This window comes from Mesoplodon densirostris, chromosome 8 (assembly GCF_025265405.1).
Source record: "Mesoplodon densirostris isolate mMesDen1 chromosome 8, mMesDen1 primary haplotype, whole genome shotgun sequence".
NCBI lineage: Eukaryota > Metazoa > Chordata > Mammalia > Artiodactyla > Ziphiidae > Mesoplodon > Mesoplodon densirostris.
The window spans coordinates 101937746-102009834 of record NC_082668.1 but is presented as its reverse complement, the minus strand read 5'-3'; positions in this window follow the sequence as shown (position 1 = coordinate 102009834).

The window sequence follows — 72089 nt, the reverse complement described above, 5'->3', positions numbered from 1 at the left end:
AAATAGTGCTGCAATGAACATTGCGGTGAGTGTGTCTTTTGGATTTATGCTTTTCTCTGGGTATATGCCCGGAAGTGGGATTGCTGGATCATATGCTAATTCTATTTTGAGTTTTTAAAGGAACCTCCATACTGCTCTCCATAGTGACTGTATCAATTTACATTCCCACCAATGGTGGAAGAGGGTTCCTTTTGTCCACACCCTCCCCAGCATTTGTTGTTTGTAGATTTTCTGATGATGCCCATTCTAACAGGTGACGTGATATCTCACTGTAGTTTTGATTTGCATTTCTCTAATAATTAGTGATGTTGAGCAGCTTTACATGTGCGTCTTGTCCATCTCTGCATCTTCTTTGAAGAAATGTCTATTTAGATCTTCTAGCCATTTTTGTATTGGGTAGAAACAGAAATATAAAATTAAATAGTAATATTTTTTAATATTAAGCTGCATGAGCTGTTTACATATATTGGAGATTAAACCTTTGTCCATTGATTCGCATGCAAATATTTTCTCCCATTCTGAGGGTTGCCTTTTTCCATTCCCGTATTTTAGCAAAAAAAACTAAAGAAAGAAAAAGAAGCAGAACAGAGATGTGTATAAAATATGCCTCTTGAAACAGTCGTTTTGAAATATCGACGTCTTTTAAAATTTTGGGTCGATATAAGAACCCAGGATTTGTTTTGAGGGCAGGTGTCATTTACAGGCCTGCAATTATTTTGAATATCAACTGACCATTAGCGCTGGGTTTACAGCTGCTGTTGTGTGAAACGGCCACAAGGTGGCAGCAGTTCTCCTTTACCAAATCTGGTTACTAGGGCAACAGAGCCTCAGTGGAAGTCGTGTTCTAGGTTGTAATTTAGAATGGAATGTGCCAGAAAAATGCCCCTTATGTTTGTCTCACGGCTTCTTGTTCATTTCTTTAATTTAATTTTTATTTTTTATCACAGCAAGTTTGATTACAATGTTTGGGTTGTTTTAGGTGTGCAAGATGTGGTTCTTTTACACATATACATATGTCTGTTCTTCCTGGGATCCTTTTCCCATGTACGTTATGACAGAATGTTGAGTAGTCTTCTCTTGGTATTCCGTAGGTGTTTGGTGATTCTATATTTCACCTGCATTTGTATATGTCTGTTAACCCCAATATCCTAATGTATCCAATCCTCACACCTTTCCATTGGCGAAACATAAGTTTGTTTAATGAATCTGTGATTTCCCTTCTCTGTGGAAATATCTTCACTGGTATCAAGTTTTAGGTAACACCTATAAGTGATATCATATGATAGGTGTCTTTCTCTTTCTGACATACCACAAGTCACGTGATTACCTCTAGACTCATCTACGGTGCTGCAAATGGCATTGTGTCCTTTTTTTCCTTGGCTAATATTCTGTCTGTACATGTACCAGTTCGTCTTTGTCCACTCATCTGTTGATGGACTTTTTGGTTGCTTCCATGTCATGGCTATTGTAATGCTTCGGCAATGCACATTTGCCTGCCTGTGTCTTTCCAATTCTGTCTTCTTAGGGTATAGACCCAGGAGTGGGCCTGCTGGATTATATGGTAGCAAAATGTTTACCTTGTAGAGGCACCTCCATTCTGTTCTCATTAGTGTCTCTTACCAGGATACGTCCCACTTAAAGTTGAAGTTATGGTCTTCTCCACAACACCTTCAGCGTTTATTGTTTGTAGTATTTTTGCTGATGTTTATTCTGACTAGTGTGAGCTGATACCACTTTGTGGTTGGATTTGCATGCATCTCATAATCTCTTGAAATTGAACCTTCTCGCATGTCCTTTTTTTCTTCAAACTGTGAGTACAGCTTACCTCTTCAAATTGTTTTCTTGAAGTATGTGTGACATTTAGAAATATTTTGGCCATTACCTCCCTCAAGACATTTTGAGGTCAGGTTTCATTGACAGCCCTCCAGTATTGGTGCATATGAAGTGACCCTAAGTACAGGTTTTAAAGCTGCTTTTGCAGGTAACGGCCAGAGGTCGGCAGCATTTCTGCTTTTCCGAATCTGGTAACTAGGGAAACAGACCATCCTGGCAGTGGTGTTCCTCGGTTATATATTAGAGTGGAATGTGCCCCCAAAAGCTGATGTCTCCTTACTTATGTTTGCTTTATGAATTGAATTTATATTTTTCTTATTGGAGTCATATTCCATTGCGAACATGGACTACTTCTTCTTTGTGCATTCCTCTGTTGATGGACATTTTTGTAGCTTCCAAGTATTGGCTATGTTAAATATTGCTGTAGTGCACGATTGCCAGCCTGTGTCTTTTTTTTTGGCTGTACGTGGGCCTCTCGTTGCTGTGGACCCTCCCATTGCAGAGCACAGGCTCCGGACATGCAGGCCCAGCAGCCATAGCTCACGGGACCGGCCGCTCCCACGGCATGTGGGATATTCCGGAACCGGGGTATGAACCCGTGTCCCCTGTATTGGCAGGTTGACTCTGAACCACTGCGCCACCAGTGAAGCCCAGCCTGTGTCTTTTTGATTCTCATCCCCTCAGGCGATAGGCCCAGCAGTGGGTATGCTTGATTGAAAGGTAGCTCAGTATTTACCTTTACAAGGCACCTCATTTTTGTTTTCATTACTGGCTCTTACAATGTCCCACGTTGAACCAAGGGTAGGCATTTCTCCAAAACCCCTTCAGCATTTATTGTTTGCAGAATTTTTGCTGATGGGCATTCTGACTGGTGTGAGCTGATAGGTTTTTGTAATTTGGATTTGCATATCTTTAATTATTCCTAATGTCCAGCCTTTTTCCATGCCTTTTTAAATTTGTTGTACAGAAAAACAGAAAAAAAAACGGAGAGTACAATTAACCTCTTGAAATAGTCTTCTTGGATGGTTGCCCTCTTTTGAATTTTCTGGTCAGTTTTCGACCGCAGGAATGTTTTGGAGGGCAGGTGTAATTCACAGGCCTGCAATGAGTGTGAATATTTAGTGACCATTAGCACTGGGTTTAAAGCTGCTGTTGTGGGAAATGGCCACAAGGTGGCGGTATTTCTCCATTCCCAAATCTGGTTACTAGGGCAGCAGAGCCTTTCTGGGACCAATGGAATACAGAAGAAGGCATCATTGAAGTCTAATACAGAAAACCATGTCCTGGTGGATGGTAGGATGACCAGCAGTGTGTAGGAATTAGGAACTACTGGATGTATATCCTCGGTGATTTGACTGACTGTCCTGACATCCTTTACCAGGTCCCCAGCAGCCCACGGGGCTGACGTGGTCAGGCCACTCCCAGGTTACGGAGCTCACCTGTGCAACTACCCAGCAGCCCATGGGGCTCTCATGATCAGGCCCCTGACAGGATACGTAGCTCCCATGGGCAGGTAGGACAGCAGGGCCGAGAACACAGGAATCGTGTACATAGCCCTCATTTTAGAGCACCCCAGATGGCCTGTCTCAGAGCTGACACACAGCACCTCAGAGCAGGACTTGAACTAACAAACAGCATCTCCGACAGGTCTGTGACCCTGGGCGTCTCTCTGTGCGGCCTCCCTCTGCCTGGTCTTCCAGAGACTTCCACTGCAGACGGGGCACCAGACCTCTGTCTCCACCCATCACCCCTCCTCTCCCTGACTCCTGGGTTCCTCTCATTAAGAGAGTGTCTTCTTGAAGTTGTCTCCCACTCATGGGCCACATAAAATGATTAGAAAACAAGCCGGAGCTGCAGCCCCTTGTCTATCCTGACTCTTAGGAGCCCACAGCTGTTCCTTGGACCTGGCCGGTTCAGCGAGGTCCGTTTTCTGCAATGTGAGCCCCTGAGGTTTGAGGATTGGCTGAGCTGGGCAGCCTGACCCTGCCGGCCAGCCCTGCCCAGGTGTGCCTGTGTTGAGGTCAATATAAACACCACTCCAGGCAGCAAGAGGCACTGCAGGTATGCCTGACGCCACATTCTCTGCCCCGTCAGCAGTCTCGGGGCTGTGCTGGTGGGAGGGTGTGAGGGGCCACGGCTTTGTGGGTGGTCCGGTGTGAGTGGGGCTCTGCTGGAGATTCTGCAGGAGTTGCCAGGCTGCCACCTGCTAAAGAAGAGGATGTGTCACCCATACCTTCCGCTGGAATTTCTCCCCGGGCAGAGGTGAGGAAGGAAAAAAGCAGTGGGGGCCGGGACAGGAGTGGTATCTCAGGCAGGGAAATGGAAAGCTTCCAGAAGAGCGCCCGGGGCCAGGAGCATCCTGGCTGGCCTGCAGGCACCAAGTCGGCCTGCGTGCTGTCGCTGGTGTGGCTCCACGGCCCTTCCTCTAGGCTTTCAAGTCCTTGTACATATTCAGGTGTTTTACCTGGGAAGGGTGGGAACAGTTCAGCAGCAGCTGACCTGGGGCTCCCCTCACGTTTACGCACAGACGCCTCGGCACGGGCCCCCAGGTTTGCAATGAGGACGCTTCTTGTGGGGGGCCTCCTGGCTGCATGGTAGATGATTCCCCACCTCTGACCAACTTCAGAATTGTTTACCACTGGAGCAAGTGCCCTGATAGCGTTTTCCACAGTATAACTGCTGTGTTCTGTGTTTTTTTTTTCTTTTTTGGTTCAAGTTAGATATTATTTCTCTTTTATATATTTATAGATATAAGCATGGAAATAATTCATTCCTATAAATACATCTGTGTGAAGTGAAGAACTTTTTTCTGTTTTATTTTTAAATTTTAGTTTTGGAAATTTTGAAATTTAATTTAATTTATTTTTTTATACAGCAGGTTATTATTAGTTATCTCTTTTATGCATATATATGTATACAGGTCAATCCCAATCTCCCACCTCACCTCACCACCACCACCCCATGGCTTCCCCCACTTGGTGCCCATACGTTTGTTCTCTACCTCTGTGTCTCTGTTTCTGCCCTGCAAACCAGTTCATCTCTAACATTTTTCTAGATTCCACATATATGCATTAATATACAATATTTGTTTTTCTCTTTCTGACTTACTTCACTCGGTATGACAGTCTCTAGATCCATCGACGTCTCTACAAAAGACCCAGTTTCATTCCTTTTTATGGCTGAGTAATATTCCATTTTATATATGTACCACATCTTTATCCATTCGTCTGTCTGTGGGCATTTAGGTTGCTTCCATTACCTGGCTATTGTAAATAGTGCTGCAATGAACATTGTGGTGAATGTGTCTTTGATTTATGGGTTCCTCTGGGTATCTGTCCAGAAGTGGGATTGCTGGATCATATGGTAATTCTATTTTTAGATTTTAAGGAACCTCCATACTGTTCTCCATAGTGACTGTATCAATTTACATTCCCACCAATGGTGGAAGAGGGTTCCTTTTGTCCACACCCTCCCCAGCATTTGTTGTTTGTAGATTTTCTGATGATGCCCATTCTAACAGGTGTGAGGTGATACCTCATTGTAGTTTTGATTTGCATTTCTCTAACAATTAGTGATGTTGAGCAGCTTTTCATGTGCGTCTTGTCCATCTCTGCACCTTCTCTGAAGAAATGTCTATTTAGATCTTCTAGCCATTTTTGTATTGGGTAGAAATAGAAATATAAAATAAAATAGTAATATTTTTTAATATTAAGCTGCATGAGCTGTTTACATATATTGGAGATTAAACCTTTGTCCAATGATTCGTATGCAAATATTTTCTCCCATTCTGAGGGTTGCCTTTTTCCATTCCCGTATTTTAGCAAAAAAAAAATAAAGAAAAAGGGCCTCCCTGGTGGCGCAGTGGTTAAGAGTCCGCCTGCCGATGCAGGGGATACGGGTTCGTGCCCCTGTCTGGGACGATCCCATATGCCGCGGAGCGGCTGGGCCCGTGAGCCATGGCCGCTGGGCCTGCGCATCCGGAGCCTGTGCTCCGCAACGGGAGAGGCCACAACAGTGAGAGGCCCACATACCGCAAAAAGAAAAAAAAATAAAAAAATAAAGAAAAAGAAGCAGAACAGAGATGTGTATAAAATATGCCTCTTGAAACAGTCGTTTTGAAATATCGACGTCTTTTAAAATTTTGGGTCGATATAAGAACTCAGGATTTGTTTTGAGGGCAGGTGTCATTTACAGGCCTGCAATTATTTTGAATATCAACTGACCATTAGCGCTGGGTTTACAGCTGCTGTTGTGTGAAACGGCCACAAGGTGGCAGCAGTTCTCCTTTACCAAATCTGGTTACTAGGGCAACAGAGCCTCAATGGAAGTCGTGTTCTAGGTTGTAATTTCGAATGGAATGTGCCAGGAAAAAGCCCCTTAAGTTTGTCTCACGACTTCTTGTTCGTTTTTTTAATTTAATTTTAATTTTTTATAACAGCAAGTTTGATTACAATGTTTAGCTTGTTGTAGGTGTGCAAGATGTGGTTCTTTTGCACATATACATATGTCTGTTCTTCTGGGACCCTTTTCCCATGTACGTTATGACAGAATGTTGAGTAGTCTTCTCTTGGTATTCCGTAGGTGTTTGGTGATTCTATATTTCACCTGCATTTGTATATGTCTGTTAACCCCAATATCCTAATGTATCCAATCCTCACACCTTTCCATTGGCGAAACATAAGTTTGTTTAATGAATCTGTGATTTCCCTTCTCTGTGGAAATATCTTCACTGGTATCAAGTTTTAGGTAACACCTATAAGTGATATCATATGATAGGTGTCTTTCTCTTTCTGACATACCACAAGTCACGTGATTACCTCTAGACTCATCTACGGTGCTGCAAATGGCATTGTGTCCTTTTTTTCCTTGGCTAATATTCTGTCTGTACATGTACCAGTTCGTCTTTGTCCACTCATCTGTTGATGGACTTTTTGGTTGCTTCCATGTCATGGCTATTGTAATGCTTCGGCAATGCACATTTGCCTGCCTGTGTCTTTCCAATTCTGTCTTCTTAGGGTATAGACCCAGGAGTGGGCCTGCTGGATTATATGGTAGCAAAATGTTTACCTTGTAGAGGCACCTCCATTCTGTTCTCATTAGTGTCTCTTACCAGGATACGTCCCACTTAAAGTTGAAGTTATGGTCTTCTCCACAACACCTTCAGCGTTTATTGTTTGTAGTATTTTTGCTGATGTTTATTCTGACTAGTGTGAGCTGATACCACTTTGTGGTTGGATTTGCATGCATCTCATAATCTCTTGAAATTGAGCCTTCTCGCATGTCCTTTTTTTCTTCAAACTGTGAGTACAGCTTACCTCTTCAAATTGTTTTCTTGAAGTATGTGTGACATTTAGAAATATTTTGGCCATTACCTCCCTCAAGACATTTTGAGGTCAGGTTTCATTGACAGCCCTCCAGTATTGGTGCATATGAAGTGACCCTAAGTACAGGTTTTAAAGCTGCTTTTGCAGGTAACGGCCAGAGGGCGGCAGCATTTCTGCTTTTCCGAATCTGGTAACTAGGGAAACAGACCATCCTGGCAGTGGTGTTCCTCGGTTATATATTAGAGTGGAATGTGCCCCCAAAAGCTGATGTCTCCTTACTTATGTTTGCTTTATGAATTGAATTTATATTTTTCTTATTGGAGTCATATTCCATTGCGAACATGGACTACTTCTTCTTTGTGCATTCCTCTGTTGATGGACATTTTTGTAGCTTCCAAGTATTGGCTATGTTAAATATTGCTGTAGTGCACGATTGCCAGCCTGTGTCTTTTTTTTTTGGCTGTACGTGGACCTCTCGTTGCTGTGGACCCTCCCATTGCAGAGCACAGGCTCCGGACATGCAGGCCCAGCAGCCATAGCTCACGGGACCGGCCGCTCTACGGCATGTGGGATATTCCGGAACCGGGGTATGAACCCGTGTCCCCTGTATTGGCAGGTTGACTCTGAACCACTGCGCCACCAGTGAAGCCCAGCCTGTGTCTTTTTGATTCTCATCCCCTCAGGCGATAGGCCCAGCAGTGGGTATGCTTGATTGAAAGGTAGCTCAGTATTTACCTTTACAAGGCACCTCATTTTTTTTTTTTTTTTTTTTTTTTTTTTTTTTTTTTTTTTTTTTTTGCGGTATGCGGGCCTCTCACTGTTGTGGCCTCCCCCGTTGCGGAGCACAGGCTCCGGACGCGCAGGCTCCGGACGCGCAGGCTCAGCGGCCATGGCTCACGGGCCCAGCCGCTCCGCGGCATATGGGATCCTCCCAGACCGGGGCACGAACCCGTATCCCCTGCATCGGCAGGCGGACTCTCAACCACTTGCGCCACCAGGGAGGCCCTGCACCTCATTTTTGTTTTCATTACTGGCTCTTACAATGTCCCACGTTGAACCAAGGGTAGGCATTTCTCCAAAACCCCTTCAGCATTTATTGTTTGCAGAATTTTTGCTGATGGGCATTCTGACTGGTGTGAGCTGATAGGTTTATGTCATTTGGATTTGCATATCTTTAATTATTCCTAATGTTCAGCCTTTTCCCATGCCTTTTTAAATTTCTTGTACAGAAAAACAGAAAAAACGGAGAGTACAATTAACCTCTTGAAATAGTCTTCTTGGATGGTTGCCCTCTTTTGAATTTTCTGGTCAATTTTCGACCCCAGGATTGTTTTGGAGGGCAGGTGTCATTCACAGGCCTGCAATGAGTGTGAATATTTAGTGACCATTAGCACTGGGTTTAAAGCTGCTGTTGTGGGAAATGGCCACAAGGTGGCGGTATTTCTCCATTCCCAAATCTGGTTACTAGGGCAGCAGAGCCTTTCTGGGACCAATGGAATACAGAAGAAGGCATCATTGAAGTCTAATACAGAAAACCATGTCCTGGTGGATGGTAGGATGACCAGCAGTGTGTAGGAATTAGGAACTACTGGATGTATATCCTCGGTGATTTGACTGACTGTCCTGACATCCTTTACCAGGTCCCCAGCAGCCCACGGGGCTGACGTGGTCAGGGCAATGCCAGTTTATGGAGCTCACCTGTGCAACTACCCAGCAGCCCATGGGGTTCTCGTGGTCAGGCCCCTCCCAGGATATGGGGCTCACCTGGGTAGGTCCCCAGCAGCCCACGGGGATCTCATGGTCAGGCCACTCCCAGGTTACGGAGCTCACCTGTGCAACTACCCAGCAGCCCATGGGGCTCTCGTGATCAGGCCCCTCACAGGATACGTAGCTCCCATGGGCAGGTAGGACAGCAGGGCTGAGAACACAGGAATTGTGTACATAGCCCTCATTTTAGAGCACCCCAGATGGCCTGTCTCAGAGCTGACACACAGCACCTCAGAGCAGGACTTGAACTAACAAACAGCATCTCTGACAGGTCTGTGACCCTGAGCGTCTCTCTGTGCGGCCTCCCTCTGCCTGGTCTTCCAGAGACTTCCACTGCAGATGGGGCACCAGGCCTCTGTCTCCACCCATCACCCCTCCTCTCCCTGACTCCTGGGTTCCTCTCATTAAGAGAGTGTCTTCTTGAAGTTGTCTCCCACTCATGGGCCACATAAAATGATTAGAAAACAAGCCGGAGCTGCAGCCCCTTGTCTATCCTGACTCTTAGGAGCCCACAGCTGTTCCTTGGACCTGGCCGGTTCAGCGAGGTCCATTTTCTGCAATGTGAGCCCCTGAGGTTTGAGGATTGGCTGAGCTGGGCAGCCTGACCCTGCCGGCCAGCCCTGCCCAGGTGTGCCTGTGTTGAGGTCAATATAAACACCACTCCAGGCAGCAAGAGGCACTGCAGGTATGCCTGACGCCACATTCTCTGCCCCGTCAGCAGTCTCGGGGCTGTGCTGGTGGGAGGGTGTGAGGGGCCACGGCTTTGTGGGTGGTCCGGTGTGAGTGGGGCTCTGCTGGAGATTCTGCAGGAGTTTCCAGGCTGCCACCTGCTAAAGAAGAGGATGTGTCACCCATTCCTTCCGTTGGAATTTCTCCCCGGGCAGAGGTGAGGAAGGAAAAAAGCAGTGGGGGCCGGGACAGGAGGGGTATCTCAGGCAGGGAAATGGAAAGCTTCCAGAAGAGCGCCCGGGGTCAGGAGCATCCTGGCTGGCCTGCAGGCACCAAGTCGACCTGCGTGCTGTCGCTGGTGTGGCTCCACGGCCCTTCCTCTAGGCTTTCGAGTCCTTGTATATATTCAGGTGTTTTACCTGGGAAGGGTGGGAAGAGTTCAGCAGCAGCTGATCTGGGGCTCATCTCAGGTTTACTCACAGACCCCTCGGCATGGTCCCCCAGCTTTGCAATGAGGACGTTCCTTGCAGGGGGCCTGCTGGCTGCATGGGAGATGATTCCTCACCTCTGACGAACTTCAGAATTGTTTACCACTGGAGCAAGTGCCCTAAGAGCGTTTTCCTCTGTATAACTGGTGGGTTCTTGTTTCTTTTTTTTCTTTTTTGGTTCAAGGTACACTTCATTTCTCTTTCATGTATTTATAGATATAAGCATGGAAATAATTCATTCATATAAATATATCTGTGTGAAGGGAGGAACTTTTTCTGCTTTATTTTTAAATTTTATTTTTTTTAATCTTGAAATTTAATTTTATTTATTTTTTTATACAGCAGGTTATTATTAGTTATCTATTTTATACATATACATGTATACAGGTCAATCCCAATCTCCCAACTCATCCCACCACCACCACACCGTGGCTTCCCCCCCTTGGTGTCCATACGTTTGTTCTCTACCTCTGTGTCTCTATTTTTGCCCTGCAAACCGGTTCATCTCTACCATTTTTCTAGGTTCCACATATATGCATTAATATACAATATTTGTTTTTCTCTTTCTGACTTACTTCACTCTGTATGACAGTCTCTAGATCCATCGACGTCTCAACAAATGACCCAGTTTCATTCCTTTGTATGGCTGAGTAATATTCCATTTTATACATGTACCACATCTTTATCCATTCGTCTGTCTGTGGGCATTTAGGTTGCTACCATTATGTGGTTATTGTAAATAGTGCTGCAATGAACATTGCGGTGAGTGTGTCTTTTGGATTTATGCTTTTCTCTGGGTATATGCCCGGAAGTGGGATTGCTGGATCATATGCTAATTCTATTTTGAGTTTTTAAAGGAACCTCCATACTGCTCTCCATAGTGACTGTATCAATTTACATTCCCACCAATGGTGGAAGAGGGTTCCTTTTGTCCACACCCTCCCCAGCATTTGTTGTTTGTAGATTTTCTGATGATGCCCATTCTAACAGGTGACGTGATATCTCACTGTAGTTTTGATTTGCATTTCTCTAATAATTAGTGATGTTGAGCAGCTTTACATGTGCGTCTTGTCCATCTCTGCATCTTCTTTGAAGAAATGTCTATTTAGATCTTCTAGCCATTTTTGTATTGGGTAGAAACAGAAATATAAAATTAAATAGTAATATTTTTTAATATTAAGCTGCATGAGCTGTTTACATATATTGGAGATTAAACCTTTGTCCATTGATTCGCATGCAAATATTTTCTCCCATTCTGAGGGTTGCCTTTTTCCATTCCCGTATTTTAGCAAAAAAAACTAAAGAAAGAAAAAGAAGCAGAACAGAGATGTGTATAAAATATGCCTCTTGAAACAGTCGTTTTGAAATATCGACGTCTTTTAAAATTTTGGGTCGATATAAGAACCCAGGATTTGTTTTGAGGGCAGGTGTCATTTACAGGCCTGCAATTATTTTGAATATCAACTGACCATTAGCGCTGGGTTTACAGCTGCTGTTGTGTGAAACGGCCACAAGGTGGCAGCAGTTCTCCTTTACCAAATCTGGTTACTAGGGCAACAGAGCCTCAGTGGAAGTCGTGTTCTAGGTTGTAATTTAGAATGGAATGTGCCAGGAAAATGCCCCTTATGTTTGTCTCACGGCTTCTTGTTCATTTCTTTAATTTAATTTTTATTTTTTATCACAGCAAGTTTGATTACAATGTTTGGGTTGTTTTAGGTGTGCAAGATGTGGTTCTTTTACACATATACATATGTCTGTTCTTCCTGGGATCCTTTTCCCATGTACGTTATGACAGAATGTTGAGTAGTCTTCTCTTGGTATTCCGTAGGTGTTTGGTGATTCTATATTTCACCTGCATTTGTATATGTCTGTTAACCCCAATATCCTAATGTATCCAATCCTCACACCTTTCCATTGGCGAAACATAAGTTTGTTTAATGAATCTGTGATTTCCCTTCTCTGTGGAAATATCTTCACTGGTATCAAGTTTTAGGTAACACCTATAAGTGATATCATATGATAGGTGTCTTTCTCTTTCTGACATACCACAAGTCACGTGATTACCTCTAGACTCATCTACGGTGCTGCAAATGGCATTGTGTCCTTTTTTTCCTTGGCTAATATTCTGTCTGTACATGTACCAGTTCGTCTTTGTCCACTCATCTGTTGATGGACTTTTTGGTTGCTTCCATGTCATGGCTATTGTAATGCTTCGGCAATGCACATTTGCCTGCCTGTGTCTTTCCAATTCTGTCTTCTTAGGGTATAGACCCAGGAGTGGGCCTGCTGGATTATATGGTAGCAAAATGTTTACCTTGTAGAGGCACCTCCATTCTGTTCTCATTAGTGTCTCTTACCAGGATACGTCCCACTTAAAGTTGAAGTTATGGTCTTCTCCACAACACCTTCAGCGTTTATTGTTTGTAGTATTTTTGCTGATGTTTATTCTGACTAGTGTGAGCTGATACCACTTTGTGGTTGGATTTGCATGCATCTCATAATCTCTTGAAATTGAGCCTTCTCGCATGTCCTTTTTTTCTTCAAACTGTGAGTACAGCTTACCTCTTCAAATTGTTTTCTTGAAGTATGTGTGACATTTAGAAATATTTTGGCCATTACCTCCCTCAAGACATTTTGAGGTCAGGTTTCATTGACAGCCCTCCAGTATTGGTGCATATGAAGTGACCCTAAGTACAGGTTTTAAAGCTGCTTTTGCAGGTAACGGCCAGAGGGCGGCAGCATTTCTGCTTTTCCGAATCTGGTAACTAGGGAAACAGACCATCCTGGCAGTGGTGTTCCTCGGTTATATATTAGAGTGGAATGTGCCCCCAAAAGCTGATGTCTCCTTACTTATGTTTGCTTTATGAATTGAATTTATATTTTTCTTATTGGAGTCATATTCCATTGCGAACATGGACTACTTCTTCTTTGTGCATTCCTCTGTTGATGGACATTTTTGTAGCTTCCAAGTATTGGCTATGTTAAATATTGCTGTAGTGCACGATTGCCAGCCTGTGTCTTGTTTTTTTGGCTGTACGTGGACCTCTCGTTGCTGTGGACCCTCCCATTGCAGAGCACAGGCTCCGGACATGCAGGCCCAGCAGCCATAGCTCACGGGACCGGCCGCTCTACGGCATGTGGGATATTCCGGAACCGGGGTATGAACCCGTGTCCCCTGTATTGGCAGGTTGACTCTGAACCACTGCGCCACCAGTGAAGCCCAGCCTGTGTCTTTTTGATTCTCATCCCCTCAGGCGATAGGCCCAGCAGTGGGTATGCTTGATTGAAAGGTAGCTCAGTATTTACCTTTACAAGGCACCTCATTTTTGTTTTCATTACTGGCTCTTACAATGTCCCACGTTGAACCAAGGGTAGGCATTTCTCCAAAACCCCTTCAGCATTTATTGTTTGCAGAATTTTTGCTGATGGGCATTCTGACTGGTGTGAGCTGATAGGTTTATGTCATTTGGATTTGCATATCTTTAATTATTCCTAATGTCCAGCCTTTTTCCATGCCTTTTTAAATTTGTTGTACAGAAAAACTGAAAAAAAAAACGGAGAGTACAATTAACCTCTTGAAATAGTCTTCTTGGATGGTTGCCCTCTTTTGAATTTTCTGGTCAATTTTCGACCCCAGGATTGTTTTGGAGGGCAGGTGTCATTCACAGGCCTGCAATGAGTGTGAATATTTAGTGACCATTAGCACTGGGTTTAAAGCTGCTGTTGTGGGAAATGGCCACAAGGTGGCGGTATTTCTCCATTCCCAAATCTGGTTACTAGGGCAGCAGAGCCTTTCTGGGACCAATGGAATACAGAAGAAGGCATCATTGAAGTCTAATACAGAAAACCATGTCCTGGTGGATGGTAGGATGACCAGCAGTGTGTAGGAATTAGGAACTACTGGATGTATATCCTCGGTGATTTGACTGACTGTCCTGACATCCTTTACCAGGTCCCCAGCAGCCCACGGGGCTGACGTGGTCAGGGCAATGCCAGTTTATGGAGCTCACCTGTGCAACTACCCAGCAGCCCATGGGGTTCTCGTGGTCAGGCCCCTCCCAGGATATGGGGCTCACCTGGGTAGGTCCCCAGCAGCCCACGGGGATCTCATGGTCAGGCCACTCCCAGGTTACGGAGCTCACCTGTGCAACTACCCAGCAGCCCATGGGGCTCTCGTGATCAGGCCCCTCACAGGATACGTAGCTCCCATGGGCAGGTAGGACAGCAGGGCTGAGAACACAGGAATTGTGTACATAGCCCTCATTTTAGAGCACCCCAGATGGCCTGTCTCAGAGCTGACACACAGCACCTCAGAGCAGGACTTGAACTAACAAACAGCATCTCTGACAGGTCTGTGACCCTGAGCGTCTCTCTGTGCGGCCTCCCTCTGCCTGGTCTTCCAGAGACTTCCACTGCAGATGGGGCACCAGGCCTCTGTCTCCACCCATCACCCCTCCTCTCCCTGACTCCTGGGTTCCTCTCATTAAGAGAGTGTCTTCTTGAAGTTGTCTCCCACTCATGGGCCACATAAAATGATTAGAAAACAAGCCGGAGCTGCAGCCCCTTGTCTATCCTGACTCTTAGGAGCCCACAGCTGTTCCTTGGACCTGGCCGGTTCAGCGAGGTCCATTTTCTGCAATGTGAGCCCCTGAGGTTTGAGGATTGGCTGAGCTGGGCAGCCTGACCCTGCCGGCCAGCCCTGCCCAGGTGTGCCTGTGTTGAGGTCAATATAAACACCACTCCAGGCAGCAAGAGGCACTGCAGGTATGCCTGACGCCACATTCTCTGCCCCGTCAGCAGTCTCGGGGCTGTGCTGGTGGGAGGGTGTGAGGGGCCACGGCTTTGTGGGTGGTCCGGTGTGAGTGGGGCTCTGCTGGAGATTCTGCAGGAGTTTCCAGGCTGCCACCTGCTAAAGAAGAGGATGTGTCACCCATTCCTTCCGTTGGAATTTCTCCCCGGGCAGAGGTGAGGAAGGAAAAAAGCAGTGGGGGCCGGGACAGGAGGGGTATCTCAGGCAGGGAAATGGAAAGCTTCCAGAAGAGCGCCCGGGGTCAGGAGCATCCTGGCTGGCCTGCAGGCACCAAGTCGACCTGCGTGCTGTCGCTGGTGTGGCTCCACGGCCCTTCCTCTAGGCTTTCGAGTCCTTGTATATATTCAGGTGTTTTACCTGGGAAGGGTGGGAAGAGTTCAGCAGCAGCTGATCTGGGGCTCATCTCAGGTTTACTCACAGACCCCTCGGCATGGTCCCCCAGCTTTGCAATGAGGACGTTCCTTGCAGGGGGCCTGCTGGCTGCATGGGAGATGATTCCTCACCTCTGACGAACTTCAGAATTGTTTACCACTGGAGCAAGTGCCCTAAGAGCGTTTTCCTCTGTATAACTGGTGGGTTCTTGTTTCTTTTTTTTCTTTTTTGGTTCAAGGTACACTTCATTTCTCTTTCATGTATTTATAGATATAAGCATGGAAATAATTCATTCATATAAATATATCTGTGTGAAGGGAGGAACTTTTTCTGCTTTATTTTTAAATTTTATTTTTTTTAATCTTGAAATTTAATTTTATTTATTTTTTTATACAGCAGGTTATTATTAGTTATCTATTTTATACATATACATGTATACAGGTCAATCCCAATCTCCCAACTCATCCCACCACCACCACACCGTGGCTTCCCCCCCTTGGTGTCCATACGTTTGTTCTCTACCTCTGTGTCTCTATTTTTGCCCTGCAAACCGGTTCATCTCTACCATTTTTCTAGGTTCCACATATATGCATTAATATACAATATTTGTTTTTCTCTTTCTGACTTACTTCACTCTGTATGACAGTCTCTAGATCCATCGACGTCTCAACAAATGACCCAGTTTCATTCCTTTGTATGGCTGAGTAATATTCCATTTTATACATGTACCACATCTTTATCCATTCGTCTGTCTGTGGGCATTTAGGTTGCTACCATTATGTGGTTATTGTAAATAGTGCTGCAATGAACATTGCGGTGAGTGTGTCTTTTGGATTTATGCTTTTCTCTGGGTATATGCCCGGAAGTGGGATTGCTGGATCATATGCTAATTCTATTTTGAGTTTTTAAAGGAACCTCCATACTGCTCTCCATAGTGACTGTATCAATTTACATTCCCACCAATGGTGGAAGAGGGTTCCTTTTGTCCACACCCTCCCCAGCATTTGTTGTTTGTAGATTTTCTGATGATGCCCATTCTAACAGGTGACGTGATATCTCACTGTAGTTTTGATTTGCATTTCTCTAATAATTAGTGATGTTGAGCAGCTTTACATGTGCGTCTTGTCCATCTCTGCATCTTCTTTGAAGAAATGTCTATTTAGATCTTCTAGCCATTTTTGTATTGGGTAGAAACAGAAATATAAAATTAAATAGTAATATTTTTTAATATTAAGCTGCATGAGCTGTTTACATATATTGGAGATTAAACCTTTGTCCATTGATTCGCATGCAAATATTTTCTCCCATTCTGAGGGTTGCCTTTTTCCATTCCCGTATTTTAGCAAAAAAAACTAAAGAAAGAAAAAGAAGCAGAACAGAGATGTGTATAAAATATGCCTCTTGAAACAGTCGTTTTGAAATATCGACGTCTTTTAAAATTTTGGGTCGATATAAGAACCCAGGATTTGTTTTGAGGGCAGGTGTCATTTACAGGCCTGCAATTATTTTGAATATCAACTGACCATTAGCGCTGGGTTTACAGCTGCTGTTGTGTGAAACGGCCACAAGGTGGCAGCAGTTCTCCTTTACCAAATCTGGTTACTAGGGCAACAGAGCCTCAGTGGAAGTCGTGTTCTAGGTTGTAATTTAGAATGGAATGTGCCAGGAAAATGCCCCTTATGTTTGTCTCACGGCTTCTTGTTCATTTCTTTAATTTAATTTTTATTTTTTATCACAGCAAGTTTGATTACAATGTTTGGGTTGTTTTAGGTGTGCAAGATGTGGTTCTTTTACACATATACATATGTCTGTTCTTCCTGGGATCCTTTTCCCATGTACGTTATGACAGAATGTTGAGTAGTCTTCTCTTGGTATTCCGTAGGTGTTTGGTGATTCTATATTTCACCTGCATTTGTATATGTCTGTTAACCCCAATATCCTAATGTATCCAATCCTCACACCTTTCCATTGGCGAAACATAAGTTTGTTTAATGAATCTGTGATTTCCCTTCTCTGTGGAAATATCTTCACTGGTATCAAGTTTTAGGTAACACCTATAAGTGATATCATATGATAGGTGTCTTTCTCTTTCTGACATACCACAAGTCACGTGATTACCTCTAGACTCATCTACGGTGCTGCAAATGGCATTGTGTCCTTTTTTTCCTTGGCTAATATTCTGTCTGTACATGTACCAGTTCGTCTTTGTCCACTCATCTGTTGATGGACTTTTTGGTTGCTTCCATGTCATGGCTATTGTAATGCTTCGGCAATGCACATTTGCCTGCCTGTGTCTTTCCAATTCTGTCTTCTTAGGGTATAGACCCAGGAGTGGGCCTGCTGGATTATATGGTAGCAAAATGTTTACCTTGTAGAGGCACCTCCATTCTGTTCTCATTAGTGTCTCTTACCAGGATACGTCCCACTTAAAGTTGAAGTTATGGTCTTCTCCACAACACCTTCAGCGTTTATTGTTTGTAGTATTTTTGCTGATGTTGATTCTGACTAGTGTGAGCTGATACCACTTTGTTGTTGGATTTGCATGCGTCTCATAATCCCTTGAAATTGAGCCTTCTCGCATGTCCTTTTTTTCTTCAAACTGTGAGTACAGCTTACCTCTTCAAATTGTTTTCGTGAAGTATGTGTGACATTTAGAAATATTTTGGCCATTACCTCCCTCAAGACATTTTGAGGTCAGGTTTCATTGACAGCCCTCCAGTATTGGTGCATATGAAGTGACCCTTAGCACAGGTTTAAAGCTGCTGTTGGAAGTAACGGCCAGAGGGCGGCAGCATTTCTGCTTTTCCGAATCCGGTAACTAGGGAAACAGACCATCCTGGCAGTGGTGTTCCCCGGTTATATATTAGAGTGGAATGTGCCCCCAAAAGCTGATGTCTCCTTACTTATGTTTGCTTTATGAATTGAATTTATATTTTTCTTATTGGAGTCATATTCCATTCTGTACATGGACCACTTCTTCTTTGTGCATTCCTCTGTTGATGGACATTTTCGTAGCTTCCAAGTATTCACTATGTTAACTATTGCTGTAGTGCAGGATTGCCAGCCTGTGTCTTTTTATTTTTTTGGCTGTACGTGGGCCCCTCATTGCCGTGGACCGTCCCATTGCAGAGCACAGGCTCCGGACATGCAGGCCCAGCAGCCATAGCTCACGGGACCGGCCGCTCCCACGGCATGTGGGATCTTCCGGAACCGGGGCATGAACCCGTGTCCCCTGCATTGGCAGGCGGACTCTGAACCACTGCGCCACCAGTGAAGCCCAGCCTGTGTCTTTTTGATTCTCATCCCCTCAGGCGATAGGCCCAGCAGTGGGTATGCTTGATTGAAAGGTAGCTCAGTATTTACCTTTACAAGGCACCTCATTTTTGTTTTCATTACTGGCTCTTACAATGTCCCACGTTGAACCAAGGGTAGGCATTTCTCCAAAACCCCTTCAGCATTTATTGTTTGCAGAATTTTTGCTGATGGGCATTCTGACTGGTGTGAGCTGATAGGTTTTTGTCATTTGGATTTGCATATCTTTAATTATTCCTAACGTTCAGCCTTTTCCCATGCCTTTTTAAATTTCTTGTACAGAAAAACAGAAAAAAAACGGAGAGTACAATTAACCTCTTGAAATAGTCTTCTTGGATGGTTGCCCTCTTTTGAATTTTTTGGTCAATTTTCGGCCCCAGGATTGTTTTGGAGGGCAGGTGTCTTTCACAGGCCTGCAATGAGTGTGAATATTTAGTGGCCATTAGCACTGGGTTTAAAGCTGCTGTTGTGGGAAATGGCCAAAAGGTGGCGGTACTTCTCCATTCCCAAATCTGGTTACTAGGGCAGCAGAGCCTTTCTGGGACCAATGGAATACAGAAGAAGGCATCATTGAAGACTAATACAGAAAACCATGTCGTGGTGGATGGTAGAATGACCAGCAGGGTGTAGGAATTAGGAACTACTGGATGTATATCCTCGGTGACTTCACTGACTGTCCTGACATCCTTTACCAGGTCCCCAGCAGCCCACGGGGCTGACGTGGTCAGGGCAATGCCAGGTTATGGAGCTCACCTGCGCAACTACCCAACAGCCCATGGTGGTCTCGTGGTCAGGCCCCTCCCAGGATATGGGGCTCACCTGGGCAGGTTCCCAGCAGCCCACGGGGCTCTCGTGGTCAGGGCCATCCCAGCTTATGGAGCTCACCTGTGCAACTACTCAGCAGCGTATGGGGCTCTCGTGATCAGGCCCCTCCCAGGATACGTAGCTCCCGTGGGCAGGTAGGACAGCAGGGCTGGGCACACAGAAATCGTGCACATAGCCCTCATTACACAGCACCCCAGATGGCCTGTCTCTCAGAGCTGACACAGAGCACCTCAAAGCAGGATTTGAACTAACAAACAGCATCTCCGACAGGTCTGTGACCCTGGGCGTCACTCTGTGCGGCCTCCCTCTGCCTGGTGTTCCAGACACTTCCACTGCAGACGGGGCACCAGGCCTCTGTCTCCACCCATCACCCCTCCTCTCCCTGACTCCTGGGTTCCTCTCATTAAGAGAGTGTCTTCTTGAAGTTGGCTCCCACTCATGGGCCAGATAAAATGATTAGAAAACAAACCAGAGCTGCAGCCCCTTGTCTATCCTGACTCTTAGGAGCCCACACATGTTCCCCGGACCTGCCCAGTTCAGTGAGGTCCATTTTCTGCAATATGAGCCCCTGAGGTTTGAGGATTGGCTGACCTGGGCAGCCTGACCCTGCCGGGGTTAGGCATGCCTCAAAAAGGCATGGAAAAAGGCTGAACATTAGGAATAATTAAAGATATGCAAATCCAAATGACAAAAACCTATCAGCTCACACCAGTCAGAATGCCCATCAGCAAAAATTCTGCAAACAATAAATGCTGAAGGGGTTTTGGAGAAATGCCTACCCTTGGTTCAACGTGGGACATTGTAAGAGCCAGTAATGAAAACAAAAATGAGGTGCCTTGTAAAGGTAAATACTGAGCTACCTTTCAATCAAGCATACCCACTGCTGGGCCTATCGCCTGAGGGGATGAGAATCAAAAAGACACAGGCTGGGCTTCACTGGTGGCGCAGTGGTTCAGAGTCAACCTGCCAATACAGGGGACACGGGTTCATACCCCGGTTCCGGAAGATCCCACATGCCGTGGGAGCGGCCGGTCCCGTGAGCTATGGCTGCTGGGCCTGCATGTCCGGAGCCTGTGCTCTGCAATGGGAGGGTCCACGGCAACGAGAGGCCCACGTACAGCCAAAAAAAAAGACACAGGCTGGCAATCGTGCACTACAGCAATATTTAACATAGCCAATACTTGGAAGCTACGAAAATGTCCATCAACAGAGGAATGCACAAAGAAGAAGTAGTCCATGTTCGCAATGGAATATGACTCCAATAAGAAAAATATAAATTCAATTCATAAAGCAAACATAAGTAAGGAGACATCAGCTTTTGGGGGCACATTCCACTCTAATATATAACCGAGGAACACCACTGCCAGGATGGTCTGTTTCCCTAGTTACTGGATTCGGAAAAGCAGAAATGCTGCCGCCCTCTGGCCGTTACCTGCAAAAGCAGCTTTAAAACCTGTACTTAGGGTCACTTCATATGCACCAATACTGGAGGGCTGTCAATGAAACCTGACCTCAAAATGTCTTGAGGGAGGTAATGGCCAAAATATTTCTAAATGTCACACATACTTCAAGAAAACAATTTGAAGAGGTAAGCTGTACTCACAGTTTGAAGAAAAAAAGGACATGCGAGAAGGCTCAATTTCAAGAGATTATGAGACGCATGCAAATCCAACCACAAAGTGGTATCAGCTCACACTAGTCAGAATAAACATCAGCAAAAATACTACAAACAATAAACGCTGAAGGTGTTGTGGAGAAGACCATAACTTCAACTTTAAGTGGGACGTATCCTGGTAAGAGACACTAATGAGAACAGAATGGAGGTGCCTCTACAAGGTAAACATTTTGCTACCATATGATCCAGCAGGCCCACTCCTGGGTCTATACCCTAAGAAGACAGAATTGGAAAGACACAGGCAGGCAAATGTGCATTGCCGAAGCATTACAATAGCCATGACATGGAAGCAACCAAAAAGTCCATCAACAGATGAGTGGACAGAGACGAACTGGTACATGTACAGACAGAATATTAGCCAAGGAAAAAAAGGACACAATGCCATTTGCAGCACCGTAGATGAGTCTAGAGGTAATCACGTGACTTGTGGGATGTCAGAAAGAGAAAGACACCTATCATATGATATCACTTATAGGTGTTACCTAAAACTTGATACCAGTGAAGATATTTCCACAGAGAAGGGAAATCACAGATTCATTAAACAAACTTATGTTTCGCCAATGGAAAGGTGTGAGGATTGGATACATTAGGATATTGGGGTTAACAGACATATACAAATGCAGGTGAAATATAGAATCACCAAACACCTACGGAATACCAAGAGAAGACTACTCAACATTCTGTCATAACGTACATGGGTAAAGGATCCCAGGAAGAACAGACATATGTATATGTGTAAAAGAACCACATCTTGCACACCTAAAACAACCCAAACATTGTAATCAAACTTGCTGTGATAAAAAATAAAAATTAAATTAAAGAAATGAACAAGAAGCCGTGAGACAAACATAAGGGGCATTTTCCTGGCACATTCCATTCTAAATTACAACCTAGAACACGACTTCCACTGAGGCTCTGTTGCCCTAGTAACCAGATTTGGTAAAGGAGAACTGCTGCCACCTTGTGGCCGTTTCACACAACAGCAGCTGTAAACCCAGCGCTAATGGTCAGTTGATATTCAAAATAATTGCAGGCCTGTAAATGACACCTGCCCTCAAAACAAATCCTGGGTTCTTATATCGACCCAAAATTTTAAAAGACGTCGATATTTCAAAACGACTGTTTCAAGAGGCATATTTTATACACATCTCTGTTCTGCTTCTTTTTCTTTCTTTAGTTTTTTTTGCTAAAATACGGGAATGGAAAAAGGCAACCCTCAGAATGGGAGAATATATTTGCATGCGAATCAATGGACAAAGGTTTAATCTCCAATATATGTAAACAGCTCATGCAGCTTAATATTAAAAAATATTACTATTTAATTTTATATTTCTGTTTCTACCCAATACAAAAATGGCTAGAAGATCTAAATAGACATTTCTTCAGAGAAGATGCAGAGATGGACAAGACGCACATGAAAAGCTGCTCAACATCACTAATTATTAGAGAAATGCAAATCAAAACTACAGTGAGATATCACGTCACCTGTTAGAATGGGCATCATCAGAAAATCTACAAACAACAAATGCTGGGGAGGGTGTGGACAAAAGGAACCCTCTTCCACCATTGGTGGGAATGTAAATTGATACAGTCACTATGGAGAGCACTATGGCGGTTCCTTTAAAAACTCAAAATAGAATTAGCATATGATCCAGCAATCCCACTTCCGGGCATATACCCAGAGAAAAGCATAAATCCAAAAGACACACTCACCGCAATGTTCATTGCAGCACTATTTACAATAACCACATAATGGTAGCAACCTAAATGCCCACAGACAGACGAATGGATAAAGATGTGGTACATGTATAAAATGGAATATTACTCAGCCATACAAAGGAATGAAACTGGGTCATTTGTTGAGACGTCGATGGATCTAGAGACTGTCATACAGAGTGAAGTAAGTCAGAAAGAGAAAAACAAATATTGTATATTAATGCATATATGTGGAACCTAGAAAAATGGTAGAGATGAACCGGTTTGCAGGGCAAAAATAGAGACACAGAGGTAGAGAACAAACGTATGGACACCAAGGGGGGGAAGCCACGGTGTGGTGGTGGTGGGATGAGTTGGGAGATTGGGATTGACCTGTATACATGTATATGTATAAAATAGATAACTAATAATAACCTGCTGTATAAAAAAATAAATAAAATTAAATTTCAAGATTAAAAAAAATAAAATTTAAAAATAAAGCAGAAAAAGTTCCTCCCTTCACACAGATATATTTATATGAATGAATTATTTCCATGCTTATATCTATAAATACATGAAAGAGAAATGAAGTGTACCTTGAACCAAAAAAGAAAAAAAAGAAACAAGAACCCACCAGTTATACAGAGGAAAACGCTCTTAGGGCACTTGCTCCAGTGGTAAACAATTCTGAAGTTCGTCAGAGGTGAGGAATCATCTCCCATGCAGCCAGCAGGCCCCCTGCAAGGAACGTCCTCATTGCAAAGCTGGGGGACCATGCCGAGGGGTCTGTGAGTAAACCTGAGATGAGCCCCAGATCAGCTGCTGCTGAACTCTTCCCACCCTTCCCAGGTAAAACACCTGAATATGTACAAGGACTCGAAAGCCTAGAGGAAGGGCCGTGGAGCCACACCAGCGACAGCACGCAGGTCGACTTGGTGCCTGCAGGCCAGCCAGGATGCTCCTGACCCCGGGCGCTCTTCTGGAAGCGTTCCATTTCCCTGCCTGAGATACCCGTCCTGTCCCGGCCCCCACTGCTTTTTTCCTTCCTCACCTCTGCCCGGGGAGAAATTCCAACGGAAGGAATGGGTGACACATCCTCTTCTTTAGCAGGTGGCAGCCTGGCAACTCCTGCAGAATCTCCAGCAGAGCCCCACTCACACCGGACCACCCACAAAGCCGTGGCCCCTCACACCCTCCCACCAGCACAGCCCCGAGACTGCTGACGGGGCAGAGAATGTGGCGTCAGGCATACCTGCAGTGCCTCTTGCTGCCTGGAGTGGTGTTTATATTGACCTCAACACAGGCACACCTGGGCAGGGCTGGCCGGCAGGGTCAGGCTGCCCAGCTCAGCCAATCCTCAAACCTCAGGGGCTCACATTGCAGAAAATGGACCTCGCTGAAGCGGCCAGGTCCAAGGAACAGCTGTGGGCTCCTAAGAGTCAGGATAGACAAGGGGCTGCAGCTCCGGCTTGTTTTCTAATCATTTTATGTGGCCCATGAGTGGGAGACAACTTCAAGAAGACACTCTCTTAATGAGAGGAACCCAGGAGTCAGGGAGAGGAGGGGTGATGGGTGGAGACAGAGGCCTGGTGCCCCATCTGCAGTGGAAGTCTCTGGAAGACCAGGCAGAGGGAGGCCGCACAGAGAGACGCTCAGGGTCACAGACCTGTCAGAAATGCTGTTTGTTAGTTCAAGTCCTGCTGTGAGGTGCTATGTGTCAGCTCTGAGAGACAGGCCATCTGGGGTGCTCTAAAATGAGGGCTATGTACACGATTCCTGTGTTCTCAGCCCTGCTGTCCTACCTGCCCATGGGAGCTACGTATCCTGTGAGGGGCCTGATCACGAGAGCCCCATGGGCTGCTGGGTAGTTGCACAGGTGAGCTCCGTAACCTGGGAGTGGCCTGACCATGAGATCCCCGTGGGCTGCTGGGGACCTACCCAGGTGAGCCCCATATCCTGGGAGGGGCCTGACCACGAGAACCCCATGGGCTGCTGGGTAGTTGCACAGGTGAGCTCCATAAACTGGCATTGCCCTGACCACGTCAGCCCCGTGGGCTGCTGGGGACCTGGTAAAGGATGTCAGGACAGTCAGTCAAATCACCGAGGATATACATCCAGTAGTTCCTAATTCCTACACACTGCTGGTCATCCTACCATCCACCAGGACATGGTTTTCTGTATTAGACTTCAATGATGCCTTCTTCTGTATTCCATTGGTCCCAGAAAGGCTCTGCTGCCCTAGTAACCAGATTTGGGAATGGAGAAATACCGCCACCTTGTGGCCATTTCCCACAACAGCAGCTTTAAACCCAGTGCTAATGGTCACTAAATATTCACACTCATTGCAGGCCTGTGAATTACACCTGCCCTCCAAAACATTCCTGCGGTCGAAAACTGACCAGAAAATTCAAAAGAGGGCAACCATCCAAGATGACTATTTCAAGAGGTTAATTGTACTCTCCGTTTTTTTTTTCTGTTTTTCTGTACAACAAATTTAAAAAGGCATGGAAAAAGGCTGGACATTAGGAATAATTAAAGATATGCAAATCCAAATTACAAAAACCTATCAGCTCACACCAGTCAGAATGCCCATCAGCAAAAATTCTGCAAACAATAAATGCTGAAGGGGTTTTGGAGAAATGCCTACCCTTGGTTCAACGTGGGACATTGTAAGAGCCAGTAATGAAAACAAAAATGAGGTGCCTTGTAAAGGTAAATACTGAGCTACCTTTCAATCAAGCATACCCACTGCTGGGCCTATCGCCTGAGGGGATGAGAATCAAAAAGACACAGGCTGGGCTTCACTGGTGGCGCAGTGGTTCAGAGTCAACCTGCCAATACAGGGGACACGGGTTCATACCCCGGTTCCGGAAGATCCCACATGCCGTAGAGCGGCCGGTCCCGTGAGCTATGGCTGCTGGGCCTGCATGTCCGGAGCCTGTGCTCTGCAATGGGAGGGTCCACGGCAACGAGAGGCCCACGTACAGCCAAAAAAACAAGACACAGGCTGGCAATCGTGCACTACAGCAATATTTAACATAGCCAATACTTGGAAGCTACAAAAATGTCCATCAACAGAGGAATGCACAAAGAAGAAGTAGTCCATGTTCGCAATGGAATATGACTCCAATAAGAAAAATATAAATTCAATTCATAAAGCAAACATAAGTAAGGAGACATCAGCTTTTGGGGGCACATTCCACTCTAATATATAACCGAGGAACACCACTGCCAGGATGGTCTGTTTCCCTAGTTACCGGATTCGGAAAAGCAGAAATGCTGCCGCCCTCTGGCCGTTACCTGCAAAAGCAGCTTTAAAACCTGTACTTAGGGTCACTTCATATGCACCAATACTGGAGGGCTGTCAATGAAACCTGACCTCAAAATGTCTTGAGGGAGGTAATGGCCAAAATATTTCTAAATGTCACACATACTTCAAGAAAACAATTTGAAGAGGTAAGCTGTACTCACAGTTTGAAGAAAAAAAGGACATGCGAGAAGGCTCATTTTCAAGAGATTATGAGACGCATGCAAATCCAACCACAAAGTGGTATCAGCTCACACTAGTCAGAATAAACATCAGCAAAAATACTACAAACAATAAACGCTGAAGGTGTTGTGGAGAAGACCATAACTTCAACTTTAAGTGGGACGTATCCTGGTAAGAGACACTAATGAGAACAGAATGGAGGTGCCTCTACAAGGTAAACGTTTTGCTACCATATGATCCAGCAGGCCCACTCCTGGGCCTATACCCTAAGAAGACAGAATTGGAAAGACACAGGCAGGCAAATGTGCATTGCCACAGCATTACACTAACCATGACATGGAAACAACCAAAAACTCCATGAACAGATGAGTGGACAGAGAGGAACTGGTACATGTACAGACACAATATTAGCCGAGGAAGAAAAGGACACAATGCCATTTGCAGCACCGTAGATGAGTCTAGAGGTAATCACGTGACTTGTAGTAAGTCAGAAAGAGAAAGACACATATCGTATGATATCACTTATAGGTGTTACCTAAAACTTGATACCAGTGAAGATATTTCCACAGAGCAGGGCAATCACAGATTCAGTAAACAAACTTATGTTTCACCACTGGAAAGGTGTGAGGATTGGATACATTAGGATATTGGGGTTAACAGACATATGCAAACACAGGTGAAATATAGAATCACCAAACACCTACGGAATACCAAGAGAAGACTACTCAACATTCTGTCATAACGTACATGGGAAAAGGGTCCCAGAAGAACAGACATATGTATATGTGCAAAAGAACCACATCTTGCACACCTACAACAAGCTAAACATTGTAATCAAACTTGCTGTTATAAAAAATTAAAATTAAATTAAAAAAACGAACAAGAAGTCGTGAGACAAACTTAAGGGGCTTTTTCCTGGCACATTCCATTAGAAATTACAACCTAGAACACGACTTCCATTGAGGCTCTGTTGCCCTAGTAACCAGATTTGGTAAAGGAGAACTGCTGCCACCTTGTGGCCGTTTCACACAACAGCAGCTGTAAACCCAGCGCTAATGGTCAGTTGATATTCAAAATAATTGCAGGCCTGTAAATGACACCTGCCCTCAAAACAAATCCTGGGTTCTTATATCGACCCAAAATTTTAAAAGACGTCGATATTTCAAAACGACTGTTTCAAGAGGCATATTTTATACACATCTCTGTTCTGCTTCTTTTTCTTTCTTTATTTTATTTTGCTAAAATACGGGAATGGAAAAAGGCAACCCTCAGAATGGGAGAAAATATTTGCATGCGAATCAATGGACAAAGGTTTAATCTCCAATATATGTAAACAGCTCATGCAGCTTAATATTAAAATATATTACTATTTTATTTTATATTTCTATTTCTACCCAATACAAAAATGGCTAGAAGATCTAAATAGACATTTCTTCAGAGAAGGTGCAGAGATGCACAAGACGCACATGAAAAGCTGCTCAACATCACTAATTATTAGAGAAATGCAAATCAAAACTACAGTGAGATATCACGTCACCTGTTAGAATGGGCATCATCAGAAAATCTACAAACAACAAATGCTGGGGAGGGTGTGGACAAAAGGAACCCTCTTCCACCATTGGTGGGAATGTAAATTGATACAGTCACTATGGAGAGCAGTATGGAGGTTCCTTTAAAAACTCAAAATAGAATTAGCATATGATCCAGCAATCCCACTTCCGGGCATATACCCAGAGAAAACCATAAATCCAAAAGACACACTCACCGCAATGTTCATTGCAGCACTATTTACAATAACCACATAATGGTAGCAACCTAAATGCCCACAGACAGACGAATGGATAAAGATGTGGTACATGTATAAAATGGAATATTACTCAGCCATACAAAGGAATGAAACTGGGTCATTTGTTGAGACGTCGATGGATCTAGAGACTGTCATACAGAGTGAAGTAAGTCAGAAAGAGAAAAACAAATACTGTATATTAATGCTTATATGTGGAACCTAGAAAAATGGTAGAGATGAACCGGTTTGCAGGGCAAAAATAGAGACACAGAGGTAGAGAACAAATGTATGGACACCAAGGGGGGGAAGCCACGGTGTGGTGGTGGTGGGATGAGTTGGGAGATTGGGATTGACCTGTATACATGTATATGTATAAAATAGATAACTAATAATAACCTGCTGTATAAAAAAATAAATAAAATTAAATTTCAAGATTAAAAAAAAATAAAATTTAAAAATAAAGCAGAAAAAGTTCCTCCCTTCACACAGATATATTTATATGAATGAATTATTTCCATGCTTATATCTATAAATACATGAAAGAGAAATGAAGTGTACCTTGAACCAAAAAAGAAAAAAAAAAAAAACAAGAACCCACCAGTTATACAGAGGAAAACGCTCTCAGGGCACTTGCTCCAGTGGTAAACAATTCTGAAGTTCGTCAGAGGTGAGGAATCATCTCCCATGCAGCCAGCAGGCCCCCTGCAAGGAACGTCCTCATTGCAAAGCTGGGGGACCATGCCGAGGGGTCTGTGAGTAAACCTGAGATGAGCCCCAGATCAGCTGCTGCTGAACTCTTCCCACCCTTCCCAGGTAAAACACCTGAATATGTACAAGGACTCGAAAGCCTAGAGGAAGGGCCGTGGAGCCACACCAGCGACAGCACGCAGGCCGACTTGGTGCCTGCAGGCCAGCCAGGATGCTCCTGACCCCGGGCGCTCTTCTGGAAGCTTTCCATTTCCCTGCCTGAGATACCCCTCCTGTCCCGGCCCCCACTGCTTTTTTCCTTCCTCACCTCTGCCCGGGGAGAAATTCCAACGGAAGGAATGGGTGACACATCCTCTTCTTTAGCAGGTGGCAGCCTGGCAACTCCTGCAGAATCTCCAGCAGAGCCCCACTCACACCGGACCACCCACAAAGCCGTGGCCCCTCACACCCTCCCACCAGCACAGCCCCGAGACTGCTGACGGGGCAGAGAATGTGGCGTCAGGCATACCTGCAGTGCCTCTTGCTGCCTGGAGTGGTGTTTATATTGACCTCAACACAGGCACACCTGGGCAGGGCTGGCCGGCAGGGTCAGGCTGCCCAGCTCAGCCAATCCTCAAACCTCAGGGGCTCACATTGCAGAAAATGGACCTTGCTGAACCGGCCAGGTCCAAGGAACAGCTGTGGGCTCCTAAGAGTCAGGATAGACAAGGGGCTGCAGCTCCGGCTTGTTTTCTAATCATTTTATGTGGCCCATGAGTGGGAGACAACTTCAAGAAGACACTCTCTTAATGAAAGGAACCCAGGAGTCAGGGAGAGGAGGGGTGATGGGTGGAGACAGAGGCCTGGTGCCCCATCTGCAGTGGAAGTCTCTGGAAGACCAGGCAGAGGGAGGCCGCACAGAGAGACGCTCAGGGTCACAGACCTGTCAGAGATGCTGTTTGTTAGTTCAAGTCCTGCTCTGAGGTGCTGTGTGTCAGCTCTGAGACAGGCCATCTGGGGTGCTCTAAGATGAGGGCTATGTACACGATTCCTGTGTTCTCAGCCCTGCTGTCCTACCTGCCCATGGGAGCTACGTATCCTGTGAGGGGCCTGATCACGAGAGCCCCATGGGCTGCTGGGTAGTTGCACAGGTGAGCTCCGTAACCTGGGAGTGGCCTGACCATGAGATCCCCATGGGCTGCTGGGGACCTACCCAGGTGAGCCCCATATCCTGGGAGGGGCCTGACCACGAGAACCCCATGGGCTGCTGGGTAGTTGCACAGGTGAGCTCCATAAACTGGCATTGCCCTGACCACGTCAGCCCCGTGGGCTGCTGGGGACCTGGTAAAGGATGTCAGGACAGTCAGTCAAATCACCGAGGATATACATCCAGTAGTTCCTAATTCCTACACACTGCTGGTCATCCTACCATCCACCAGGACATGGTTTTCTGTATTAGACTTCAATGATGCCTTCTTCTGTATTCCATTGGTCCCAGAAAGGCTCTGCTGCCCTAGTAACCAGATTTGGGAATGGAGAAATACCGCCACCTTGTGGCCATTTCCCACAACAGCAGCTTTAAACCCAGTGCTAATGGTCACTAAATATTCACACTCATTGCAGGCCTGTGAATGACACCTGCCCTCCAAAACAATCCTGGGGTCGAAAATTGACCAGAAAATTCAAAAGAGGGCAACCATCCAAGAAGACTATTTCAAGAAGTTAATTGTACTCTCCGTTTATTTTTCAGTTTTTCTGTACAACAAATTTAAAAAGGCATGGAAAAAGGCTGGACATTAGGAATAATTAAAGATATGCAAATCCAAATGACATAAACCTATCAGCTCACACCAGTCAGAATGCCCATCAGCAAAAATTCTGCAAACAATAAATGCTGAAGGGGTTTTGGAGAAATGCCTACCCTTGGTTCAACGTGGGACATTGTAAGAGCCAGTAATGAAAACAAAAATGAGGTGCCTTGTAAAGGTAAATACTGAGCTACCTTTCAATCAAGCATACCCACTGCTGGGCCTATCGCCTGAGGGGATGAGAATCAAAAAGACACAGGCTGGGCTTCACTGGTGGCGCAGTGGTTCAGAGTCAACCTGCCAATACAGGGGACACGGGTTCATACCCCGGTTCCGGAAGATCCCACATGCCGTAGAGCGGCCAGTCCCGTGAGCTATGGCTGCTGGGCCTGCATGTCCGGAGCCTGTGCTCTGCAATGGGAGGGTCCACGGCAACGAGAGGCCCACGTACAGCCAAAAAAAAAAAAGACACAGGCTGGCAATCGTGCACTACAGCAATATTTAACATAGCCAATACTTGGAAGCTACAAAAATGTCCATCAACAGAGGAATGCACAAAGAAGAAGTAGTCCATGTTCGCAATGGAATATGACTCCAATAAGAAAAATATAAATTCAATTCATAAAGCAAACATAAGTAAGGAGACATCAGCTTTTGGGGGCACATTCCACTCTAATATATAACCGAGGAACACCACTGCCAGGATGGTCTGTTTCCCTAGTTACCGGATTCGGAAAAGCAGAAATGCTGCCGCCCTCTGGCCGTTACCTGCAAAAGCAGCTTTAAAACCTGTGCTTAGGGTCACTTCATATGCACCAATACTGGAGGGCTGTCAATGAAACCTGACCTCAAAATGTCTTGAGGGAGGTAATGGCCAAAATATTTCTAAATGTCACACATACTTCAAGAAAACAATTTGAAGAGGTAAGCTGTACTCACAGTTTGAAGAAAAAAAGGACATGCGAGAAGGCTCAATTTCAAGAGATTATGAGACGCATGCAAATCCAACCACAAAGTGGTATCAGCTCACACTAGTCAGAATAAACATCAGCAAAAATACTACAAACAATAAACGCTGAAGGTGTTGTGGAGAAGACCATAACTTCAACTTTTTTTTTTTTTTTTTTTTTTTTTGCTGTACGCGGGCCTCTCACTGCTGTGGCCTCTCCCGTTGCGGAGCATAGGCTCCGGACACACAGGCTCTGCGGCCATGGCCTGCGGGCCCAGCCGCTCCGCGGCATGTGGGATCTTCCGGGATCGGGGCACGAACCCGTGTCCCCTGCATCGGCAGGCGGACTCCCAACCACTGCGCCACCAAGGAAGCCCCATAACTTCAACTTTAAGTGGGACGTATCCTGGTAAGAGACACTAATGAGAACAGAATGGAGGTGCCTCTACAAGGTAAACATTTTGCTACCATATAATCCAGCAGGCCCACTCCTGGGTCTATACCCTAAGAAGACAGAATTGGAAAGACACAGGCAGGCAAATGTGCATTGCCACAGCATTACACTAGCCATGACATGGAAACAACCAAAAACTCCATGAACAGATGAGTGGACAGAGAGGAACTGGTACATGTACAGACACAATATTAGCCGAGGAAGAAAAGGACACAATGCCATTTGCAGCACCGTAGATGAGTCTAGAGGTAATCACGTGACTTGTAGTAAGTCAGAAAGAGAAAGACACATATCGTATGATATCACTTATAGGTGTTACCTAAAACTTGATACCAGTGAAGATATTTCCACAGAGAAGGGCAATCACAGATTCAGTAAACAAACTTATGTTTCACCACTGGAAAGGTGTGAGGATTGGATACATTAGGATATTGGGGTTAACAGACACATACAAACACAGGTGAAATATAGAATCACCAAACACCTACGGAATACCAAGAGAAGACTACTCAACATTCTGTCATAACGTACATGGGAAAAGGGTCCCAGGAAGAACAGACATATGTATATGTGCAAAAGAACCACATCTTGCACACATACAACAAGCTAAACATTGTAATCAAACTTGCTGTTATAAAAAATTAAAATTAAATTAAAAAAACGAACAAGAAGTCGTGAGACAAACTTAAGGGGCTTTTTCCTGGCACATTCCATTCGAAATTACAACCTAGAACACGATTTCCATTGAGGCTCTGTTGCCCTAGTAACCAGATTTGGTAAAGGAGAACTGCTGCCACCTTGTGGCCGTTTCACACAACAGCAGCTGTAAACCCAGCGCTAATGGTCAGTTGATATTCAAAATAATTGCAGGCCTGTAAATGACACCTGCCCTCAAAACAAATCCTGGGTTCTTATATCGACCCAAAATTTTAAAAGACGTCGATATTTCAAAACGACTGTTTCAAGAGGCATATTTTATACACATCTCTGTTCTGCTTCTTTTTCTTTCTTTAGTTTTTTTTGCTAAAATACGGGAATGGAAAAAGGCAACCCTCAGAATGGGAGAAAATATTTGCATGCGAATCAATGGACAAAGGTTTAATCTCCAATATATGTAAACAGCTCATGCAGCTTAATATTAAAAAATATTACTATTTTATTTTATATTTCTATTTCTACCCAATACAAAAATGGCTAGAAGATCTAAATAGACATTTCTTCAGAGAAGGTGCAGAGATGCACAAGACGCACATGAAAAGCTGCTCAACATCACTAATTATTAGAGAAATGCAAATCAAAACTACAGTGAGATATCACGTCACCTGTTAGAATGGGCATCATCAGAAAATCTACAAACAACAAATGCTGGGGAGGGTGTGGACAAAAGGAACCCTCTTCCACCATTGGTGGGAATGTAAATTGATACAGTCACTATGGAGAGCAGTATGGAGGTTCCTTTAAAAACTCAAAATAGAATTAGCATATGATCCAGCAATCCCACTTCCGGGCATATACCCAGAGAAAAGCATAAATCCAAAAGACACACTCACCGCAATGTTCATTGCAGCACTATTTACAATAACCACATAATGGTAGCAACCTAAATGCCCACAGACAGACGAATGGATAAAGATGTGGTACATGTATAAAATGGAATATTACTCAGCCATACAAAGGAATGAAACTGGGTCATTTGTTGAGACGTCGATGGATCTAGAGACTGTCATACAGAGTGAAGTAAGTCAGAAAGAGAAAAACAAATATTGTATATTAATGCATATATGTGGAACCTAGAAAAATGGTAGAGATGAACCGGTTTGCAGGGCAAAAATAGAGACACAGAGGTAGAGAACAAACGTATGGACACCAAGGGGGGGAAGCCACGGTGTGGTGGTGGTGGGATGAGTTGGGAGATTGGGATTGACCTGTATACATGTATATGTATAAAATAGATAACTAATAATAACCTGCTGTATAAAAAAATAAATAAAATTAAATTTCAAGATTAAAAAAAATAAAATTTAAAAATAAAGCAGAAAAAGTTCCTCCCTTCACACAGATATATTTATATGAATGAATTATTTCCATGCTTATATCTATAAATACATGAAAGAGAAATGAAGTGTACCTTGAACCAAAAAAGAAAAAAAAAAAAAACAAGAACCCACCAGTTATACAGAGGAAAACGCTCTCAGGGCACTTGCTCCAGTGGTAAACAATTCTGAAGTTCGTCAGAGGTGAGGAATCATCTCCCATGCAGCCAGCAGGCCCCCTGCAAGGAACGTCCTCATTGCAAAGCTGGGGGACCATGCCGAGGGGTCTGTGAGTAAACCTGAGATGAGCCCCAGATCAGCTGCTGCTGAACTCTTCCCACCCTTCCCAGGTAAAACACCTGAATATGTACAAGGACTCGAAAGCCTAGAGGAAGGGCCGTGGAGCCACACCAGCGACAGCACGCAGGCCGACTTGGTGCCTGCAGGCCAGCCAGGATGCTCCTGACCCCGGGCGCTCTTCTGGAAGCTTTCCATTTCCCTGCCTGAGATACCCATCCTGTCCCGGCCCCCACTGCTTTTTTCCTTCCTCACCTCTGCCCGGGGAGAAATTCCAACGGAAGGAATGGGTGACACATCCTCTTCTTTAGCAGGTGGCAGCCTGGCAACTCCTGCAGAATCTCCAGCAGAGCCCCACTCACACCGGACCACCCACAAAGCCGTGGCCCCTCACACCCTCCCACCAGCACAGCCCCAAGACTGCTGACGGGGCAGAGAATGTGGCGTCAGGCATACCTGCAGTGCCTCTTGCTGCCTGGAGTGGTGTTTATATTGACCTCAACACAGGCACACCTGGGCAGGGCTGGCCGGCAGGGTCAGGCTGCCCAGCTCAGCCAATCCTCAAACCTCAGGGGCTCACATTGCAGAAAATGGACCTCGCTGAACCGGCCAGGTCCAAGGAACAGCTGTGGGCTCCTAAGAGTCAGGATAGACAAGGGGCTGCAGCTCCGGCTTGTTTTCTAATCATTTTATGTGGCCCATGAGTGGGAGACAACTTCAAGAAGACACTCTCTTAATGAAAGGAACCCAGGAGTCAGGGAGAGGAGGGGTGATGGGTGGAGACAGAGGCCTGGTGCCCCATCTGCAGTGGAAGTCTCTGGAAGACTAGGCAGAGGGAGGCCGCACAGAGAGACGCTCAGGGTCACAGACCTGTCAGAGATGCTGTTTGTTAGTTCAAGTCCTGCTCTGAGGTGCTGTGTGTCAGCTCTGAGACAGGCCATCTGGGGTGCTCTAAAATGAGGGCTATGTACACGATTCCTGTGTTCTCAGCCCTGCTGTCCTACCTGCCCATGGGAGCTACGTATCCTGTGAGGGGCCTGATCACGAGAGCCCCATGGGCTGCTGGGTAGTTGCACAGGTGAGCTCCGTAACCTGGGAGTGGCCAGACCATGAGATCCCCCTGGGCTGCTGGGGACCTACCCAGGTGAGCCCCATATCCTGGGAGGGGCCTGACCACGAGAACCCCATGGGCTGCTGGGTAGTTGCACAGGTGAGCTCCATAAACTGGCATTGCCCTGACCACGTCAGCCCCGTGGGCTGCTGGGGACCTGGTAAAGGATGTCAGGACAGTCAGTCAAATCACCGAGGATATACATCCAGTAGTTCCTAATTCCTACACACTGCTGGTCATCCTACCATCCACCAGGACATGGTTTTCTGTATTAGACTTCAATGATGCCTTCTTCTGTATTCCATTGGTCCCAGAAAGGCTCTGCTGCCCTAGTAACCAGATTTGGGAATGGAGAAATACCGCCACCTTGTGGCCATTTCCCACAACAGCAGCTTTAAACCCAGTGCTAATGGTCACTAAATATTCACACTCATTGCAGGCCTGTGAATGACACCTGCCCTCCAAAACAATCCTGGGGTCGAAAATTGACCAGAAAATTCACAAGAGGGCAACCATCCAAGAAGACTATTTCAAGAGGTTAATTGTACTCTCCGTTTATTTTTCAGTTTTTCTGTACAACAAATTTAAAAAGGCATGGAAAAAGGCTGGACATTAGGAATAATTAAAGATATGCAAATCCAAATGACATAAACCTATCAGCTCACACCAGTCAGAATGCCCATCAGCAAAAATTCTGCAAACAATAAATGCTGAAGGGGTTTTGGAGAAATGCCTACCCTTGGTTCAACGTGGGACATTGTAAGAGCCAGTAATGAAAACAAAAATGAGGTGCCTTGTAAAGGTAAATACTGAGCTACCTTTCAATCAAGCATACCCACTGCTGGGCCTATCGCCTGAGGGGATGAGAATCAAAAAGACACAGGCTGGGCTTCACTGGTGGCGCAGTGGTTCAGAGTCAACCTGCCAATACAGGGGACACGGGTTCATACCCCGGTTCCGGAAGATCCCACATGCCGTAGAGCGGCCGGTCCCGTGAGCTATGGCTGCTGGGCCTGAATGTCCGGAGCCTGTGCTCTGCAATGGGAGGGTCCACGGCAACGAGAGGCCCACGTACAGCCAAAAAAAAAAAGACACAGGCTGGCAATCGTGCACTACAGCAATATTTAACATAGCCAATACTTGGAAGCTACAAAAATGTCCATCAACAGAGGAATGCACAAAGAAGAAGTAGTCCATGTTCGCAATGGAATATGACTCCAATAAGAAAAATATAAATTCAATTCATAAAGCAAACATAAGTAAGGAGACATCAGCTTTTGGGGGCACATTCCACTCTAATATATAACCGAGGAACACCACTGCCAGGATGGTCTGTTTCCCTAGTTACCGGATTCGGAAAAGCAGAAATGCTGCCGCCCTCTGGCCGTTACCTGCAAAAGCAGCTTTAAAACCTGTGCTTAGGGTCACTTCATATGCACCAATACTGGAGGGCTGTCAATGAAACCTGACCTCAAAATGTCTTGAGGGAGGTAATGGCCAAAATATTTCTAAATGTCACACATACTTCAAGAAAACAATTTGAAGAGGTAAGCTGTACTCACAGTTTGAAGAAAAAAAGGACATGCGAGAAGGCTCAATTTCAAGAGATTATGAGACGCATGCAAATCCAACCACAAAGTGGTATCAGCTCACACTAGTCAGAATAAACATCAGCAAAAATACTACAAACAATAAACGCTGAAGGTGTTGTGGAGAAGACCATAACTTCAACTTTTTTTTTTTTTTTTTTTTTTTTTTGCTGTACGCGGGCCTCTCACTGCTGTGGCCTCTCCCGTTGCGGAGCATAGGCTCCGGACACACAGGCTCTGCGGCCATGGCCTGCGGGCCCAGCCGCTCCGCGGCATGTGGGATCTTCCGGGATCGGGGCACGAACCCGTGTCCCCTGCATCGGCAGGCGGACTCCCAACCACTGCGCCACCAAGGAAGCCCCATAACTTCAACTTTAAGTGGGACGTATCCTGGTAAGAGACACTAATGAGAACAGAATGGAGGTGCCTCTACAAGGTAAACGTTTTGCTACCATATGATCCAGCAGGCCCACTCCTGGGCCTATACCCTAAGAAGACAGAATTGGAAAGACACAGGCAGGCAAATGTGCATTGCCACAGCATTACACTAGCCATGACATGGAAACAACCAAAAACTCCATGAACAGATGAGTGGACAGAGAGGAACTGGTACATGTACAGACACAATATTAGCCGAGGAAGAAAAGGACACAATGCCATTTGCAGCACCGTAGATGAGTCTAGAGGTAATCACGTGACTTGTAGTAAGTCAGAAAGAGAAAGACACATATCGTATGATATCACTTATAGGTGTTACCTAAAACTTGATACCAGTGAAGATATTTCCACAGAGAAGGGCAATCACAGATTCAGTAAACAAACTTATGTTTCACCACTGGAAAGGTGTGAGGATTGGATACATTAGGATATTGGGGTTAACAGACACATACAAACACAGGTGAAATATAGAATCACCAAACACCTACGGAATACCAAGAGAAGACTACTCAACATTCTGTCATAACGTACATGGGAAAAGGGTCCCAGGAAGAACAGACATATATATATGTGCAAAAGAACCACATCTTGCACACATACAACAAGCTAAACATTGTAATCAAACTTGCTGTTATAAAAAATTAAAATTAAATTAAAAAAACGAACAAGAAGTCGTGAGACAAACTTAAGGGGCTTTTTCCTGGCACATTCCATTCGAAATTACAACCTAGAACACGACTTCCACTGAGGCTCTGTTGCCCTAGTAACCAGATTTGGTAAAGGAGAAATGCTGCCACCTTGTGGCCGTTTCACACAACACCAGCTGTAATCCCAGCGCTAATAGTCAGTAGATATTCAAAGTAATTGGCAGGCCTGTAAATGACACCTGCCCTGAAAACAAATCCTGGGGTCGTATATCGACCAAAAAATTCAAAAGACGTCCATATTTCAAAACGACAGTTTCCAGAGGCATGTTTTACGCACATTTCTGTTCTGCTGCTTTTTCTTTATTTTTTTTTCTAAAATACGGAAATGGAAAAAGGTAAACCTCAGAATGGGAGAAAATATTTGCAAAGGAATCAATGGACAAAGGTTTAATCTTCAATATATATATAAACAGCTCATGCAGCTTAATATGTATAAAACAAACAACCCAATACAAAAATGGCTAGAAAATCTAAATAGACATTTCTTCAAAGAAGATGCAGAGATGGACAAGACGCACATGAAAAGCTGCTCAACATCACTAATTATTAGAGAAATGCAAATCAAAACTACAGTGAGATATCACCTCACCTGTTAGAATGGGGATCATCAGAAAATCTACAAACAACAAATGCTGGGGAGGGTGTGGACAAAAGGAACCCTCTTCCACCATTGGTGGGAATGTAAATTGATACAGTCACTATGGAGAGCAGTATGGAGGTTCCTTTAAAAACTCAAAATAGAATTAGCATATGATCCAGCAATCCCACTTCCGGGCATATACCCAGAGAAAACCATAAATCCAAAAGACACATTCACCGCAATGTTCATTGCAGCACTATTTACAATAACCACATAATGGTAGCAACCTAAATGCCCACAGACAGACGAATGGATAAAGATGTGGTACATGTATAAAATGGAATATTACTCAGCCATACAAAGGAATGAAACTGGGTCATTTGTTGAGACGTCGATGGATATAGAGACTGTCATACAGAGTGAAGTAAGTCAGAAAGAGAAAAACAAATATTGTATATTAATGCATATATGTGGAACCTAGAAAAATGGTAGAGATGAACCGGTTTGCAGGGCAAAAATAGAGACACAGAGGTAGAGAACAAACGTATGGACACCAAGGGGGGGAAGCCACGGTGTGGTGATGGTGGGATGAGTTGGGAGATTGGGATTGACCTGTATACATGTATATGTATAAAATAGATAACTAATAATAACCTGCTGTATAAAAAAATTAATAAAATTAAATTTCAAGATTAAAAAAAATAAAATTTAAAAATAAAGCAGAAAAAGTTCCTCCCTTCACACAGATATATTTATATGAATGAATTATTTCCATGCTTATATCTATAAATACATGAAAGAGAAATGAAGTCTACCATGAACCAAAAAAGAAAAAAAAAAACAAGAACCCACCAGTTATACAGAGGAAAACGCTCTCAGGGCACTTGTTCCAGTGGTAAACAATTCTGAAGTTCGTCAGAGGTGAGGAATCATCTCCCATGCAGCCAGCAGGCCCCCTGCAAGGAACGTCCTCATTGCAAAGCTGGGGGACCATGCCGAGGGGTCTGTGAGTAAACCTGAGATGAGCCCCAGATCAGCTGCTGCTGAACTCTTCCCACCCTTCCCAGGTAAAACACCTGAATATGTACAAGGACTTGAAAGCCTAGAGGAAGGGCCGTGGAGCCACACCAGCGACAGCACGCAGGCCGACTTGGTGCCTGCAGGCCAGCCAGGATGCTCCTGACCCCGGGCGCTCTTCTGGAAGCTTTCCATTTCCCTGCCTGAGATACCCCTCCTGTCCCGGCCCCCACTGCTTTTTTCCTTCCTCACCTCTGCCCGGGGAGAAATTCCAGCGGAAGGTATGGGTGACACATCCTCTTCTTTAGCAGGTGGCAGCCTGGCAACTCCTGCAGAATCTCCAGCAGAGCCCCACTCACACCGGACCACCCACAAAGCCGTGGCCCCTCACACCCTCCCACCAGCACAGCCCCAAGACTGCTGACGGGGCAGAGAATGTGGCGTCAGGCATACCTGCAGTGCCTCTTGCTGCCTGGAGTGGTGTTTATATTGACCTCAACACAGGCACACCTGGGCAGGGCTGGCCGGCAGGGTCAGGCTGCCCAGCTCAGCCAATCCTCAAACCTCAGGGGCTCACATTGCAGAAAATGGACCTCGCTGAACCGGCCAGGTCCAAGGAACAGCTGTGGGCTCCTAAGAGTCAGGATAGACAAGGGGCTGCAGCTCCGGCTTGTTTTCTAATCATTTTATGTGGCCCATGAGTGGGAGACAACTTCAAGAAGACACTCTCTTAATGAAAGGAACCCAGGAGTCAGGGAGAGGAGGGGTGATGGGTGGAGACAGAGGCCTGGTGCCCCGTCTGCAGTGGAAGTCTCTGGAAGACCAGGCAGAGGGAGGCCGCACAGAGTGACGCCCAGGGTCACAGACCTGTCGGAGATGCTGTTTGTTAGTTCAAGTCCTGCTCTTAGGTGCTCTGTGTCAGCTCTGAGAGACAGGCCATCTGGGATGCTGTGAAATGAGGGCTATGTGCACGATTCCTGTGTTCCCAGCCCTGCTGTCCTACCTGCCCACGGGAGCTACGTATCCTGGGAGGGGCCTGATCACGAGAGCCCCGTGCGCTGCTGGCTACTTGCACAGGTGAGCTACATAACCTCGGAGGGGACTGACCATGAGAGCCCCGTGGGCTGCTGGGGACCTGCCCAGGTGAGCCCCATATCCTGGGAGGGGCCTGACCACGAGAGCCCCATGGGCTGCTGGGTAGTTGCACAGGTGAGCTCCATAACCTAGCATTGCCCTGACCACGTCAGCCCCGTGGGCTGCTGGGGACCTGGTAAAGGATGTCAGGACAGTCAGTCAAATCACCGAGGATATACATCCAGTAGTTCCTAATTCCTACACCCTGCTGGTCATTCTACCATCCACCACGACATGGTTTTCTGTATTAGACTTCAATGATGCCTTCTTCTGTATTCCGTTGGTCCCAGAAAGGCTCTGCTGCCCTAGTAACCAGATTTGGGAATGGAGAAATACCGCCACCTTGTGGCCATTTCCCACAACAGCAGCTTTAAACCCAGTGCTAATGGTCACTAAATATTCACACTCATTGCAGGCCTGTGAATGACACCTGCCCTCAAAACAATCCTGGGGTCGAAAATTGACCAAAAAATTCAAAAGAGGGCAACCATCCAGGAAGACTATTTCAAGAGGTTAATTGTACTCTCCGTTTTTTTTCTGTTTTTCTGTACAACAAATTTAAAAAGGCATGGAAAAAGGCTGAACGTTAGGAATAATTAAAGATATGCAAATCCAAATTACAAAAACCTATCAGCTCACACCAGTCAGAATGGCCATCAGCAAAAATCCTGCAAACAATAAATGCTGAAGGGGTTTGGGAGAAATGCCTACCCTGGGTTCAACGTGGGACATTGTAAGAGCCAGTAATGAAAACAAAAATGAGGTGCCTTGTAAAGGTAAATACTGAGCTACCATTCAATCAAGCATACCCACTGCTGGGCCTATCGCCTGAGGGGATGAGAATCAAAAAGACACAGGCTGGGCTTCACTGGTGGCGCAGTGGTTCAGAGTCCGCCTGACAATGCAGGGGACACGGGTTCATGCCCCGGTTCCGGAAGATCCCACATGCCGTGGAGCGGCCGGTCCCGTGAGCTATGGCTGCTGGGCCTGCATGTCCGGAGCCTGTGCTCTGCAATGGGACGGTCCACGGCAACGAGAGGCCCACGTACAGCCAAAAAAAAACAAAGACACAGGCTGGCAATTCTGCACTACAGAACATTTAACATAGCCAATACTTGGAAGCTACGAAAATGTCCATCAACAGAGGAATGCACAAAGAAGAAGTGGTCTATGTACACAATGGAATATGACTCCAATAAGAAAAATATAAATTCAATTCATAAAGCAAACATAAGTAAGGAGACATCAGCTTTTGGGGGCACATTCCACTCTAATATATAACCGAGGAACACCACTGCCAGGATGGTCTGTTTCCCTAGTTACCAGATTCGGAAAAGCAGAAATGCTGCTGCCCTCTGGCCGTTACCTGCAAGAGCAGCTTTAAAACCTGTGCTAAGGATCACTTCATATGCACCAGTACTGAAGGTCTGTAAATGAAACCTGCCCTCAAAATGTCTTGAGGGAGGTAATGGTGAAAATATTTCTAAATGTCACACATACTTCACGAAAACAAGTTGAAGAGGTAAGCTGTCCTCACAGTTTGAAGAAAAAAAGGACGTGCCTGAAAGCTCAACTTCAAAGGATTTTGAGACGCATGCAAATCAAACCACCAAGTGGTATCAGCTCACACTACTCAGAATAAACATCAGCAAAAATACTACAAACAATAAATGCTGAAGTTGTTGTGGAGAATAGCATAACTTCAAACTTTAAGTTGGACGAAACCTGGTAAGAGCCACTAATGAGAACAGAATGCAGGTGCCTCTATAAGGTAAACATTTTGCTCCTATATGATACAGCAGGCCCACTCCTGGGCCTATACCCTAAGAAGACAGAATTGGAACGACACAGGCAGGCAAATGTGCATTGCCACAGCATTACAATATCCAAGACATGGAAGCAACCAAAAAGTCAATCAACAGATGAGTGGACAAAGAAGAACTGGTATATGTAGAGGCAGAATATTAGCCAAGGGAAATAAGGACACAATGCCATTTGCAGCACCGTAGATGAGTCTAGACGTAATCATGTGACTTGTCATAAGTCAGAAAGAGAAAGACACATGTCGTATGATATCACTTATAGGTATTACCTAAAAATTGATACCAGTGAAGATATTTCCACAGAGAAGGGCAATCACAGATTCAGTAAACAAACTTATGGCTCACCACTGGAAAGGTGTGAGGATTGGATACATTAGGATATTGGAGTTAAGAGACATATACAAACACAGGTGAAATATATAATCACCAAACACCTACGGAATACCAAGAGAAGACTACTCAACATTCTGTCATAACGTACATGGGAAAAGGGTCCCAGGAAGAACAGACATATGTATATGTGCAAAAGAACCACATCTTGTACACCTACAAGCCAAACATTGTAATCAAACTGGCTGTGATAAAAAATAAAAATTAAATTAAAAAAACGAACAAGAAGTCGTGAGACAAACTTAAGGGGCTTTTTCCTGGCACATTCCATTCGAAATTACAACCTAGAACACGACTTCCATTGAGGCTCTGTTGCCCTAGTAACCAGATTTGGTAAAGGAGAACTGCTGCCACCTTGTGGCCGTTTCACACAACAGCAGCTGTAAGCCCAGCGCTAATAGTCAGTAGATATTCAAAGTAATTGGCAGGCCTGTAAATGACACCTGCCCTGAAAACAAATCCTGGGGTCGTATATCGACCAAAAATTTTAAAAGACGTCCATATTTCAAAACGACAGTTTCAAGAGGCATATTTTATGTACATTTCTGTTCTGCTACTTTTTATTTCTTTTTTTTTTTTTTTGCTAAAAAACAGGAATGGAAAAAGGCAACCCTCAGAATGGGAGGAAAAATTTGCAAATGAATCAATGGACAAAGTTTTAATCTCCAATATATATAAACAGTTCATGCAGCTTAATGTTAAGGAAACAAACAACCCTATACAAAAATGGGTAGAAGATCTAAATAGACATTTCTTGAAAGAAGACACAGAGGTGGCCAAGACGCACATGAAAAGCTGCTCAACTTCACTAATTATTAGAGAAATGCAAATCAAAACTACAATGAGGTATCACTTCACACCATTCAGAATGGCCATCATCAAAAATCTACAAACAATAAATGCTGGGGAGGGTGTGGAAGAAAGGGAACCCTCTTGCCCTGTTGGTAGGAATGTGAATTGATACAGCCACTATGGAGAACAGTATGGAGGTTCCTTAAAAATCTAAACATAGAACTACAATATGACCCAGGAATCCCACTACTGGGCATACACCCTGAGCAAACCATAATTCAAAAAGAGTCATGTACCACATTGTTCATTGCAGCTCTATTTACAATAGCCAGGACATGGGAGCAACCTAAGTGTCCACTGACAGATGAATGGATAAAGAAGGTGTGGCACATATATACAATGGAATATTACTCAGCCATAGAAATAAATGAAATTGAGTTATTTGTAGTGAAGTGGATGGACCTAGAGTCTGTCATACAGAGTGAAGTCAGAAAGAGAAAAACAAATACCAGATGCTAACACATATATATGGAATCTAAAAAAAGGGTTTTGAAGAACCTAGGGGCAAGACAGGAATTAAGATATAGATGTAGAGAATGGACTTGAGGACACAGGAAGGGGGAAGGGTAAGCTGGGATGAAGTGAGAGAGTAGCACTGACATATATACACGACCAAACGTAAGGTAGATAGCTAGTGGGGAGCAGCCACATAGCACAAGGAGATCATCTCAGTGCTTTGTGACCACCTAGAGGGGTGGTATAAGGAGGGTGGGAGGGAGATGCAAGAGGGAGGTGATATGAAGAAATATGTACATGTATAGCTGATTCACTTTGTTTTAAAGCAGAAACTAACATACCATTGTAAAGCATTTATACTCCAATAAAGATGTTTAAAAAAACAAAAACTTCTCCATGTTTTTATTTTTTATTTTCATTTTATTTATTTGTTTGTTTGTTTGTTTTTGGCCACACTGTGTGGCATGCAGGATCTTAGTTCCCTGACCAGGGATCAAACCCACATGCCTTACAGTGGAAGTGCAGAGTCTTAACCACTGGACCACCAGGGAAGTTCTTGCTTCACTTTGTATAAAAGTTTTAAATGAATATCCTGACTGTCCTGAGATTGCTTTAAAAATCTATTCTTCCCTTACTGTCAACATAGACTCTGAAAGAATGGTTTGTCTACTATGAGTGTTATCAAATCAAAACCTGAAACATTTTAGGTAGACATTATGCCTTGTGAGTAGCAGGTCATCAGCCCTATAAGTTCTGCATTTCTTCTTTTTTCCTATGTTATGTTTGCTATTGTTTATTGGAATGCCTTTTGTTGGTTGAATATAACAATAAAGACTTTGGGCTTATATTTTATATGTATTGTTTCTGTTTTATTTTTCTAGTAACTCACAGTATCAGCCCATAATGTATTGAAAATTAAAATTTTAAAAAAGAAAAACTGGCCCTTCTCCAAACATAATTTGAGAAATACTGATCTAGCCCCAGACTGCTAGAAAACAAGCCAGAGTTATGCAAACATAACTTTCCCAAGGGCTATCTTTTCCAAAATTCAGGATGTGCTGCTTGGTAATAGGCTAGGTATTAAATCACATTGAATCAGGGAGTAAGAACGTGTCTGCAAGCTGACCTATTTGGAAGAGGTCTGGGTCTTTTAATCGGTCAAGGTAGGTACAAGCTATATATCCCACTCCTCACGATCTTGCTGCTGGGGAGTATGTTAAGTCATAGACTAAATTCAGCCAAAGGTACACTTACTGTTAAGCAGGCATCAAACCTGTTTTGTAACTCATGGACGTCACACTTTCTTCCTCTGGTCCTTCCTCTGGCACTTAGACAAAAGACAGTGTGAGAAAAACACCAGGGTGTCTTGATGGCAGGACAAGCCACTGTCCCAGGACCCTGCCCCAGTAGTGACTCCCGGGCTTCCCACAGCTCATTCATACAAATGGCATCCATTTCATGGATGAAAAATTATTCCTAACATCCCTTAAGGTAAGGAAATCCTCTGGTATAGATTTCTATAACAATACTTGAAGTTCTAAATATCCAGCACTGAGGTGTTCACTCCTTATGAGGGTACCTGAAATATTAGCCTCTAAGAAGAAAATTAGGCAGGGATCACGGCATTTATTCTGAGGCACTTTGGACTAAATTGACACACATACAATACAAGGATTTTATTCCAGTAATTCTACTGAAATAAAGTCTCTGTTTGATGATAGGGTGCTGTGAATAAAGCTTCAACACCTGCTAACCTCCCATTTTAACAGAGCAGAAATTTGGCTTACAGCCTCTGGCAAGTATCAGTATCAGACTAAAAGTTAATTACATTGTTTTGTTTTCACTGTAATGACTAGTACAGTTACCTTCTGTTGATCATGTAATAATGATATATGAGCTACCTTTTTTTTAATTTTTTTTTTTTTGGTACGTGGGCCTCTCACTGTTGTGGCCTCTCCCATTGCGGAGCACAGGCTCCGGACGCACAGGCTCAGCGGCCATGGCTCACGGGCCCCGCCACTCCACGGCACGTGGGATCTTCCCAGACCAGGGCACGAACCCGTGTCCCCTGCATCAGCAGACGGACTCTCACCCACTGCGCCACCAGGGAAGCCCTATGAGCTACCTTTTAAAATAAATTTCCTTAAGTTAAAAGTGAGTAAATAGAAAATACCAGGTAATCAATAGTAGAGGCACATAAGGTGAAAATCTGTGAAAACTGTTCCATCCTAAGTTATGGACACACACAAGCACCCCCAATCCCACTTCCCCACACTTTTAGGACACAGCAGCTCGCCACGGACTGGGGAGGGAAACTATTTCTAAAAAGGTCTGGAGCTCATTAATTTCCCATAATTCTACATCAAGCATCACTCAGGCAAATCCCATGGGGTAATCCATCCTTCGTGCAACCCTTTTTCCTTCAACACCCCACCGAGAATGTATGGCTTACAATTCGGCTTCTCTAATGTTTGTGTTAATCCAATTTTAGCAGTATAAAATAGGAAGGGGAGGAAGAGAGTTTTTATACACAACTGGGATAAGATGAAGAAAGACAGAAAGGCACTGCACTAACATAGCTATGGAATTGTGGACTGTTTTTTTGTTTGTTGGTTTGTTTGTTTTCTTCTCCTTCTCCTGTCTTTATTTTTCCAAATTTTCTATAATGTTGTTATAGGTCTCTTATAAACCAAAAATGTGTTAAGAAAAAGTAAAATATAATGAAAAAAATATGCAGAGGCATCTGAGCCTAATGTGATGGGAAATGGGACACAAAACCAAATTTATAAGACCTACATGGTGATAGTTCACTTTACAAAAGGCTTCTGCACATCATCTCAGAGAACTCCCTTAGAAAGTTCCCATTCAGAGGCTCGGTAGGATCCTTAACTCCTCTGTGCCATGCATTCACAGCAATGACACTTACTGTGCATTCCACTGCACATAAAAATGTTTATTAGCAAGCAGGTACAAAAGAATCATACTCTCAATGCCAGTACTCTGGCAGGCCAGTAATGCCAATAATGTCAAACCCAGCCTTAGCTTGGTGCCTGCTGCCTTCTTGACCACCTGGTTGTCCTCTCTGTATCTCTGCCTCTCCCAGGAAGCCCTCTCTGGCTCCTTACCAGTCTTCCCACCATGCCTGTCCCACAGTGTCCCATGGTGTTGGCATATGTCTCCACTACTCCATGCAGCGCCTTGAGAACCAGGACATGTCATTTCTCTGTGTCCCTAGCGCCATGCCCAGATCTTAGACACACAGAGGGAGCCCAACAGATGTCTGCCTTGGTACTGGAACTGATTCAATTTACAACCAAGAAAAAGAAACACAAAACATATTTAATATTAATAATAGCTACCACTTACATAGGTGTTTACATACATCATCTCAGTTAACGTAGCCTTCAGCCCTCTGAGGTACTTATCATTATCCTTGTACTACAGGTGAGGAAACAAGGTGGGGAGAGGCTACGGAGCACATCCCTGTCCAATCTCAAACCCTCAGAAGGTGGTGGAGTCAGGATTGAAACTCCCGCCTCATGTGAAACTGACTTTCCTCTGCCACCCAGTTTCACTTTCACAGGTTCACCAGTACAGCAGAACCACTGTCAACAATCTCTCCTGCAGCAACACATCAGTAACTCAACAACTGTACCCCCCAAAAAGATCAAAATAAACAGAAAATAAACAGAAAAGAGCACCAGCAGCTTGCCTCAGCTGTGACATCCACACCTTTATCAGTATGTGTTCTGAGGAACATTTGCACACTTTCTTATTTCTTGAATACTCATAAGTGTAAAGTCCCATAATAAACTTTGCTTCAACAAAAGTAATAATTTATGCTAAGAAGCATTTTGTCTCATTGCTTCTCAGTTTTTGAGATCAGTCCAGTCCATTCCTGATAGCAAAAGGGCAAAAGCTTCCCTGAAACACTTAGAGAAAGGTGGATGCAGATTCAGACTGCATGTATTTCTGACATTTTCCTTGTTTCTAGGGGTCACAGGGGTAATTAGATTTAAGGGAAAATTTAAAGTTTAAGCCAAGAAAATCAGAATGATGAGAACTATGTGTATTAGGCATATTTACTTTTTTATGCTTATCTATGTTTTCTATATGTCTTACAAGTGAACAAAAGTACTAGTTTTTACAATTAGGGTGGAAAATGTTATAATTTTTAAAAAGAACTAAAGATTTCCTCTCACCAATAATCTATAGCACATATTAACCTAAACTGAACTTGAACATAAGCTAAGTGTTATATTACCTGGAGTTTACCTTAAAATACTATGGCAGAGCAATATGAAATGTATGCATGTATTAGTTTTAATCTCCATCCTAGTTGGGACTGTACACTCCAGAGGCAGTCAACTGACACTGACTCAAAAGAACCACTCTACCTTTCTCTCCAATCAACACTGGTGGTTTTGATCATAGGTCTTGTAGATGTTGGAGACAAGTTTTCACTGGTCAAATTTCAGTGGCGTTGAAGACGTGGGAACTGATCTCTTTCATGAACCTGGTACTAAAATCTAATGATTAAATGCAATGTGGTGTTCTGGATTGGATTTTAGAATTGAAAAAGAATATCAGTGGGGAAAAGTCTGGGGTTTAGTTAACATTAATGTGCCAGTGTTTTTTTCTCAGTTTTGATAGATAGAACATGGTAATGTGGAAGGTTAACAAAAGGGGAAATTGGATAAGAGGAATATGGAAACTCTGTATTATCGCTGCAATTTTCCTGTAAATGTCAAATTATTACCAAAAGATAAAAATCTATAAGCGTGCAGACCATGACAATAGAAACTTAGGTCTGATTCTTCAAAGCCCTCTGGATAGTCTCTGTTCCAATGGATTCTTGTCCACCCAACACTAGGTAGCTAACAAAGTATTCCTGCTATAACATTGTTGAAATTGCCCCAGGAAAACCTATCATGCAATGTACAACTAAAAAGCACCAAAAAGGACACATTGTGGGAATTCATAGAGCTTACAGAACAGGTTGTATGAGTCTTTTGTACCTTCTTGCTAATAAACATTTTTATGTGCAATGACATGAAGTCCGAAACTTGCTTTCATTATTACCCAGTAAGAAAGCTACTCCTAAGTGCTGGAGGTTAGTGATGTTTACCAAAACAAATAAGCCTAATAGTTGTGCATAACCAGAATGGCTTAGATTGGTTTGTAATACAATACTCAAAACAGTTTTTCAACTGTAGCTTTTAATGGTGGATGTGCATGAATGTCCCATGAGTAAGCAAAATAGAGACAAGGAGACAAGGCAGGTCTGAGGGAATCCAATCAGCTCTCACGGGAGGAAAGACATAAGTAATTCACCAGAAATAATGAAAAATTATTTATAAGGTCAGAAAAAAATACACTGTGAACAGCAGAAAGCTAGCTGAAACACAGAACAGTGTGGTTTTAGGATCTACAGAAGCGAGTATGCAAACAAAGCAAGTTTCCCATCCATTCCTTAACATCGCTCGTATCCCTGCCAAAACCCAATGGCTGTGGAGCATATGAACACACCGGAAAGGGTAAGGACAAGGAGGAAAGCATGATTTCATTTCACATTCCCAACAATCTAATGTAAGTAGATACTATCATTCCATTTTACATGTGAAGACTCGACCTCCTCTTGTAGGTAAAGTATTAACTGGACCAAGTCGTGGGCCCAGAGACCCAAGCCTGTCACTTCTAAGCAGTTTATCCAATCCTGCAGTCTCCCTTTTACGTCACCACTACTGTGAAGTGAGCAACAAAAAAGAAAAACCTACCATTAGTGGCCAACTCACAACTGCTTTTATATAGAAAACGTGTAACAGAGATAATTATAAAATATTCTCTTCACAATAATGTTTCAGAAACTTATATATGAATATTAGTAAATCATTTTAACCCAGGCACCATCCACAAGAAGCTGTACCTGCCAAACCTGGAAGCTCACAGTTAGGGTTTCAGGCAATGCTAAAAGCACTGCAAATGCCAGGAAAACCTTCTCAGAGGATCAAAGTTTACCTAATGTGGAATAATTTAAAACAGTATGTTTATGTTAAAACAAGAGATATGTATAAAATAGAATGCTACATCTGCACGAATATTAAAAACAATGCATTTCAGAGAAACTTCAAACTTGCAGCACAACACTTTGAACTGTATGTCAAGCTCCTGGAGGTTTACAGTTCTCCTAGAAGTATTTAAGTGAAAATGTTTAAGAAACATTAAATGATTTTTATGTCCTGGTTAAAATTTCACAAGCACTCATGTAAATTAATGCCTAAAGAAAGCTCATAGACATGAAGACTCTCAGGCTTCCATTTTTTAATATTTCAACATTTAAAATATATAATGATAAAGATTCCTTAAATTTTTCTTTACAGAGATCATAAAGGTTGAGTGAGTTACTTTCCTCAAAGCTTCATTTTCCTCTTCTAGAAAATGAGTCCCACAAGCAAGGACTCAGTAGATGTTGATGATGAAAGTGATGGTGATTGTGTTGATGATGGTATCTTTGATTAATGTTCACCTACATCTCCAGGGGACCATTTAAACCATTACTTGATATGCCAAATTCTTCCCTCAATAAATATGACATAGACTTTTTCTTTTTTTTTTGTGGTACACGGGCCTGTCACTGTTGTGGCCTCTCCCGTTGTGGAGCACAAGCTCCGGACACGCAGGCTGGGTGGCCATGGCTCATGGGCCCAGCCCCTCCACGGCATGTGGGTTCTTCCCATACCTGGGCACAAACCCGTGTCCCCTGCATCGGCAGGCGGACTCTCAACCACTGCGCCACCAGGGAAGCCCTATGACATAGACTTTTAAATAAATATCTTTAAATTATCCAATGCATTACCAAGCAATTAATTAAATATTAAGGTGACATTGGTGCCTACAAGACTGGAAATTGACTAATAAATAGAAAACAAAGTCAAACGTAATTTTTTAAATTACATAAAAGCAACATTACCACCATCCTGTCCTCTATATGGGAGGTAGAACACATTCAGCCTCCCCCATTGAAAAACAATTTGTTGCCTGAAGCAACCAAAAGCTAACAGACTTCCAAAGTCAGTGCTGAGAGTCAGTGGCAGAAGCACCAGGACTAGAACCCTGGTATCCTGGCATTATAATCCCGGGCTCCACCAACCAGAACATGATGCTCCTCAAAAAAGCAAAACAAAACAAAACAAAAAAGAAGTCTCTTCTATTGTGCACATCCAAGGCATTGTCAACACATCACTGCTTCATTGTTCTGCTCATTCTTCATCAGAGCAGTCACAATCATGTGGTCAGGCCTGGTTCTTTTCCTAACTCTAATAAAAGCCAGACGAGAGAGAATTCCACATCCCTACAACTTTTCATTCTCTAGAACTCCAAATTCACTATTGAAATGTTTCATTCAATGACTTGAGTAAAAATGAAAGAGGGCAGTCAAGTATCTGGAAACTCTGTTGTTTTCTCTGATCTGTATTAGTGAAGTGCCCCAAAAACTGTGAAATGAGATTTCACTTATCTGTGCAGGGAGTTATGGTTACCCAGAACTAGAAGACTGGTTTGACTAATGAGAGCAATTCTAGCCAAGACACTAAGGGTTTTCTCAGAAATAGAATTTTTTTAACATCTTTATTGGAGTATAATTGCTTTACAATGGTGTACTAGTTTCTGCTGTATAACGAAGTGAATCAGCTATACATATACATATATCCCCATATCTCTTCCCTCTTGTGTCTCCCTTCCTCCCACCCCTCTAGGTGGACACAAAGCACCGAGCTGATCTCCCTGTGCTATGCAGCTGCTTCCCACTAGCTATCTATTTTACATTTGGTAGTGTGTATATGTCCATGCCACTCTCTCACTTTGCATGACTCTTTTTGAATTATGATTTTCTCAGGGTATATGCCCAGTAGTGGGATTCCTGGGTCGTATGGTAGTACTATTTTTAGTTTTTTAAGGAACCTCCATACTGTCCTCCATAGTGGCTGTATCAATTTACATTCCTACCAATAGTGCAAGAGTGTTCCCTTTTCTCCACACCCTCTCCAGCATTTATTGTTTGTAGATTTTTTAATGACAGCCATCAGAAATAGATATTGAATGAGGGTGAAGACAGACAGAAAGCACACCACAAGGAATCAATGCTCCTGCACGTAATTAAACTCTAACATTTAAGATAAAAGAATTTTCTGATACTGCCAAAGCAAAACCATCCTACTAAGCACTCAAAGGGCTGTTGGCTTTTGTGGATTCCCCTCATCTGATGCCAGGAGTGATCAAGAACGATAATTTTCAAAGGAAAATAGGATAACACATCCAGGAGGAAAAAATACATGTTGCCATCTCTCATCACACTTTGATAAGCGACTGAATTTTGTTTGGTAACAGGAACTCAAATAAGTTGAGTTTTATTTTAAATATTTATTATAAATACATTTAAAGGGGCCTCCCTGGTGGCGCAGTGGTTGAGAGTCCGCCTGCCGATGCAGGGGATACGGGTTCGTGCCCCGGTCTGGGAGGATCCCATGTGCCGCGGAGCGGCTGGGCCCGTGAGCCATGGCCGCTGGGCCTGCGCATCCGGAGCCTGTGCTCCGCAACGGGAGAGGCCACAACAGTGAGAGGCCCACATACCGCAAAAAGAAAAAAAAAATACATTTAAAGGCATTTTATTATTATTAAAACGGAGCCAAGATACACTCTAGTCCTGCCAATAATTCTCTTTATGATATTGGGCAAGTCATACCTACCTGAACCTCATTTTTATATCTGTCAAATAAAAATAATAACCCATCATGCCAGGCTCAAAAGGCTAAAAGGATTAAAAGAATTAATAGGGAAGTATGCTGGGAAAAAACATGTAAATACTAAGAGTTGTTATGATTACATAGCCAGAGCCTTAAGACAATGAGGATGCCTCAGCTATGCTCCCTTTCTCTCTTTATGAGGACTGGAATCCAGATGTGATGACCTAACTTTAACCATGCAGATGGATAACACTACACTTGGGGATGGTGGAACAACAATTTGGGAAGAACCTGAATGACCATGAAAAGCAATGATGTCCGGCCACCTGTCCTTTCACACTGGAACTGTCAAATGAGACACAAACATCTCTGCTCTTTTGGCCACTATACTATTGGATTTCTTTGTTACAGTAGCCTACCCGAACTAATACAGTTATTAAGACCTAAGCACAAAAATGAATCTGTGCAAACCAAATCCCGCTTACAGAGCTGTTCCACTTGGCCCTTACAATGTTCATCTATACAGTACTTTGTTTGTATGTTTGTTTGATTTTTACTTAGATATCAACATTTCAAAATCAGACGATTTCATATAACCATCCAAAAGTCTTTAGAAAAAAGGAAAAAATCACAAGATCTGGCAACAATGAATTTTTATTTACAAATGGCAACACTTGGAACTGAATAGACTTGTCCCCTTCAGAGGGGCATGTGCTATCCAATTCCCCACAGCCTCCCACCATTATAACAGGGCTGCTTCATTTAGTTAGTTTTCCTATTCTGAAGCCCTAATAAATATTTGACATTGCAACCCTTCATTAAATAAACTTGCGGACATTTAAAATTCTTGGGATTCATATAACACTATGAATTTCAGGCCTGGATAGCAACAGATAAAACAGTTAATTTATGCCACACTCTGCTCCATGATGTCCTGCCTATTAACTATATTATGTCTAATAGATATCCATCCCTGCAGAGTCCATATCACCATATCCTTTCTCACTTGGATTAGAGCAACAGCCTACTGGCCTCCCAGCCTTCCATCTTGCCCATGCATTCATTCAGAGCATTAAAACCAGAACCACCTTTTTTTTTTTTTTTTTTTTTTGCTGTACACGGGCCTCTCACTGCTGTGGCCTCTCCCGTTGCGGAGCACAGGCTCTGGACACACAGGCTCCGCGGCCATGGCTCGCGGGCCCAGCCGCTCCGCGGCATGTGGGATCTTCCGGGATCGGGGCACGAACCCGTGTCCCCTGCATCGGCAGGCGAACTCTCCACCACTGCGCCACCAGGGAAGCCCCAACCACCTTTTTAAATTGCAAACTTAATTCCTTTCTTTACAGTGGTTTCACAATTACTATTGGTTAAATCCTAAACTGCTTAACATAGTTTGTGGAGCTGTCCTGTAATTTACTTTAAATTATAGTGAGAGGGCTTCCCTGGTGGTGTAGTGGTTGAGAGTCCGCCTGCTGATGCAGAGGACACAGGTTCGTGCCCTGATCCGGGAAGATCCCACATGCCGCGGAGCGGCTGGGCCTGTGAGCCATGGCCGCTGAGCCTGCGTGTCTGGAGCCTGTGCTCCGCAACGGGAGAGGCCACAACAGTGAGAGGCCCGCGTATCGCAAAACTAAACTAAACTAAACTAAAATATAGTGAGATGGTGAAATATATAGTCAATGGCTCAAGTTCTCTAAATCAAGAATTCACTCCTCTTAGCATTGCCAACACCCTATTCAGGTGTCCACTCTCCTCTGGAAGCTGCTGTACCAAATCCTGATTGTTCTATGGGAGGGATATAAACTTCAACCTTGCTTGAGTTATTATAATTTGTGGCCTCTTTATTGCAGCACCTGAAATTACAATGCTAACACTATAACCAGTGTTTTTCAGTTCCTTAAGTATACCACATTCCCTCTTCCCATGAGTTCTTTCCACATGTTCTTCCCTCTGCCTGGATCTTTCCCAACTCTAACCTTCATCTGGCCAACTTCTACCTCAGTTCTCACTTCCTTTCAGAATATCCCTAACCTTTAGACCAGCTTCCATACCCCTTGACGTGTATTCCAAAAGCAGACTTCTTTCTCACTTTCAGAAACTTTTTGCACAGTGGCTCACTAATTAGTAGAAGGGACACTAGAAACAGTTTTTCATTGATGAAGTGAGTGATCAAGAAAAAAGAACCTGAGTTCCAGAATGACCTTTCAGAGCAGAGCTGCTTATTCACCCTGGCTTGTTGACCAATTCCAGACAATTTCATGGGAGAAATTAAGTTTCTGCCTTGTTTGAGATGCCATAATTCGGGGTGGCTTTGTAACAGCAGCTTAGCTTGTATCTTTAAAATGCACTTACCATATTTAATGTTTTTCAGGTCTATGAAAGGAACATGTTCTCTCTCACTTCTGAGTCTTTACACATGCTACTCCTTATACCTGGAATACTCTACCAACTCCTAATGTTAACCAAGCTAACTATTAGTCTCCAGATAGCAGCTTAAAGATCATCTTTTCTGGAGAAATACTCCCTAACCTATGGGTCCGTTAGATCCAAAAGAAGACCCTACAGCCCTCTTATCATTACTTCTTATATACTGCCCTTCGTTTTGTAATAGTCTCTTTCCTTAGATGCACTATATGCTCCTTGTGGAGGGGCCACTTCTGATGTGTTTACCGCTGCCCTGGCAGCACCTAGTACTGTGTCTGGCACCTAACATCATGATCCAGAGCACATCACTCCATCTTGGCCACAATGCCATCTGGAAAGATCTTGTCAATTATCTTGCTATAATCTAGACCTATCTCTAGATTTTATTTTACTTACAGTAATACTAAAAAAGAGAAGAAAGGGGAGGAGGAAGAAAAAAGGAGGAGAGGGAGGAGGAAGGAGAGAATAGTTTGGCAAATTTGGCATGGCTTTGTGAACCCTCCTGACTAGGCTACTCCCCAAAACAACTTGTTTAAAAAATACATTCAAAATATGTGGAGGTTGAAAAAAGTTAGATAACTTGTATTTTCTTTAGCTATAATTTTTTCAGGCCCATAGCATTTAATTTATCCAGTGTGGAAACCAACTGGGTGCCCTCTTACTATCTTTTTACCTTGGATAGAACCTCAGTTGCATCTTACCCATGTTCGTTTGAAGACTAAGACATGATGCTTTGCTAGTATGTTTTAATTCTTCCTGGAAACCAGGAATCCGGAGGCTTATCAGTCTTTTGGTAAACAAATAACTATAACGTTATGGAAATGTCCAAACTGAGGTCACCTTATCCCACGCAGAGAAACTGAGAAAGATCCCTATTCTGGTTGGGAATTAGCAATCAATGACCTCTATTTACTTCCAAAATGCTATGTTTCTAGCACACTAATGTCTATCATTGACACAGCCCTTCCATAATATGAAGCAGCCTCAATCACCACAGATGAACCTTAGCTTTTAAATTACTTCAAATCACAGCAACCAAGAGACAATATGCCTCTTTTTTTGGCTTACCTTGTATCTCACTTCCCTTTCCACCCTCCTGGCCTCTCCTTCCATGTGCAGGTTATGAGACAGAAAGGCTCCTATTCCCTACTCTCAGCAAAATCATATGTATCCTTGTCCATGGCACCGGAAAAGGAATATACAGATGTAATTCATTCCTGATTTCCCATTAGTGATGTGTTTAATGAGGCACATAGCTCTGTTACTGTCACCTTAAACTAGGCTGCCTTGTTTCTAGCTCAACTTACCTTACTATAAAACAGTATGAGACCAATACTAGATTCCATAATTTAATGAAATGCCTAAGATGAAAGCTTTACAATCTCTTCTATTCTTGTTTTGTGTCAAGAACAAGAAATCAAATTTTGCTTTGAGGCTAAAATATAATACTAGCCTTGTGGAAAATGATTATTGTACATAAGTGACATCCTCATTCCCGTGAACTATCTAACCCAGTGCATCTGTTATTTAGATATTGGTCAGAAGCTATCCGCTGGGCTGGGGATTTCTTTTTTTACTGTTGATTTACTGCTGCACACTATTCCCAGAACTCTGATTTCATTTGTTTTCACTGATAACATGCATCTGCTAAAAAAGTCCCAACTCTGTGTCCTACACAAAATAGGATCAATTGCAAAGTAATATGTATAAATTTTAATATCCAGCTATTTATTGTCCTACTTCCCAGATGTATTTCCAGACCACGGGAAAGGTTCAGTCTGGCTATAAGTGCGTCTTCAGTATGTGTCAGGGCCCCCTGTCCTTGTGCTGTAAGAAATCTTTACTCTGCTTTGTTCTTAAATTATTCAGTTCTTCCCTGCCACACACACTAAACCGCTCATATGTCAGCATTAATAAACAGGACTAAATTATTAGTGGCAACAAGTTCTGAGATCTCAGTTCAGTGAGTGTGAAACATCAAGAGGGAATTTGTTACTTTTCTCCTCTTTAAAGAATACACTCAAGGACCATGGAAGAATCTTTTCAGCCTTAGAAGTAAGAAGCAGTGTTGAAATGATGGCTAAATTCTCTTCTATTCTCTTATTCCTCCACTCCACCTCCCATACGTATCAGAAGAGAGGCTGCATATTCTGGGGAATGTACGCCAGCTGCTGTGACACAGCAGGGAGATTAGGGGCTCAGAGACATAAATTTTTCAAAGAGCTAAAAGTAGCTCCCAAGAGCCTGCTAACACAAACCCCTGCCTCAGCCTCAGACAGCATTTCTATTGTCAGTCTCTACTTTGAAACAAGATGGTGCTCATTTAGCTTCCTCCAGTGGCTCCACCTGGCTGGGTAGGTTTAACTAGGATGAACAGATCACTTCTTGTGCATTTCTTGCCTCAAATCATATTAGGGGAAAACCATCTTGCTACAAACCTGAGATACCAAAATCAAATTCTATTTCAACTGCCACAAACTCCTCACATTTAAACAGGGAAACTTCTGAAATGACAAACCCTGAATTAACAAAGCCGCTAACTCCCCGAGGAATGTAGTCTCCTTCAGTCTGTAGCGACTTGTACAACGAAATGACTAACAGAAAATGAATTGTCAATATAACTAAAAAACACTCTTCTTCAACTGCTAAACGAGGTAGCCTCTTAAAAAGCCACATTTTAGGCTTCATTTTTTGCAGCACTCCCGTAACAGGGAAAATAGACATCCCAGTTTGTGAAAATCAGGGCAGCTTTCAGAATGCTGGTAAGGACGCCAATTGAAGAAACACGAAATCAGGATCAGTACTAAAATAAATGCGGGTTGATCCTTACCACCACTGTGAGAAACAGACTGTTTACCATGCTGGTTTTGTTATTTTCTAAGTGCTGCTTCCAACATAATGCATAGGAAAGGAAGATTTCAAACATATCAATGTTTAGAAATTTTATACTGTTTGACATCAAACTTACCTGCCTCTCAGAGAGGTTAGCGAGTTTGGTGTAATGCCATGTGTGACACGGTGTAATGCCAGATAAAGAGACAGGCTAAAGGCCAATTATAGGGCAATTTCATTAAAGTCTCAAGCACACAGCACTCACAGCTTATATGTGAGAACACTGCACATCCCCTTACCACATACCTTTCTAGGTCTAATGTCTGTGGCAAAGTCAACCCTAAATGTGGCTATTCTTCCCCTCCCCAACCTCACCTATCCTTAATTAGTAGTCACTTTGAAAATGCAGAGATGGCATAAGTTCTAAAGTAGCAGAAGAAAAATTCAAGAAAGCAGAAACAGCTTGGAAGAATAGATATTGAGGACAAACTGCCATCAATTATTTTATGTTGTCATTTCACTTTTGTCCAGAGTGTCTGAAATTGCTCATTTTATTAGGATACACTGCCTCAGATGTCATCAGTGAGAGATTTGAGTTAACAAGCACTGCTTGTTAAAAACAAAAATCCAACTACCTTCAGGGGAATCACTAGACTATGAAGAATTTAATCAGATTGCTTTCCACTCTAACACCTATCAGAGAACAGTTTCAGAGGGGAAAAAATGGATGAATGAGTCTTCATAATTTGGAAGCACTTTAGGACAATCTGGAAAGGTAAAGTGAGCCCTTAGGAATTATATGACATCCTAAAAGCTCAAGCTCTCTTTTTCTAAATGGCCAAGGTTGGATACAGAGGACACATTAAATAAGTCAGTGATTAACAGATCTTGTGGAGGAGTAACCTGATCTGAGACCATTTTGATGCTCCGATAAAATGTATGTGAAGCCTCAGGCTTTGTCCAGTTCTGAACTCATTAGCTTTCTTGGTTCACCCAGCTGCATGGTTTGTCACTCTGAACTGAGACAGCCGTGGCAGCTTTCTCAATAAGGGGCCACTGTTGGGGTCACAGGACCACATGAGAGACCGAGACTAGAAAGATCAGAAACGTCACTGGGCACTTGCTTTCCGGAGAATGTGTCTAAACTCATACATTTTAAAAGCTGCTGTGTGCAGCCTCGCAAAACCCCTACTACCTGTGTATCTATGCCCCGATCGATTTCCAGAGTTCTTCTGTTGATAAGCAAGAAGAGGAGCAATGAGAAAAAATAATTTTTCTTTTTTTTTTTTGCGGTACGCGGGCCTCTCACTGTTGTGGCCTCTCCCGTTGCGGAGAACAGGCTCCGGACGCGCAGGCTCAGCGGCCATGGCTCACGGGCTCAGCCGCTCTGTGGCATGTGGGATCTTCCCAGACCGGGGCATGAACCCACATCCCCTGCACCGGCAGGCGGACTCTCAACCACTGCGCCACCAGGGCAGCCCAGAAAAAATGTCTTGATAACCATTAGAGTTTGCCATTTGATGCATACACTCCCACCCAGGACTCATCTCCAGCTTGAAGGGGAAAAGGAGATTATACACCTTGAAAAGTTAAATGGCAAATGATTTTCAGGAGGCACAAGAGCCAATTTCTGGACTACGAGCTGGGAGCGACAAACCAGTTACCTCCAGTCTGCCGAGTGGCCACTGTGCTACATGAATAAACTGAGGATTGATCCAATCAAGTCAGAAGCCACAGCAACTCACTGGGTCTTTGATGGCTGCATCAGTGGTGGTGTGGGCAGAAGGCAGCAGCAGCTGTAAATGAACAGGCCCAGAGCTCCCCACACATCACCCAGTTCATGCGTGTGGGACGGCCATCACCCACCTCATAGCTCCATCACCCAACTCCAAACACAGAAGCCAAGAAAGGTGGAACTCGTGAAAAGAAAGGAGAGGACAAAAACCAGCTCCTATTTAATTTTGCCTAAAGTCATTCCAATCAAGGAAGATGCAAGAAAACTATTCCTCCCTCAATAGCATAGGCCTCCTGCTCCTAGGAAATGACAATTCAGTTACCATATAACATGAATCCGCTTCAGCGGAACAACCTGAACACCTTACCACTATAATAGAATTTCCAGGAAAATGTGCTCCTAGACATAAACAAAAACAAAAAAACAAAGACGGGTACTGGGAAAAGCTGTTGGGAATGTAAGAATGTGCTGTGTATTTATGGGGACAGGTTTAGAGGTGAGAATATTGAAAGGCTGTGGGTGAAAGGCAATAGACTCAAGAGAAATTCAAACATCCAACCTAGAGACAGCTAGCTCAATCCAAAGATTTAAAATTCGATTGAAGCTGAGATCAGGAGGTGGCAGAATTCTTGGCCCACCAAGCAGACCAGACAAGACACAGATGATTGTAATTATGAAAAAGCTTCTCATAAAACCAGGGACAGCCTGAACCAGGGTGGAGAACCAGGCTGAGATGTGGCTGAACAGCACTCAGTAGAAAGACTGACAGAGATGGTCAAGGGCTCCAGTTTTTCCTCTGCCTGATCAAGATCCTTTTCTGGCATCCTTCCCACCCCCTTCCACAAAGTGACCTGTCTGAGTGCATCTCAACTGCTCATGAGAATGACAAACAAGGGAGATGAGAAAGGAGAGAGTGGCCGTCAAATTTTAGAATATCTATGAATACTGGGGGAGCTTGTTCAAGATTAAGAATCCCAGGCCCCGCCCCCAAGAGATTCTGATACAGGCACTTCTAAGCAGTTCTAGTTACAGGCAATAAAAAAGCAGCACAGCAGCCTCACATTCATTCCGGCAATGTAAAAGGTACCCACACACTCAACAATCCTTGGAAAGATTATGGCAAAGCTCTACAAAACAGCCCACCTTACCTTTAGGGGAGAGCTATGGCTCCAACTTGGATCACTCCTCTATTAGGCAATCACCTCGTAGCTCAGTTAACCACAGAATTAGTCAGTGCCCCTCCACCCTCAACCTTGAGCAATAAAAAAAAAACGTTTCCGAAACCTTTGAGTTTGTTAAACTATACAAAGGTATCATGAGCTAACATGTTCTGACACTTTTGTTTTAACTTGTGTGAGATTTACCCCCAGGTCCCTTCGTTTTTATATGAAGAACAGCCCTGGTAATATGAGAGAGAACAGAGGCCAGCTTGCCAGCCTCTCATCAAAGCTTACCAGAAGGAAAAGCTTAGTAACTTGCCTGGGTACCAGCTGCTGCCTCTATACCAAGTCAGCCCACTGCCATGGCAGTTTCCTTGGAGCTGAAATACTCTTTGAAAGTGAGAAAAATATCTCTGAACAAATAGACCAAGTCCTTCCCGCAGTGAGAAGTAGTAGTCTGAAAAGGAAGACCCTATTCAATTTTATTAGTCCTAAAAGCAAGGAACTATTGCCCAATGACAATGAATGGCATGAATATTGGCAGAAGTCCAAGAAGTCCCCTAGAGTCTCAAGCTGAGACTAAATGGATGGTTGGAGAAACTCTGAACATTCCTAAGTTCTTGTCTGAGGAGCTCAACCACTGTAGGACCTCGGGTGAATCACTTAACCTCTGAGGCTCATTCTACAAACATATAAAGTGAGGGTAACATTCCCTGCCATCCCTCCACATAGGAAGTGGTGTGGCTTGAATGACAGAAAACACGCAAGAACTGTCTGTAAAACGTTAGTCAACAAACAAATATTTTTAACATATTTTTATCACCATGGTTGTTACTCAAGACTTTTAAAAATCTAAAAAGCAACTATTTGCTCTATCCATTAACTATTTGCTCTACTCATTAATCTTTAAGTTACAATGGTAATCTGTAAGCGTCAATGAAATTGCTCAGTACATATTAATCAAGTATAGGAGAGGAGGAATATTTGTGCCTAAGGTACCTAAATCTCAAATACCATCTTCTTTTATCATACATTTTCCTGAAACAAAGAATAAAAATAAATATGAGGAAGTGCAATATTTTTAATCCTTACACTTTCGCCATGGAATGATCACACAAGGAAACAACTAGTCACCCTAGTTACATGACAGATGGTATCAGGAACCAGAAAGAAAAAAGAAAACTTGGAAATTTAGCATTGTAGCAAGAAACTACATAAAATTATCTTCAGCTCATCTGTGCCCTTCCATCCCTCAGTATCTTTATATTAAAAACTCTCTTGGGCTTCCCTGGTGGCGCAGTGGTTGAGAGTCTGCCTGCCGATACAGGGGACACAGGTTCATGCCCCGGTCCAGGAAGATCCCACATGCCGCAGAGCGGCTGAGCCCGTGAGCCATGGCCGCTGAGCCTGCACTTCTGGAGCCTGTGCTCCGCAACGGGAGAGACCACAACAGTGAGAGGCCCACGTACCGCAAAAAAAAAAAAAAAAAAAAAAAAAAAACTCTCTTAGCAGCCTCCTCTAACCCAGCCTTCACTTAATCAAGCACCTCAAACAGCCAATGCTCCTCATTTCCTCCGTAAAACATACTGAGTGATGGATGCCCTTGGACCTCCTGGGGGGCTGCCCTCTGGGGGCCTGTGCACCTCTGTTCTGACCAGCTGAGTTGTGCACCCCCAAAAGCCAAGTGTGTTTGTTCCCTACCCGTTTATGCCAGTTCTACTTGTCATTATAACTATATAATGTAATTAAATATTATGTAAACCACAGAAATTCAAGACCAAAAAGAAAGACTGATTGTATCTATGGAAACCAAGTTAAATGATTTAGGAAGATTTGGTAAAGGCAAGTATACTAAAAATATTTCTGTCAAATTAAGAATGAGCAAAGGATTGGGGGAAGTCTTAAAATTCTACAATTCCTCACTCAGACTGCTTCACAAGAGTCTCTAAGTATTTTCTCCAGTGAAGAAACTGGAACAGGAAAGCATGGAGGAATCGCTGTGGGCACAGCTTATGCACGAAAGCCTGTGAGGAGCTGCAGTAAACTGGAAGGTGGCATCTCAGTGATTTTTATTTTTCCTTTGTACCTTTCCATATTGTCCAAATTCTAGTCATCAAATATTGCTATAGTCAGAAACTATTTTAGACATTAATAGTTAAATACAAATTTACAAGTGAAGAGTGTTACAAATTAAGATGCACATAACTTCCCAGAATTTAAATTTAAGGTACATTTTAATAATCAACCCAAAAAGATAAGTCTAGAAATGTTGTAATACATTTTTAATGTATGTATAAATGTGCATAAAAAGAAGTTATATACCCGACATAAAAGGCTCTACACAAAAGTGAACTCTTTGTATTATTGTTGACAGCACAGGTGATGACAGAAATTGAACGTTCATGTTGCACTCCTCCTCAGTATTTCATTCACCTTTGTGCGCTGCCCTTCATATTCTAAGACACTGTTAGTAATGTTTCTTCAGAAAGACAGGTAGATTGGTAACTAAATATCTGGAAAGCCTTAGGCAGACCTTACCATGGCATTCAACCCATCTACCACTCAGGCAGCCCCGTGCCCCCAGATTTCAGGACTCTGCTAGGCAAAGGAGAGCCAAAGATGAAGGGGGCAAAAACAGCTCTCAAAGCAGGCACCAGAGACACTGCAGCCAGCCTGAAAGGAAAGAGACTGGTTTTCCTCAAAAGAACTGGCACAGCACCATCAAAGCAAGACCAGAAGAACAGCCTTGCTCCTTGTCCAAGCCCTAACAAAGGCGAGGCCTCCAGCCCCATCCCCAGAAGGATGAATTACCCAACTAGAGTTGGCCACCCTCTGGAGCCTCATGGGACCTTGAAAAACCAGATGAAAATGTTTACCATCTGGGGCAGGCAACAGTGGTTAGTGAAGAAGTTCCATTTGTCCCTGAGCTGAGGAACAGGAGTTCTTCACTGTTATAGGGACAGGACGGGGAGAAAGAGGGAGATGCTAGGCCTGAACAGCCACTGCCCCCTTCTCTCCTGGCTTACACACCAACTCCCCCTCAGCCCGCCCCTCCTCTCCCCTCTGACAACTCCACCTAACAAACCCCCAGAAAGTCTCAGCCCACCGCTGCAACATTACCTCATGATTCCACAGGTACCGTTTCTGGAAATGATTTCCGTCCAGAGTCATATTTGCACAGCATGAAGTAGGACCAGGAAAAATAATAGGGCTACTTCTCAAACAGCAAGTCAAAGCAGAGGTCTCTGGAGAGTGTTGATGTTACATACAAAGCTGGCTGGATGACAGGTCAGATCTGGTGTGGCAATTCCAGTCTTCCTGTTGCTGTGCCCTTTTTTAAAATTGGCATGCCACCCACACAGTGTGGTAAATGGTGTGGGAATTCAAGAGAAAAAAGCAAGGGAAAACAGCAAGGGAAAGGAGACCTCCACGGGGTCTCACACTGGTCTCACAGTCTTTGCCCAAGTCCAGACTTTGCCTCTCAGTCTGGAAGCCTTTGGAGCCTGATTTCTTGGTTGCCACATTCAGAGCAGACCCTTCTCTCAGGGGCAAATTCACCTTATTGTAACTCATAAGGCCCACATGTGTGTGTGCGTGGGTGTACGTGTGTAAACACATACCCACAGAGAATGCTAGTGTATTAATTTACAGGGAAAACTCTGCCAAGGTGCCTGGAAACAATTAACATGGAGGCAAATACATTTTCTTCCTTACAGACACATCACATGGAAATCAAATAATAGAACAACAGAGGAAAACTGCCATCTCTGCCTATCCAAATCCATTACTCTTTACTCTGAAAATTTTACTTCTGAGAATGACTCACCCTCCATTACATCTATGGTTTAGATGGTTGGGTGGGCACATGTCCCAGGTCTGGCCAGTCATGGGGCTGAAACTGCCCCAGCAATTATTAGGTTTGCTAAACCATGAGGATATGAGCTAAGAGATGCAGAGAGCCACCCCAAGGAGAGAGGACTGGCTGAAGATGAACCCAACAGGTGAGCCAAATGAAGAGGTGGAAAGAGACATTGCCTGACAATATCGTTAAACATCAGAGTCAACCAGGATCCTCCTTGAACTTTTCATTTATTGGAAACAGTGAATTCCCTCCTTTGCTTGAGCCACTTTGAGGTGGATTTCTATCTCTCACAAACAACAAGAAGTCCTGATTAATACATAAGAGTTTTGACAGAGAAAATGGAATTGGACTAAGAAGAGTTTATAATAGGACTTGAATATTCAATCAGCATTCATTTCAAGTAGTTTAATGCATCTGTGTCTACACCAGGGCAGGCCAGGGCTCATCCTGGTCATCTGTCTGTCCTTTGACACCCGACTAACCTCACTTGCAATGACACATTCTCTTTTAGACCACGCTCATATGGCTAATCCACCTGGCAGGTCTGCAGTCAAAATGTCTCTGCTCCATTTAACCCTCAGAGGGCAATCATATATCCCTAGTTCCCCAGTCCTTAAGGTGATGCATCACCAGATCCCAAGAACTGAGAGTAATAGAAAACCACTTAATAGATTTTTAACTTCTATGGCACCCAAGAGAACTCATAAATCCTCCAGGTTAAGTGGTATGGATTCCTTCCAGTGAATTCTAGCATCAAAAAATCATTGACTGTAGCAAACTTACATAGTCAATGGTTTTCCAACTATCAGGATACATCAATGATATTTTCAATTAAAGTGAACACATAGTTCTTATACTTTGATTAAGGTGGGTTCTTTAAATCCACATGGTTTTAGTTACAAGGAGTTGTTTATGCTTAATTCTATAAGAAGTTCACAGGACAAGACAGAAGTCTGTATCTTTGTAAGTTTAGCTCCTATTATAGCTATTTTATGCAAATAAAGGCTGCAGTGTATTACTTCTTCCACTCAGACACAAATCCTGTCTGTGGTTAGATTCTCTGAGGCCCCGCCCCACCAGTGCCACTTCCCAGTTCCTTGTCCTAATTAACCAGTGCCTTAGAGAGAAGCAAACAGTTGTTTTCTCCTCAAGCTGTTGTCCTCATTTGTTTACATGTCTCCCCCACTAAACTCAGCTCTTTGGATGACTTCATGACTAGTCTAGCACTGTGTCTAGCAGATGCTCTATAAACATTAGTTGAGTGGATTTTACACTTGTCAGATTTTTACCAGAATATCTGGTTTGTGACCTTTATGTCACTACTCAGTTTCAAGCATCAAGGAAAGTACTGGAGGGGAGTCTTAGAAGCTTGGTGTCTGCCCTCCCTTCAAGAACAGGGTCCAGATACAGTTTCTTGTGCGCAAGCATTCAACCTTTGTAAAATTTATCCTGCAACCCTGGCTACAACTATCTGGACCAGGGTTTGGTGCCTGACCCGAAGATGTCAGCTCCAGACCAGACATGAGAAAGGCCACTGGCCTACAAGTGGCCAGCCATGAAAGCTCAACCTCAGAAGGGATAACATGTCCTGAACAGTGATCGAGCAACTCAATAAGATCCTTTCTCAGGGTATTTGAATGCAACTTGTACAGAGAAAGTTGTCATATAATAGTAAGGCACACACACACACACACACACCAAAAAAAAAATCTAGAGAAAATAAAAACAAACTCTAAAACAGGAAACGCCAGGAATAATCAAAAGCTCTGAAGACTCTAGGCAGAAGGAGGTATCTAGGACTGAAGAGAAAGAAGAGGACAACACAGCAAGAAGCTAAGTATCAGGAAAGTACTCCAGCTACTATTGTGTGGTCTGAAATTTCCTTTACAATATAGTTGGAAGACCCAATTAATCAAAAGGCCACATTAAAAGACAGCTACTGTAAGTTTTCCAACCATCTTTACCTCCACTCAAGAGCCGAGGTTGTCTGCTATCAAAACAGACATTAGAAATCCGTTTTTGTTGTTGAAATTTAAGATGTTCAAGACTTGTGAACTGGCTAGAAATACTTCAGGGGCACCCCACAATTCCATGAAGGGGAATAACCTAGCACACTCACAAGGCTGGACTCAGAAACTTGGCCCCGGATGGATTCTGCACTGAGGCACAGTTTATTTGGAAGACTGTGGTTGACCAATGCTAACTCTAAGTTTAACTGAATCCTGCCTCTACAATATTATCATGTTTTCCTCAAGTGAACCTCTTGAGCAAAGGGAGGGACACCAAAAAAGGCAGAGACATAGACTTTATTAAAGCTACAAAATAGGCTTTAGATATATTTTTATACCCTCTCACAAATTAACATTTGCTTTCATATCTGGGAGCGGGGCCACCAGTGGGAGACCTATAGCCCTCACCTACCTCTAACTACTGGAGTATATTAGTTGGGGGTATAGAGTCAGGTGCTATTACACTGAAACTGAAAAGAAAAGTGGCTTGAACAAGAGACATATTCATGTCTTCACATTTAACAGTCCAGAGGTAACCAGGCCAGGCAGGAGTAGTGTCCACTTCTAATTCCAGATGGCTATTTCAAGTCTCAGCATATCCCAGTCAGCAAGAAGGAGAAAAAGAAATGGAGGGCACATCCTTACCCCATCGGCCAGAATTTGTCACAGGATCATGCCTAGCTTCAAGGGCAGCAAAGAAACTAATGTCTACACCAGCAACTGAGGGGCAACTGGGTGGAATTATACTGCTGTACATCACGTTGTACATCATTTGGGGATCTCCTTCCCTGTGCATCTCTCATCACCTGACGGAACTTGAGTGAGGTCTGTTCTTCATGGTACGGTTGACTTCAATACAGGAATTCAACTCATTGCTTAAATAACACCAATAACAAATCCACTGTGAAGTCATTACAGAAAACAGACAGATGTTTACAAAAAGAGAAAAGGCGAAAAATAGTCAATGCTCTGACAGATAATTAGATAACTTTTATATTAAACAAAAGCTGGATGACCTGAGACTAAAACACATCTGTCTTTAATTAGAGATTCTGAGTCACTTGGGAAAAGTAACTGTCCCTGCTCTACTTTGAAAGGCCCCAAAACAGGTCACTGTGATAAGTAAAGCCACCGATTAAAACATTAGTTATTAGTTTTCCTTATTAGTTTTCCAAACTGTATTTGTATTTGTTAGGACTGCTATAATAAATACCACAAACTGGGTGTCTTAAGCCACAAAAATATAATGTCTCACAGTGCCAGAGGCCAAAAACCCACAGTCAAGGTAAGGGGTTGGCCGGATCAGTGCCTTCTGAGGGCCGTGAGGGAGAATCTGTTCCCGGCCTCTCTCCTTGGCTTGTATTGTAGTTGGCCATCTTCCTCTTATGTCTCTTCATAACATCTTCCCTCCAAGTGTGTCTCTGTGTTGAAATTTCCTATTCTTACAAGGACACCATCCTAACTGGATTACAGTCCACCTTAATCACCTCATTTTAACTTGATTACCTCTGAGAAGACACTATTTGCAAATAAGGTCACATTCCAAGGTACTGTGGGATTAGGACTTCAATATATGCATTTAAGGGGGGGACATGATTCAACCCATAACACAAACTTAGAAGCCCTTTAATCTGAAACCATACTTTACTACAGTAGTCATGATATCCTTTTTAAAAGCTTTTTACTGGGAAATCTAACAGATAAAGAAAATGCATAAGACATAAATATGCACTGTAACAAATAATTATAAAGCAAGCACCTGTGTAATTGCCATTTGGGTCAAAAGAGAACACTGTCAGTAGCCAGGAGCCCCTTCCTGATCACAAATCCTTCCTTCCTCTAGCAAGTATCACTATCGTTACTTTTAAGAAAATGACTTCCTCTTTCCTTCATAGTTTTACACTTCTGAATACATACCAAAAGAGTATACTTTTGTTTTACCAGTTTTTGAACTGCATCTGAGTGGAATTATGTTGTAAGATATTATTTGGAATCTTCTATCCCCTAACATGTTTGTAAGATTTATCCATATATTTACATTTTAATGGTTCCAAAGAACACTTCATTAACCTAAATCCAATTTTGCCAGTCAAAACTATATTTTCTCCGATTTTTACCATTCTCACTCACTTTTAACATCTGTATATCCTTCAATGTCTACAGTAAAATCGTATCTATAGGGGACTTCCCTGATGACAGAGTGGTTAAGAATCCGCCTGCCAATGCAGGGGACTCTGGTTCGATCCCTAATCCGGGAAGATCCCACATGCTGCGGAGCAACTACCGAAGCCCGTGTGCCACAACGACTGAGCCTGCGCTCTAGAGCTGATGAGTCACAACTACTGAAGTCCGTGCGCCTAGAGCTCGTGCTCCACAGCAAGAGAGGCCACCGCAGGAGAAGCCCACACACCGCAAAGAAAAGTAGCCCCTGCTCGCCGCAACTACAGAAAGCCCATGTGCAGCAACAAAGACCCAACGCAGCCAAAAATAAATTAATTAAATTGTGTCTATTTCTTCCACTTTAAAAAGCATTGTGGTAAAATATACATAAATCTTAAACATTTTAACCATTTTTATGTGTTCAATCAGTGGCAATAAGTAAATCCGTGCAACCATCACCACTATCCATGACCAGAATGTTTTCATCACACCAGAAAGAAATTTTCTATCCTCTAAACAATAACTTCCCATCACCCTAACCCAAGGGGCCACTCTGAAAAGGCTTGCTCTGGAGGGAAGCCCCTCCTCAGAGCCCTGCCTTTCCCCAGGACCCAGCACCCCACTCGGCTGCCACCCATCAGACACAACACCAAAATGAAGCCCCCAGCAGCAGCCCCTTCCCTTTTACTCACTTAAAGCCAAGGACAAGTCAAGAAATTATGTGCTTCTTTAACCTCCTCTCTCAATACGGCACCTTCAGAATGAAAAAAAGTGAAGTAGACAATTACATGTGATGTAGTATCCTTTATGGGATACTGACACAGAAGAAACACACTGGGGAAAAACTAAGAAAACCTGAACACTATGGACTCTAGTTAACAATAATGTATCAATACCATATTATCAATTATTGCAAATGTACCACTAATGTCAGATGTTAATAATAAAGGAAGTAGCTTCAAGATGGCGGAAGAGTAAGCCACGGAGATCACCTTCCTCCCCACAAATACATTAGAAATACATCTACATGTGGAACAACTCCTACAGAACACCTACTGAACGCTGGCAGAAGACCTCAGACGTCCCAAAAGGCAAGAAACACCCCACGTACTTGGGTAGGGCAAAAGAACAAAGAAAAAACAGAGACAAAAGGGTAGGGATGGGACCTGCACCAGTGGGAGGGAGCCGTGAAGGAAGAAAGGTTTCCACACATTAGAAGCCCCTTTGCGGGCGGAGACTGCGGGTGGCAGAGGGGGGAAGCTTCAGAGCCATGGAGGAGAGCACAGCAACAGGGGTACGGAGGGCAAAGCAGAGAGATTCCCACAATCGGAACTCACCAGCCCGAGAGACTTGTCTGCTCAGCCGCCGGGGCAGGCAGGGCTGGGAGCTGAGTCTCGGGCTTCGGTCGGAGTGCAGGGAGAGGACTGGGGTTGGCGGCGAGAACACAGCCTGCAGGGGGTTAGTGCACCATGGCTGGCAGGGAGGGAGTCCGGGGAAAGGTCTGGACCTGCCTAAGAGGCAAGAGACTTGTTCTTCCCTCTCTGTTTCCTGGTGTGCGAGGAGAGGGGATTCAGAGCGCCACTTAAAGGAGCTCCAGAGACAGGTGCAAGCCGCGGCTGAAAGCGCGAAACCCAGAGACGGGGCATGAGACGCTAAGGCTGCTGCTGCCGCCACCAAGAAGCCTGTGTGCAAACACAGGTCACTATCCACGCCCCCTTTCCGGAAGCCTGTGCAGCCCACCACTGCCGGGGTCCCGGGATCCAGGGACAACTTCCCTGGGAGAATGCATGGCGCGCCTCAGGCTGGTGCAACGTCACGCCAGCCTCTGCCACCACAGGCTCGCCCCGCACTCCGTGCCCCTCCCTCCCCCATGGCCTGAGTGAGCCAGAGTCCCCGAATCAGCTGCTCCTTTAACCGTGTCCTGTCTGAGCAAAGAACAGACGCCCTCCAGCAACCTACACACAGAGGCGGGGCCAAATCCAAAGCTGAGACCCGGGAGCTGTGAGAACAAAGAAGAGAAAGGAATATCTCTCCCAGCAGCCTCAGGAGCAGTGGATTAAATCTCCACAATCAACTTGATGTACCCTGCATCTGTGAAATACCTGAATAAACAACGAATCATCACAAATTGAGGAGGTGGACTTTGGGAGCAAAGATATTTTTTCCCTTTTTCTTTTTGTGACTGTGTATGTGTATGCTTCTGTGTGTGATTTTGTCTGTATAGCTTTGCTTTCACCATTTGTCCTAGGGTTCTGTCTGTCCGTTATTTGGGTTTTTTTTATTACTTTAAAAAAATTTTTTGTTAATAATTATTTATTTTTATTTTAATAACTTTATTTTAGTTTAGTTTAGTTTTTTTAATATTATCTTCTTTCTTTCTTTTTGTCTTTTTCTCCCTTTTATTCTGAGCCATGTGGATGAAACGATCTTGGTGCTCCAGCCAGGCATCAGGGCTGTGCCTCTCATGAGGGAAAGCCAAGTTCAGGACACTGGTCCACAAGACACCTCCCAGCTCCACGTAATATCAAATGGCAAAAATCTCCCAGAGGTCTCCATCTCAAAGCCACGACCCAGATTCACTCAATGACCAGCAAGCTACAGTGCTGGACACCCTAACCCAAACAACTAGCAAGACAGGAATACAACCCCATCCATTAGCACAGAGGCTGCCTAAAATCATAATAAGGCCACAGACACCACAAAACACACCACCAGACGTGGACCTGCCCACCAGAAAGACAAGATCCAGACTTACCCACTAGAACACAGGCACTAGTCCCCTCCACCAGGAAGCC